At 40.9% G+C, this 72089-nt stretch overlaps 2 protein-coding genes across 2 annotated transcripts; both read left to right on the top strand.

The window, feature by feature from the left end:
* The first annotated feature begins 28922 nt into the window (after nt 1–28922).
* LOC133772373 (regenerating islet-derived protein 3-alpha-like) lies at nt 28923–36149 on the top strand. Its single transcript, XM_062208857.1, has 6 exons — nt 28923–28998; nt 29560–29678; nt 29869–30006; nt 30608–30734; nt 30996–31056; nt 35768–36149. Exons 1-6 carry the CDS (start codon nt 28923–28925, stop codon nt 36147–36149), a joined length of 903 nt encoding a protein of 300 aa, XP_062064841.1.
* Nucleotides 36150–44015: 7866 nt separating this feature from the next.
* LOC133772209 (lithostathine-1-alpha-like) lies at nt 44016–46283 on the top strand. The gene is made up of 5 exons (XM_062208720.1): nt 44016–44079; nt 44671–44789; nt 45117–45254; nt 45902–46013; nt 46216–46283. The coding sequence occupies exons 1-5, from the start codon at nt 44016–44018 to the stop codon at nt 46281–46283; spliced, it is 501 nt and encodes a 166-aa protein (XP_062064704.1).
* The last annotated feature ends 25806 nt before the right edge of the window (nt 46284–72089 follow it).

Genomic DNA, 72089 nt, shown 5'->3' with positions numbered 1-72089 from the left:
AGAATAAAATGTTTTGGTTGTTGATGCAGCTGGTTTTTTAGACCATTACTTGTTTTTTTTTTTAAGAAATTCATGTTCACTTTTACCATACATACACATAGAGAAAATTTAAAAAGTAAAAATAATGATAATATTTTCTTCTGATGTCTCACACACCAAGGTTACCATGTCTAAAAAATTGGTGTATGGCCTTCTACATCCTTCTCTGCAGCATGGATCTAGGTTTTGAGTTGACATTTTTGTGACTTCATTAATCAGGTGTATAGTCTTCACCAGATTTGTTACTATATTTGAACCTCAATTTCCTACCTGGCAAGGTTTGTGCAAGTATCACATAAAAAGATATAAATAAAACATGCAGTATGTAAGTCACCACGGACAATCAACGAACATCACCCTGCAACAAAATTTTTAAACTCAAAATTCTTGATGACAGCAAACATCTTTTTTTCTTCTGGATACCCGTAGATTTAGAGTTGTCATTTTACATTGCCAATAGCTATTAGGCAAGTGAGATATTGAATATACAAATGAAGAATGCCTGGATCACACATGGGAATAGAACTCTGGTCTATACCTCAGCAGTAGTGTACACAGGAAACCACCTAACAACCTCTGTAGCAGTTGGCCCAGAACTGCTGGGCCTCGGTCAGTGACTAACAGCTCCCTTACATTTTGCACCAGTTTCCAGTCAAGGATTGAGCCAAGGAAGCCTAATACACTCTTAGAACTAATCACATAAAATGTTCCACTTCCTATTGACTTCCCCTTACCAGCAACCTCTGAAGACTTGTGTTTTTCACTATGAAGATTTCCCACTCCTGTGCTGCCTGCATTTGAGTCTCCCAAATATAAGTGATGACTGTTGACCCCTTTCTGGGGTAAGCTCCAAATAAATTAGACTTTTTAGTCCAATTTGGATTATCTTTAATTTCACAAAGGGCAAATTTCTGGAAGTGGCTGCACAGGAAAGGGAGATAATAATGTGAATTCCAGGACTTTGCATATTTTAAGATATGAAGGATGGATCCTAATTGCTTTTACTGGCTCTGGTATCATAGGAAGATGAAAAAAAAAATCCAGAGAAAGGGAAGCAAATCTTTCCAGGATATAGGAATGAATCTAGTTTATGACTACAAAGTAAATAAGACCAATTTACACTTTCTTTACAAATACAAATGAGAATCATAAGAGATGCTGAAGAGATAAAGGAGTATGTATCCTTGAACAATAATTGAACAAAACAAAACAGCTGATCACACAAACCCTTGATTCTAACCCATCTCTACAAGTAAATTTTATGGCCTTTGCTGAGATGGTTTGATTTCAACTTTCCTATCAGGTGACAAATTTTCTTAGCAGAGGAATGAAATAAGTTGGCACACAGGTAAAATGTTTTGAAAAATTAAGAGAAACCTCAACAATGCTCCTGATGTTATTCAATTCTTTACTCATGGGCCAAAACAAAATTATTAATTATGAGGTATTCCCAGGAAATCCTATGGAATAGAGACTATTCAAAGATAATTATTTAAAGATGTATTTATTTATTTGAAAGGCAGCGTTAGAGAGAGGCAGAAGCGGAGAGAGAGAGAGAGAGATAATGAGAATGTCTTCTGTCCACTGGTTCACTCCTCAAATGACTACAATGCTACAATGGCGGGACCTGACCTGATCCATAGCCAGGAGCCTGGAGTTTCTTCTGGGTCTCTCATATGGACACAGGAGCCCAAGGACTCGGGCCATCTTCCACTGCTTTCCCAGGCCACAGCGGAGAGCTGGATCAGAAGTGGAGCAGCCTGGACTCAATCTGGTGCCCATATGGGATGCCAGTGTTACAGGTGGTGGCTTTGCTCACTATGCCACAGCGTCAGCCCTGTTCAAAGATAAGTTTAAGAAAAAAGTAAAATCGAACTGTTACACTGAATGAACACTGGTTAAAGATTTTGTTTACTCATGTGCTAGGGGATAACCAAACAGAACTCACAACACTTCAAAGGAAAAGGCAAACATGGATTTATATAGGTGAAGTAAATATTGAAATGAATTTCAGAGGCTGGCGCTATGGCACAGTGGGTTAAGCCCTCGCCTGCAGTGTCGGCATCCCATATGGGTGCCGGTTCCAGACCTGGCTGCTCCATTTCTGATCCAGCTCTCTGCTATGGCCTGGAAAGCAATAGAAGATGGCCCAAGTCCTTGGGCCCCTGCACTCGTGTGGGAAACTCGGAAGAAGCTCCTGGCTCCTGGCTTTGGATCAGCACAGCTCCCACCATTGTGGCCAATTGGGGAGTGAACCAGTGGATGGAAGACCTTTCTCTCTCTCTTTCTCTCTGCCTTCTTTCACTGTGTAACTCTGACTTTCATATAAATAAATAAATAAATCTTTTTTTTAAAAAAGAAATGAATTGCAAAAGAAACAAAAGTAGTTTTTTCAAGGGCAGGATGGGGGTAGGGTGAAGAGCAAGTCAAATTTCTACTTGACAGGAATACATACACTTGTGTGCATGTGTGGGGGGAAGTTTTTAAAAAGCTGATGGAAAATTCATACTATAAAAAAAACTATGCATGGATTTCAAAAGTATTTTAGACCAAAATAATTATTTCTTTTAGGTCCAGTTTTCATGACCTTTAAAAGTATCTTCATGTATATAATATATTCTATAATATATATATATATAATATGCTACCTACAACTTCAATGAACTGAGTTAGAATCTGATAACTCAGAGGCTACACTGTGCATAATGCATAATTTTCCAATGAAAGAAAGAAAAATTTCTATGGTAAATAATTTTAAGAGAGTGAAATCTCTAGGGTTATTAGAGTTAGAAATCCAATGATCCCTGGAAAGGCAAGATATAACATGAAACTGGCTCTAGTCTATTTCAGAGCTACTTAACTCAAATGATTATATGAGAGTAGTTGAGAATGTCAATGCACAATAACTTACAACTTGTCATACGGAAACCTATGAGGACTATATTTCAAATCCTAGATATATAAGAGCCCACCCCAATGCCATCCCACTTCTGCACCCTTGTCCAAAGCTTACTATTCCCCTTTTATATTTAAGGCTCCGTAATTTTCCCTAAGTGATATTTATTGATTATCTGCCATACGCTGGTCCTTGATTTCTGTGCTCAGGAGTCAGAAATGACAAAACCTGCTCTTTCCTCAGATCATCCTTACTACCCACCCTCAGTGTACCACTCAGAAACATGAGCCACAGCAAACGTATGCATAAACATATTGAGTATGAATAAACATATTGAAATTCTCTGAGCTGGGAAAGTGTTGTATGGACCTGTTGGTATTATAAGGTCCAATTTTCATTCTTCTTCTGATTCAGTGGGTGGTACAGTGCTTCCTTCTTGCCTCTGAACAACAACAACAATAACAAAAATGCAACATATCTGGGAAACACTGCAAGCTTTTTTAGTTAGGGGGACAAAACTGAGAAAGGACAAGGTTACCTGTAGGGGGAGAGTGGGGGATACTGGTTACAAAGGCTTTGCTGCTTTTAAAGCCAAGTCAGTCAGACCACCAGAGACATTCTTTTAGTTGAATGAAATCAGATTTAAAAAAATGAATGCAGTGATGGAAGGCACCCAAAAGAAATATATGATGGTGGCCAAGAGTAAGAAGGGAAGTACTTTTTATAAGGTTTCGGTTCCTTCTGGAGTTTTTTGCAGAGGGTATTGTTTCTGCATTACATGCTATTACTAATTAAGTGTTGTCATGATGGGGAAGAGGCTTAGCAATTGGGTATCCCCAGTAATAGGAATAGGTCAAGAGGCATCTTAAGTAGGAAAGTAGTTGCCACTCGAAGATAAGTTCACTTCGGCACTAGAGACTTCTCAGAGTCTGTGAGTGCCTCAAAGAGATCAACCTGAATACTAATGCATACCAATTCATAGCTCCTTTCCCAAGGTGACAGTTCCAAATGGCTGTGTTGGCCTTATTCCCTTGGCAGGGCTTGAAAGAATCCTAAGGAACAAAAAGCTTCCAGAAAAGGTTGGAGCTTGTTGAGTTGCAGAAGGTGAGCAACATCCTCTGAGAGTCTGTGAAACAGAAAGTTAACAGTTCAGATCCACTGCAAAACATGCAGGTTTCTCTGAAATGTTGTGTTTTTATAAGCAAATTGTACATTTTTGTCAGACACTGAATTTCTCAGAAGATGGAAAGTATAGGCAGCCTGGGGATACAGTTATAGCTGGAGGAGGTAGAGCTGCATTGTAGGACAGGGGTCTGTTTGCCAAATCTTGAAATGTTCTGACCTTCAAGTTTTGCTACCTGTCTTGGAGGTTAGCAGTAGGCTGCAGAGAAGTCACTCATGAGAAGTACAAACTCAGGATTCATCCCTGAGGTGTGTGGGAGAAGAGTTTTGGACTGGGCTGTCAGCCAGATGCCAATGAAATTGTGCACTCGTAATTTGTTTGAGCACTTTAAATGTACCAAGCAGAGCTGGTCTTCAACTGCCTCAGGGAAGCATCCCAGTGATGTCAGCTAAATTCTATTTTGAATAAAAAATTCCTAGGCCATTTGTCTCTATACACCCAGTGCCATGGTGTGTAATCTGTCTTGGTTTGATTTCTACAAGAAGTAATAAGATCATAACAATGAATTCTTGTTTTGATTTGCAAGATTCTGCTCTTGAGTCTTAACTTTTTTACTAATCCTTTTGTGAGAGAGATCTCACTTTATACCTTAGTCACAGACTGATGTTAAATTGCCTACCACAAGCAAAGGACGTGTGGAAAGGGGAGCTGATGGACATTTTGTCTGCTTGCCTCCCTGCTGCTGGCAATGTTATCAGCATAAATCAACCCCTGTTCCTCATCTTTTCCAGTATAAATTTTTCTTTGATTCCATTTTAAAATAACAAACAATAAATAACAAGTTAGACCCCAAGAAAGGAAAAGAATAGAAATAATATGGGAAGATGAGATGACAGTGAAATAGAGAATAAAAGCATACTAGAGGAAAGCATCAAACCCAAAGACCATAATTTGAAAAAGTTGATTCAAGGCACTGGTGCTGTAGTGTAGCGGGTAAAGCCGCCACCTGCAGTGCTGGCATCCCATATGGGTGCATGTTCGAGTCCTGGCTGCTCCACTTGTGATCCAGCTCTCTGCTATGGTCTAGGAAAGTGATGGAAAATGGTCCAAGTCCTTGGGACCCTTCACCTGCATAGGAGACCTGGAAGAAGCTCCTGGCTCCCGGTTTTGGATCCACCCAGCTCTGGCCGTTGTGGCCATTTGGGGAGTGAACCAGATCTCTCTGCCTCTGCTTCTCTGTAACTGTGCCTTTCAAATAAGTAAATAAATCTTTAAAAAAAAAAAAGTAAAACAGACATACCTCTAGTAAGCCTGATTAAGAATAAAAAGGAAAAATCCCAAGTTATTAAGATCAAGCATGAAAAAGAAGATGTCTATTTTGCCAATTTGTTATTATACCAAGTCATGTTTTTTCTATGTGTACGGTGTCAAGAATGAACATGAGTTAACTTTCAACTTTCTTTTTGAGTATAACCCTGTGTAATGCAATGTAGGCTTAACCACCATCTTGATGTTTGGAATTCGACCTCCACAGATGGAGGTTCAAATATTTGTGGAACATCTGCTCTGTGTCACACAGTGTGTTAACTGGATCTGGTTGTTCCACATTTAATAACATAGACAGTGCCTGCTCACATCCATCTTACAGTTTAGCTCTGAACTAGTCAGTGATATGGACCAATTCTGACTGACAGAGCTTAAATGAATATACTATCCCCTCTGAACAAACATGAGCATCTTTTCCATCACTCACTCTCCCATTTGGCCCTCTCAAGGAGGTTTTTCTCTTTTCCATATTTGTGCTTTTCTTAAAGTATTTACTCCCTGTGTTTAAAATACTTCCCGTTTCCCACCGGAAATCAATCCAAACATCTACAACTAACTCATATTCGACAAAGGAGCTAAAACCAACCCCTGGAACAGGACAGCCTCTTCAACAAATGGTGCTGGGAAAACTGGATATCCACATGTCAAAGTATGAAGCAAGACCCCTATTTTATGCCATAAACAAAAATCTACTCAACATGGATTAAAGATTTAAATCTACACCACAACACCAGAAAATTAATCGAGATTATAGGGGAAACCCTTCAAGACATTGGAATGGGCAAAGAATTCCTGGAAAAGACTCCAGAGGCAGAGGTAGTCAAAGCCAAAATGAACAAATGGGATTACCTCAAATTGAGAAGTTTCTTTACAGCAAAAGAAACAGTAAGGAAAGTGAAGAGGCAACCGACAGCATGGGAGCAATTATTTGCAAACTACACAACTGATAAAAGATTAATAACCAGAATCTATACAATGATCAAGAAACTCCACAGTAACAAAACAAACAACCCAATAAAAAGATGGGCCAAAGACTTTAACAGACATTTTTCCAAAGAGGAAATCCAAATGGCCAGCAGACACATGCAAATATGCTCAGGATCTCTAGCTGTCAGAGAAATGCAAATCAAAACCACAATGAGGTTTCACCTCACCCCAGTTAGAGTGGCGCTCATACAGATATCAACAAACAACAAATGCTAGAGAGGATGTGGGGAAAAAGGGCACGCTAACCCACTGTTGGTGGGAATGTAAACTGGTAAAGCCAATGTGGAAAACAGTATGGAGATACCTCAAAAACCTGAATATAAACCTACCGTATGACCCAACCATTCCACCACTGGGAATTCACCCAAGGAAAATGAAATCAGTAAACAAAAGAACTATCTGCACCTCTATGTTTACTGCAGCTCAATTCACAATAGCTAAGATATGGAAGCAACCTAAATGTCCATCAACTGAAGACTGGATAAAGAAATTGTGGGTTATGAACACCATGGAATACCACACAGCAGTATAAAAGGATGAAATCCAGTCCTTTGCAACAAAATGGAGCAAGCTGGCAAACCTCAGTCCCAAAGAGACAAACACCATATGTTCTCCCTGATTTGGGAGAATTAATAGTGCAGCTGAAATGAAAGCTATAGAAGTGAAATTGTCACTTTTAGAACCAACGTCTTCAAGAATCCTTGACCTGACTGTCGAGAGACAGTTAACCATTGTTACTTTTTACTGTGTATATCCTTTTTGTTTTGTTTTGTCAGTTTTTTCCTCTGTTTTCTTTCTTTCTCTCTCATTTCTCTACTTCACACTATATGCTGAACTCTATGTAACAGAGTTAATTATATGTATTTTAAGGCAATTGGAAAAAGAGCCCAGTTAAAAATAAGAGAGGGAATAAGAGATGGGGGAGGTAATTTAAAACTGTGAAACAGTGTAGTTCTGCATACAGGAATATAGTCTTAACTCTCAGGGTACAGCCTAAGAACTAATCATGGGGCTGTGAAACCATAAGAATTGGTGGTATAAACACCACCTTCACTGTTAAAATAATCATATTAAATGTTAAATGCAACAGATAGACTGGTCTAAGTTTAAAAGGAATGATATAAATAACATCAAGTACCCGGTAAAAATAATAGAATTAAAAAGGAAGGAAGGACCAATATGGGAAGCAGTCCACACAGCAGACTCCTAGAATGACTTTTGAAGTAAATGACACCCTGACCTCAGAATCAACCCATAAGGCTTCCTGGTAGGGCTGAAAGGCCTGCGAGAGCATTTCAGGCATGGAAAGACAAGACTCTGTGACAAAAAAAAAAAAAATAAATAAAATCCTACACAGAGGATCTCTGTGAGGCCTCAGAGGAAACGAAGGTCATCAAAGGAGACAGTCTTCTCTGCAGGGAGAGGAGAACACCTTCTTTGCTTAGGGCCGTGCCCAGATAACAACGGAGTCTATGGATACAGAAAGCTTCCATAGCCTTGGCAGACCATGACAAGAGCCTCAAATGATCACTGATGTCATAAAAAAAAGAGTGTTAATTGTTAAAGGAAGTAGGGGGCCGGTGCCGTGGCTCACTTGGCTAATCCTCTGCCTGCAGCGCCGGCATCCCATATGGGCGCTGGGCTCTTGTCCCACTTGCTCCTCTTCCAGTCCAGCTCTCTGCTGTGGCCCAGGAAGGCAGTGGAGGATGGCCCAAGTACTTGGACCCTGCATCCGCATGGGAGACCAGGAGAAAGCACCTGGCTCCTGGCTTCAGATCGGTATAGCGCCGGCCATAGCGGCCATTTGGAGGGTGAACCAACAGAAGGAAGACCTTTCTCTCTGTCTCTCTCTCTCTCTCTCAGTGTCTATAACTTTACCTTTCAAATAAATTTAAAAAAAAAAAAAAAAAAGGAACAACAGCAGTCACTGTGCACTCGCTCCCCAGGTAGGACCTCTGTCCCTACTGAATTGTAATATGAGAATTGACTGCAAATTCTCTCCCCAAACTATATGCTGTGTGTGGGCGTGGGAGCAGATTGTTGAAATCTATGACTAACATAGAGTTGGTCTTCTGTATATAGTCATACTAAAAATGATCCATAATGAAGAAGGAAATGGGAGAGGGAATGGGAGGTGGGATGGGAGTGGGGTGGGGGGCATGGGGGAAAGAACCACTATATTCTCAAAGTTGTATCTATGTAAAAATGCGTTCATTAAATAAAAAAAGACAGCATTTAAATAAAAAAAATACTCCCTGTTTCCTTCCCATACATGTGAACCCAACCTGCCCTCTAGAATCTGACTCAAGTTTTATTTCTCACATCAGTGAAGCTCCTCATCTCTAAGGATGTGCATGTTTCCTGTTGGTCCATGGATGCACCTCACATTTATCTCCAACTCTTGCTGCCTCCACTGTGCAGTTCCCCCCTCACTCCTTTTTCAGGGAGATGCTATTTTTCCAACTGATCAGGTCCTGGCAGTAGAACTGCTGTGCTGGTGCAGCAGTTGCTGTAAAGGAGCACCGCCCCAGACAGCACTGCTGCCTCTTTCTATCAGGAACCCAGAGAGTCATGAGAACCAAAGCAAGTTTTGGTGATTGGAGGTTGGAGTAGAGAAGGATCTCAGCCCAATTAGTGCAGAGAAAAGATTTTCAACACAACCCAGCCGAGAAATTCAAACTCCTTCACTGGAATGTGGGGCAAAAGCTAACTTTAGTAATTTTTATCATCTAAGCTAAAATGCCATGCATTATAAAACACACCATGTCTACACTTTGGGAAAAGTAATCACTATTTAATGATTATATTAAAAAACAAAATATATAGATAACAATACACATACATCCATACACTTACATACCATTTTCTTCTTCAGTAATGAGCCTGGATTTTAACCATCTTTTGAATATCTTTTAGAGCAATTATACTATCATCACAGTGACAAATTACTTTTTTATAGACTATGCTTATGATCTTGATCTAGTCAATTTCTTCAAGCCTGAGGCCAGTTGAAGAATACCAGGTTTTCATTTGCATTTAACATTTGGTTAACCTTGTTTCTTTGGCTAAGCTTGTTTATCCCTAATAAGTCATGCATCTCCCAATATTTGGTCAAGGATTTCTATTGAAAAAGGAATCATATTTGTGTGACAGACTTTCATGGGCCACTAATCAATCACAACTTCCCTACATGAAATTCTTGAATACTCTGTGAAGTAATCCACCATATTTAGCATTTCATACTGCCTGGTATTAACAGGCAGCCTTCTGTAAAATCATGATTTTTTTTTTTTTTTTGCTACAGAGATTCTAATATAGTCTTTTAAAAACATTGGAAGTCACAATTAAGGATGCATAAAAAATTTTAAAAAAGCTACAATTGCAAATGTCTCAAATGATTGAATAGAAAGCTGCTACCTGTTGTTAAGTTTATACATGTGCAGCCATGACTGATTATTACATCACGAGTTTTCTGTCAAATTTCTTTTATTAGTTATGAAATATATTTTAAATGTACAAAATTATTTAATCAGTACAAATTTTATCCATTTATTGAAATATCACAGGTACCCTGCAAATATACGGTTATTAAGTTAATCAAAAGTCTAGAAAAATCTTAAAGGGGTTGAAAATGCTAATTAACCTGATTTGATCATTACACATTGTATACATGTATTGAACTGTCATTCTGTACTCCATATTAAGAGATTTATTTGACAGAGTTACAGAGAGAGGCGAGACACACAGAGAGGGATCATTGCTGGTTCACTCACCAAATGGCTACAACAGCCAAGGCTAGGAAGCACCAGGAGCCAGGAGCTTCTTCTGTGTCTCTCACATGGGTACAGGTGCCCAAGCACCTGGATCATCTGCTGCTGCTTTCCCAGGCACATTAGGATGGAAAGTGGAGCAGCCAGTACACAAACGCGTACCGTTATGAGGATGGCCTCACATGCAGTGGCTTAACCTACTACACCACAACGCTGGCCCCAAAGTGTATGATTTTTAAAAATGCATAAATAAAGAGAAAATGCAACACAACTTTAAGGCAAAACATTCATAAATTGAAAAATAAGTATCAGCATAAAGAACTAATGAAAACATGATATTGTTTTCCCTTTTTTGTCGATCCTTCTGTTAAGAACTTATGGGCCGGCACCATGGCTTAACAGGCTAATCCTCCGCCTTGCGGCGCCGGCACACCGGAGTTCTAGTCCCGTTTGGGGTGCCGGATTCTATCCCAGTTGCCCCTCTTCCAGGCCAGCTCTCTGCTATGGCCCGGGAAGGCAGTGGAGGATGGCCCAAGTGCTTGGGCCCTGCACCCGCATGGGAGACCAGGAGAAGCACCTGGCTCCTGGCTTCGGATCAGCGAGATGCGCCAGCTGCAGCGCACCGGCTGTGGTGGCCATTGGAGGGTGAACCAACGGCAAAAAGGAAGACCTTTCTCTCTGTCTCTCTCTCTCACTATCCACTCTGCCTGTCAAAAAAAAAAAAAGAACTTATGAAGAGGGGAGGGCATTTGCCTCCGTGGTTAAGATGCTATTTGGTTATGTGTATTCCCTGACAGACTGCCTGAGTTCCAGTCCTGGCTCCACTGGGGATTCCAGCGTTCTACTAATGCTCACCATGGGAGGCAACAGAGGAATACTCAAGTACTTGGGTTCCTGCCACTCACATGAGAGATTCAAACTGAGTTTTGGGCTCCTGCTTCGTCCTTGTCCAGTAAAGCTATTGTAGGTATTTGGGGAGTGAACCCATGGATGGAAGTTATTTCTCTCTCTCTCTTTCTCTGCCTCTGCTTTTAAAAGAAAAATGAATATAAATAAGTAAATAACAAAATGTTAAAAACATATAGATAAATGCTCATCAAACATGGACTTGGTCTTTCTGGGTCCTCTGGACATACATCATTATAAACATAACCATTCCATCAATATTTTCAATATGCAGAAATGAATTCTTTCTCTGTCACTCTGCCTTTTGAATAAATATATAAATAAATAAATCATTTTCAGAAATCCAAGGAAAATAGATATGGAGACTATTTCCCATGCACAATGTACAGGACCATGAAAATACTTCTGTTTTTAAGTTATGAAGATAGGAAATACAAAGGTTTCCCCATTGATGTAATTTCATTTTCTGGTTTACACTGAAAATTTCAAGCATGTGCAAAAACAGAAAAATTAATGTTATAAATCACATGTTATAACTATATTCAATTATAAATGAAGCAGGCAAAGAAGATTTAAAGATAGACTTTGTCCTTGGTAGTGGGTCAGTCTTTATATAAAATTACTATAGGTTCAGTATTTTTATTTATATAAACAAAATCCTAGTAAAATAGAAAAAAAAAGCCCTATTGCTAAATATGTTTGGATTTTGTCATTTGTAAAGAGTCCTAAATGATAGGAGATAAAGCAGGACATAAAATACTGGTCACAAATGTGCTGAGGTACAGTTTTGTGATTTCACACAAAAGCCAAGTTCATCATGCAACACAGAGTTTGAGAGCTGAGGGAGTTTCAGTCAACTGGTTTCCTCAAAAACTGTTGCTTACTCTCTCTCCTTAAAGCAGGGGAAAGGACAGACTCTGAAATAACCCCACACTTCTAATCAAGGGAGCACACACAGCCCTCAGGCAGATGGTATTTCAAATTTGGCAAAGGCTAAGAGAGAGTTTCCCGGAGTTAGAGTTACAAGCTGCCAGCTGCTCGTTTTGCCAGTTTATTCTAGATACTGCTGTTGCTGCCTCTACACCAAAGCAATGCCAGATCTAACAGAGACTTCAAAACCCAACACCTAGCTTTTCAATTCAGGTTCTAAGCAGCAAATGAAAAATATCCAGGGAAACAAAGAGAGTCATTGAGTGGAATACTCCAATACTTTGTTAGGGTAAAAAAATCATACAGATGTAATTTCTTTTATTCAAAAGGGAATAAAAAGCATGGACAATCTAGACTTTGATTCCTATAAATATGTTGTATCAAGCAAAAAGAAGTGTGTAGATATTAGGAACAAAGAGCATGTGAAAAATACATGTGAAAAATTGATGCTCAGGAAGCAGAAGACAGCTTGCAAAAATCTCTTTATATTCTCAAAAGAATAAGATCTATCAATGAACAGAATCCTGAAGGTGGAAGATAACAGAATAATTTCAGGAAAAGGTTATGATGATATCTACTTTTTTATTTTCTTATGCCGAAGGTCATTTATCTAGCCTTATGCCTTCACGAGAGTAGTCCCAGGAGGCTCTGTATGCAGAAAGGGCTTTATGTTAAAGTTTATTACTCTTAGACTACTTGTTCTGCTTTCCTTCTTCTGTTTTCTTCTTTAGTTATACTAGTTATAAGTCTTCTGGTCTATGTAGCCTGTATTACCTATGTGCTATCTTTTTACTAAGAATGAAGAAAAACAAACAAAAAATTATCACAGATGTGAAACTAAAGAAGCACAACAAATTTCACCCTGAGGTGAAAAAGAAGCAAAATCATTAACTTTGAGAAAAGACTTGGGAAATACTTGAAGCTTCACAGGGAAGAACTAAAATAATAAATAATTTACTAAAAACAAAAATAAAGGGCTATCTGAATTCTGGTAAAAGGGTCAGATGTTCTACAAAAAGGCTAAGTTATTTTTACTTTTTTTTCCACTAAAAATATGTTAGAGTCCAGAAAGCAAGATATACTGACACAAAAAGCTGAAGTGTGATGACTATTTTATAACCAGCAAAGATAGCACCTTTGCACTGAAATAACAGGATGAAAGAATTGGTATTTGTAGCACTCCTATATGCTTTACATATATATATATATATATATATACATAAATTAATAAAGCAGTTCACTTTCTGTTTAATCCAAGTTAACATTCCAATTTCCTCAATTTCTTCCTAATGACTTACTTTGTTCCAGGATTTTTCCTGTATTGTTGATTCATAATACTGTGCTAGAACATGACTTTTTGCTTTAGTCTATTAGCTTTGGGTTTAATTTGTTGTGCAGTAATAGATTACTACTATGGTTGTGTGCCTCCAAATCAGGTGGTATGGTCCCTTCACTCTGTTGTACCCCTTTCTAAGTGTTAATTTACCTCTTCTCTTTGTGCGTTGATTCAATCAACTGTATGATTTGGACATCTTAATTTTATTTGTGAGTCTTTGTGTTTTATAGTATCTGAGTTGTGAATTTGGAGGCTGTTACCAAAAGCTCAATTCCTGTCAGCGGTGCTGAATCAAAATAATGGGACAAAGTTTCAAGAAAAAGAAAAGAAAACGTTTAATCCATTGATGGAGAAGGGTAACGGCAGACTTTTGTGTCTCTAGAATTACCATCCTGCTTAGTGGGGATGATCTAGGGTTTTTATTGATGGTGTAAAGAAGGGAGTTGGTTTTGTAGAAAAATGTGGGAGGAACAAAAGAAAGCACCTGGCTTCAGATCAGCACAGTGTGCTGGCCGCAGTGTGCCAGCCATAGTGGCCACTTGAGGGGTGAACCAATGGAAAAGGAAGACCTTTCTCTCTGTCTCTCTCTCTCTGTCCACTCTGCCTGTCAAAAAAAAAAAAAGTCTTGTAAAACATCATATGCCAGGATTTGTAAGAGTAATCTATGTAACTTTGCTGCCTTACGAAACCTCAGCAACTTTTATATAATCTTGTACCTGCTTACAAGGCTATCATTTTATCAAGGCAATTTCCCAAGACTATAGTTTTGTTATGAATGATGGCACCCACACGTCTCACAAATTCTCTCTCCCTATTCTGAGAGGAAAGGTCACATCAATGGTTTCCCTGAAACAGCAAAGTGAATTTGTTAGGAGAGACTTGTCATTCTTACACAGGGTGAACACTGGAGAAGTCCTGAAAACAATCAGATCTTGGTGAATTTCTCAAATTAGGTTAGAACTTTGCCCTAGGAATAAGCACAAATTGACATTGGTACTAACTACATACTGAACCATAAGCACATTTCTGGGTCTATAGGAAAAACCTAGACCTCTAATTTTGTATTTTTCAGGAATTTCCCCATGCATAGCCTGAATATTAGTGCAGTAACCCATTTCACAAGTATATGCCAATAGAATCATAGACAGGGAAGAGTTTGGTTGCATCACCATTAACCAGTGCCATTAGTACTAGGGTGTCTCATTACTCAGTTACTAACTTTTTTTATCATCAGTTGATACAAAGGAAGGAGGAAACACCAGAGAAAATAAACTATTCAGATGGTATTCACAGGAAAAAATCATCACTTGGAATCAACAAATGGTGATTGAAAACTTCCTATGTGGTAGGCTTTGCACTAGATGCTACGAAAATTAATTAGATAAGTAGGACTTAATTCTTCCTGAAGAGCTCAGATACACGTTTATTCAGGAACTATAGTAGCACCATAGTTCCTCATGAGAATTCTGTGGTATAAGTAGTAGAAAGAGTCAGATCAAGGTAAGGTTGTTGATGACTAAGCGGGTGCAGCTGACACAGAAACTTGAATGAGGCCTATACCATATCATGCTCTGTAGAAAAACTGTACCGCCTACGTAAAAAATATTAGGTGTTTTTATCTTTTTTTCTAAAGGTTCCATAAGTGGTAACCATGAAGTTAGTGACTTTATTCACTTTTATTATATCGAAACTCATTAGTGAGAAGTCCAGGCCAAGCCTGGTAGGGCTGCATTTCTTTCTGTAGGCTCTAAGGATGAATCTGCTGGCATGTTAATTTGGATGTTGATGAAATTCAGTTCTTTGTAGCAGTGGCACTGTGGTCCCTGCAGCCTGGTTGTCTTTCAGCTAGGTGCTGGTCTTAGCTTCTAGAGCAACAACATTTCTGTAGTTCAGGTCCCTCTTCTTCCATTTTTGGAAATAGCCACGACAAGTCAAATGCTCCTCACCCATCAAGTCTCTCTCTACCCCTTTTGCCTCATCTCTTCTGCCTTGTTTTGCCACCTCTCACTGTCTGGACAGTTCTGCGTTTCTCTTCTGCTTTCAAGGACTTTTGTGACTGCATTGGATACACTCAGATATTCCAAAATGATCTCCCTATTTTCAGGTGATTACTAACCTTAATTATATTTACAAAGTTATTTCATGGCAGTACCTAAATTAACAGCTGTCTGAATCCACCAAGGCCCAGGACTCTTTTTTTTTTTATTTAATAAATGTGAATTTACAAAGTGCAACTTTTGTATTGTTGTGGCTTCCCCCCCCAACCTCCCTCCCTCCCATTGCCCTCCCCTCTTCCTCTCCCTCTCCCATCCCGCCCTTTATCGAGTTTCATTTTCAATTGCCTTCATATACTGAAGATCAACTTGGTATATACTAAGCAAGGATTTCAACAGGCTGCACTCACACAACCGCACAAGGTATAGGGTATTGTTTGACTAATAGTGTTTTTACGTTTCATAGTAAAACACATTAAGGACAGAGATCCTACGTGAGGAGCATGTACCCAGTGACTCCCGTTGTTGATTTAACAATTGGCACTCTTATTTATGACGTCAGCAACCACCTGAGACTCTTGCTATGTGCTGTCTAGGCTATGGAAGTCCCTTGAGTTCACCGACTCCGAACTTGTTTAGTCAAGGCCATATCATAGTGGAGGTTCCTTCCTCCCTTCAGAGAAAGGCGCCTCTCTCCTTGATGGCCTGTTCCTTCTGCTGGGGTCTTGTTCACCAGGATCTTTCATTTGGATTGTTTTTTGCCACCATGTCACGGACTTGAGAAGTATATTTATTTTTTGTTATCTTTCTCCCTTCCTTCCTGCCTTTCTTCTTTCATTAGAGGTCCTTTTTTGTTCCTGTCTCAATGAGTGGCAGAGACAAAGGAGAAAAAAAAAAAAAAAAAAAAAAAAGGAGACCCAGCAGTGGCAGGTAAGGATCATTGCCACAATATTCCATTTAGTCACAGAACTAAACTGACAAGCACAGTCACTGTTGTGGTCAGAAGTTGGCGGCACCTGAATGCAGAGCAACAGGCGAGTGGTGGTGATGTTGTTGAAAAAATAGTCCTTAAACAGGGGCCCATGGTGGTGTGCCGGAGGACCTGATTTGCTTCAACCCAAGAGGAATCAGATCAAAAGCAGCTGGGCAAGGCCAGAACTGTCAGTGACGGAGGGAAGAGGAAGACCTGGGTAGAAGGGAAGCTGTTTGGGAAGTGGAGTAAAGCAATTGTCCTTCCCCTGTATACCTCCAGCCCTTCTAGTCTGGCAGTGGGGAGACAGGGCAGGTCTGGGCTGTCAGATGCTCCAGGCAAGGGGGCTGGAAGAGGCTCACAAAGGTTTGCCCTCCAGGGAGATGAGGATACTGCCCCACAGTGGTCCTTGGCTTCCTCCAAGCTGCTTGTTTGTAATTCACACTTGATCCTTGTCAGCTTCTTCTTGCTGGCATCCTTTGAACTAGCATAGATCATCTTGCTTTTAAGGGATATAGATTTAGGGGCCCTGACAATAAAGACCAGGTCCTCCTTGTTTCCCTTGGTCTCTTAGGGTGCATGATAGAGAGCGTAGGGGTCAACAGTTTGGCCTGCATGTCTTAACAGCATTTCCTTGCTCTCCTCTGGGAGGATGTTCTTGTTTTCACTCAGGCAGAAGAGCAGTCTTCTTCTGCCTCTTCATCTCTGCTGGTGTAGATGACTTGTGTACTTTCATGTTATTGAATGCCTTAATGATGCCATCAGAGGCAGCCACATCAAAGGCCGTGTTTTTGGAGCCAAAGGACTTTTGGTGGACATCTATTGAATTTTCTGACCACGATATTCAACAGAGCTCCTACATTGCAGAAATGATGATTTGTTCCTTCAATATAAATGCTGTAAATCATAATTATCTCACAGCTGGAAGCTTGCAGAAAGTGATATGAAATGATGGGAATCGCTGATCACTTACAAATGTAAAAGCACAAATAATTTTCTGTTTAAATATCAGTTCCATTTGAAGCCAGCCATCACAGTTGTCAACTATGTGGTTAAAAAAGATCAATACATTGCTGGAGTGATGATAAGTTCGAAGGGTCATAAATTGCATACATGGATTACGAGAAGCGGATGGGGAGACTTGCCCAATATACTGTTATGTCTTTAAAATGTAGCCATCAATTATGATGGCTCCTTGTGCAGAAGAAGCCAGATTTATGACTGTAATTGAAGAGGATGGGCACAAGCTTTTACTGAGCTTTGACTTCAGGCCAGAAATTGGTTAGTCACTTTCACACTCATCATGTCTTTTGGCTTACTGTGTGAGCAGAGTGGGTGGCTCTGTACCTCTCTGGACTTTCCAGTTGGACAGAATCCAGGGAGAGGGCAGGAGGTGTAATCAGAGTTCAACTCACCCAACTGCCCAAGCCTGTCCACAAGGCTGCTCTCCTCAAGGCCAGGCTGCCATGAGTGTATTATACATGGAAGAAACAGAGGTGCTCATCACTTGGGCCATAGGAAAGATGCCTTTGGATCTCTCAGATTAACATTGTTTCCCATTTGGACAATACACACTAGATCCTCAGTAGTGTGAAAACATAGCTTGCTAACTTCTCTTGTATGAAAGTTTGGCTTGGGAACATGTGCTACAGTTTTATAAAAGGAAAATCTGGGTGCAGGATATTTTTTTCCTGGAGAGCCTTAAATAAAATCATATTTTACTTTAATTATGGCTTTAGATAGTGTTTCACCTCAACTCATTTTTGTTATTGTTGTTTTTCATTATAAAATAGAGCTATGCCTCTAACCACCTCTATTTTAAAGAGAACCAGAGTATCTTGCAACTCCCAACCAATGACTTTCCTGGCAGGGAAGGTGGCAAGAGCCTAGAGGGACTATATGGCTAAATGCCATGGTCGCTTCACTGTCCTGAGTCTCAGCTTTCTCATCAGAATTGTTTAAAAAAATAGGAGTAAGATTAAATAAAAAAATACTAAAAGTATCTAGAAATCTGGGGCTAATCTCTAAAATTGACAAGGAAGGAAGAATACCTTGATGATTTATTTATTTATTTATCTATTTTGAGAGACACAGAGATAGCTCCCATCCACTATTTCACTCCTCAAATGCCCACAACAGCCAAAGCTGGGCATATATTTATATTCTGCTTTATTACTATAAAGGTTTGGCAGATTAAGGGTGCAGCTTCTATATAAATATGATATCTGAGGGATGGGTCTGGTGGGAGGTCTTTAGGTCACTGGGAACACGTCCTCAAAGGCTGGTCTCACAAGGGGGTTGGTTGTTTGCTCCAAGTTTGGCCTGGCTTTTCTCTGCTTTGTGGCTCAACATATAGTCATTCCTCCACACTTGTTCCACTGTGATTAGCTTCCACCAGAGGCCCAACTATGGGTCTTTTCAATCCTGAGCTGTGAAGCTCCAAATTACTAGCCAGAGCAAACTTTATTCTTCCCAAGGAGCCCCTCTTGAATATCTAAGTTTAAAGCAACAAAAATCTAATGCAGAAAAGTGGTACTGCGAAATGGGGTCATTATTCTTAGCTATACCTGAGAATGTGGATGAACCTTTGGAATTTCTTTACTGGGAAAAGTTGGAAGAACCTAGAGGAAGAGGTTAGAAAAAGCTTATTTGGCTGTAAGCAGAACATGGGCAATTCTGATGCGGGTTCAGGAAATTGAAATCCTAGTAGAAATGTAGATGATAAAAGCCATGCCAGTGAAGTTTGGGATGAAAATGAGGATTGTACTGGGAACTGGATTAAAGACCACCCTTGCTACCTGCGGCAGGGGCCCTACCTGTACTGTGTCCCTGTCCGAGGGCTATGTGTGAGGCTGACTTGAGAGATGTACTGGTTTGTCTGAGGTAGCATTGATGCTGCAGTGTAGGTGTTCTCAGCTGCGGTTGTTACCCAAAGTACAGTCCTTGTAAACAGTGCCAAAGCAGAATAAGGAAGACAAGATTTGAGGATAAAGGAAAGAGAAAGTTGACTTTATCAAAAGAATGAGATGTAACAGATGAACATACAAAGACCTGCCATACTCCTGAGTAGAGATGGTTCAGGATTTCCAAGGGGTTCATAAGGGGAACATGTACTTAGGAGGATATAACTAATAACATGTCAGAATTAGCCACAGGGGTTCAGAAGGAAACAGCCAAACACTGAAACTGGTTGTGGGCCCAAAAATGGGATCTTATTTTTATAAATTTTAAATGTCTGTTCAACTTCTTGAGAAACATGCTGAAGGAGAATTGATGGCTTGATCTTAACATGGGTAAGATGTAATAGCATGAGCTGCAAAGCATTATTTAGTTGGCCTATGAAAGAGGGGAAGCATCATGTTAAGAGGTTCTAGTGTTTCCTTAGCCGTAATGAGATCCATTTCCCCTAAAGTCTAGGACTAGTAAGGCTTATTGTGTCCTTAGTCACCAGCACCCCATCATATCCTTTATGCTATTATCAAGTTTTATAGTGAGAATCAGGAACAAAAGGGAACAGTACCAAAGGATTTTGCAAATTTTCAGCCTGGCCTGAGAAGGAATGAAAGGAGGGGGAGGGGAAGAGAGGGGGAGAGGGAGAGGGAGAGGGAGAGGGAGAGGGAGAGGGAGAGGGAGAGGGAGATGAATCCATTATCTGCTGGTTCACTCTCCAAATGGGCACAACAGCCAGGAAAGTGTAAGGCTGAAGCCAGGAACCTAGAACTCCATCTGGATCTCCTATGTGGATAACAGGGGCCCAAGAACTTGGGCCATTTTCTACTGCATTCTCAGGTGCATTAGCAGGGAGCTGGAACAGAGGTGGAGCTGTTGTAACTCAAATTGGCACTCCTATGGGATGCTGATGTCCCAGGTGGAAGCTTAACCTGCTGTGTCACAAGGCTAGCCTCAGATGTACAAATGTGTTCATAAGATCTTCCAGGGAAGACTCCTTTCAGGAAGGAGCTTCAGGCCTAGCTCCTGCTGGTGGTAGACCTAGGCATTGTTTACCTGGTGCTGGTTTTCCAAGTGGGAAAAATTCAAGTGCATAGTCATGGCAGTTTCTTTCCAGATTTCAAAGGAAGGCCTTGAAGAGTTATGTTGTAGGACTTGAGCACTTGCATGGAGTAATGCACAGTGCAGCTGTAATAGTGGAGCTGCAGAGGGAACCCCCCAAAAAGTAGATGTGAGAAAGATATAACTGCTGAAGAAAGATACAACAGCACGACAGGCCAACCTGGGAAAGCCATAGACATCAGTGTGCAGCCTCAGAGAGCAGCCATGTGGGAAAATACCAAGAGAGCTGTGCAGGCCTGAGGACTTCCACCTAGATTTCAGTAGATGTTTTGGAAAAACTGGGTCCAGACTGTGATCAGTTACAGGGACAGAGTCACTGTGGGAAGGTTCTATTACAGCAAACACAAGGAGAAACATGGGGCTGGAGCTCCAACACAGAGTCCTTAGTAGGGCAAACATGAGCAACTGCAGAGATGAGACTTAAACCTGCAAGAACTGAAGAATGGACTGTGGCCAACAAAGCTTCCAACAGTGTGCCCAGGAACTTTAGGACTTAATTTTTGTCTTGTTGATTTGTCATCTTGCCTTGGCCCTCTCTGTTAATCCTATTTCCTTATCTCCCCTGTTTGTAGTGGAAATTCGTATCTAGTTCCTGTCCCACCATTGTATCATAGAAGTAAGTAACTTGCTTTGATTGTACAGGAATTCACAGGTAAGAGAGTTTGCCCTGACTTGCAGAAGAGATCATGGACTATGGACTTTTAAATTAGCGTTTGATTAAGTTAAGACCTTGGAACATGCAGGGTGGCATGACTGTCTGTTGCATGTGAGAAGGGCATGCATTCTAAGGAACCAGGGACATAATGTTATAGATTGAGCAGGATTTGGCTCCCCACAATTGAAGCAGATATTTAAATTGACTTAATGTTAAGGGTTGATGGATTAAGGTTTGTAATTTGATCCAAATATGGCATCTGAGAGAAGGCTATGGTGGGAGGTCTTTAGGTCACTGAAGCCGTGTCCTTAGAGGGTAGTTCTCATGAAGGGCTTGGTTGCTTGAGTGAAATTCAGCCTAGCATCACTCACTGCTTTTTGACTCACCATGTGATCATTCCGCCACAGCTGCTTTGCCATGACCAGCCTTTACCAGACACAAGGCTAGGAGGGCCCAACCATGAACTCTGAACCTCCAAACTGTAAGCCAAAATAAATCTTTCCCTCTCAATAACCAAAAGGAAAAACTCCTTTTGGTTATTGAAGTTGAAGTAACAAAAAGCTAAGTAAAATAGCATCCATACCAAGATAGTGGAGTTAAGAGGAATGTGTGTTTTTGAGCTTTCTTGATGTGAGAAAGATTATGAAAATATTGGAGAAGCAGTTATGTATTACAAGATAGGAAGAAGGGAAGTAGGGGTAACAAATATTGGAAAGAATTACCCGAGGTCAAAGAAGGAGTGATGTGGTATGAATAAGCAGGCAGTAGCTGAGTCCAAGTGATCCGGAATCCTTGTAGTCCTGCATGTTATTTCTCTGTTAGTCAAAGATGTGCATGTGTCGCAACTGGGACCAAGAATGGGAGATGCCGTGATTATATGCGTATTAAATTCCACGTGGAGGGACTATAAAATTCACAGCTAGCTTCACATGTGTTGAAGCACCAACCCTTATCTGGTAAGGGAGGCTGAGAATGGGAGAGAACTCTTTTTGCCTTAGATCATGGTGGGGGGTTACTATTCAGACTCCTCCACCCCTCTTTGTGCAGCCCTCTCACCCACTGATTATGGGTATTCCATACCTTCATGAATAAATGTATGTTTTCTCTCTCACTATTAAATAAACACTGTTCCAAAAATGCCTCCACTTAGAGTTCCTATTTCTGTGTGAGGTGAGAACCTGGAGTGGAAAATTAATATATTCATGCCCACACCAGGAGAAGGAAATACTGATAGGTTAGAAGGGAGAGAAATTCTGAGAAATTAATATATGCTAAATTAGAGGGAAGGGGGAAGAAGGGGATTAAATGAAAGGGAACTCAAACAATGTAGTGAAGGAGGAGAAGTCTTATATGGGAAAAGAGAAGTAAAATTTGGAACTTGAATTGGCGTGGACATTGTGACTGACCTAGACCTGGATGTTGGATTAGCGCCCCTGCTATGAACCTGAAACTGATCTAGGCCATGTCCATTGTACATGGACTGAGAACTGATATTGAATATGGACTGGAATTGGATGTTGGAACTTTTACTTTAACCATGAAACATGATTTCAAACTTAGACTTCAGACTGAGTTGGACCTCTGACCTTGACCAACATTTGATTCTTGATCTTACATATTAAAATGAACTTGTCACATGAATTTGGGTATTAAAACTGTACATAAGACCTGAAATTTGGACCTATAGTTTCCGGAACCTTGACCTGACCTGAAGGCAGGAATTGTATCTTAACTCATATCTAGATGTCCAGAACTAAATTGAGTTCCTTGCAAATGGTAATTAAATTAATTCCATGGATTTATTGATTCATACAGAGCTGTTGCTTCAAGAGGTCCTATCCCATGCCCTGGTAAGGGCTTTAAATCCCAAGACACACTCCTTACTGAAGATTACTGATTTACGAGGCTGGAACTACTGACCCTTATGCTTCGCTTCCCTGAGCAGAAAGTTAAAAGGCTCAGACTCCTGACAGTTCCTGGGTTAGTGATATAGTAGGACATTATGTCAAAATCCAAAAAATAAAATTGCACTCAACCGTAGTGGACAACATGTACAATTAAGATTGTTTATAATTAGCACTTGTGAACACCAAGTAAGATTAAATGGTTATTAGGAGAATCTCATGAGATTTCAGGGCATCATTTAGTCTCCTCTTTTCCTGACCTCAGAGACAATGCTCTATGGTCACTGGCTTGGGTTTTAGTCCTTGATACTGGACCTAGACATCAAATTTTAGACTTGGATCTCAGATCTTGACATAGACATAAACTTGGACCTACAATGTGGACCTGAATCTAAATTCTAGAGACAGATGTGAATCCACAACTTAAAGCTATGCGTTAACCCTTGACCAAATATGGTGAATTTCTGTCAATAGAGGAAAATAAATATAGTTTTGAAGTACATTTATGAATAAATATTTCATTATACTTAAAATCAGTGAGCTATCTCCCCCCCACAACCCCGTATCTCTGCCTTTCAAAGTCAATTACAGAGAGAGAAGGAGAGACAGAAGGAGATACCTCCCACACTCTGGTTCATTATCCAGATGACCACAATAGCCAGGGCTGTCAGGCAGAAGCCAGAGCCAGGAGCTTCATCCTGGTTTCTCACATGGGTAGCAGGAGCCCAAACACGGGCCATCCTCTGCTGCTTTTCCCAGGCCATTAGCAGAGAGCTGGGTTGGAAGTGCAGCAGCCAGAACAGGAACTTCTGTCCATTTGGAATACCAGCATCACAGCTGGTGGCTTAACCTGCTACACCACAATGCCAGCCTGAATTATAGTTTTTCTTTTTGCATATTTGTTTCTTTAAAAATCAAGATTAAAAGAAAGATGTCAAAGTTCTATACACATTTAATATTTTCTGCACAATTAAAATAATATATAATAAGATGAGAAGCACATGGCTATGAAGGTATTTATTTTTATTTGCTACCAAGAATGGTATCATTATTTTTTATTTGCTATCAAGAATATGAACTCTGTAAATGAAGTTCAGGTTTGCAGGATTCTCATTCATAAGCTGTTTGAATATAATTGATGATAATAAGTTACAAACATAATTGTATTCCTTTTCTTAAATAAAGAATACCTTGTATTATGAGTAGCTTATCTAAAAGAAAAATAAATAACAAGCAGTAGGCTTCATAAAATAGCTAACGGCCCAAGATCAGTATAAGTCTGAAACCAAATAAAATTGACAGAATATTCTGATAAAGATGTTATTGCTTCCAATAACTGCATAGGTCATATGATAGTTGATGTTCATTGTTTACAGATGATTGGCCAAATTTCAAAATTTCAAGAGCTGTGGTATCGGCTTTTCAATTCTTTAACAACTTCCTTATTTGGTGTCAGGAACTTTTGAGGTTTTGTCACTTTGTCATATTTTACAAAGTACATAGAACCTCATTTTATCTTTCTCATTCATGTAACAGGATTATAGTAAGATGAAAGGACCAAAATAACATCCTGGACATATGGTTAATATATTTCAAAGGGAGGTGCTGTAGTGATAAATCTTAAAAAGATACATTTCAAAGCTATTTTTGTCATGAACTAAAAATTTTCCTGCTGAATGAACTTCAAGGAACCCTCCACATCTCTCCTTGCCTAGAACAGAGTGGACTCCCACAATGTGATCATTTCCCCCATACAAATTCTAGGAAGAACCATACGAAGGCTTAACCTGCAAACACTATTTCACTCAGAAAATTATAGGGATTAAAAAGTACAAGTTGGTCACTTCAATTTTGGCAAAGGAAACTTCTCAAAAGTCAGCCTGGGTTACTCTGAGTGAGGATTCATCCCTGATTACCAAGGAATGGGTTGTAAACAACTCAAAACCAGCTTCTGCAGTATTGAATATGAAAATGCATCTAAGTGCTGAGTTAATAAGGATTGTTAAGAAGAACAATCACAAATAAAACAAAAGCAACACAACTGAATTTGGTGGGTTGTCATGTGAAACAGAAGTCTTACAGTGCAGTTTGGGATATTATAACTTGAAGATTATTATAAATGCCATGCCATTTCAATTAAAAACAAAAGACTACAGTTATAATTAACTCTCATGGAAAGACCTGAGTTTGACTACTTTCTACCTGGAAATGGGCCAGATTTGGGAAGATAACAAACTAAGCATGGCTTGATAAGGACAACAGAGGTGATGGCAAGCCACCTCTACCTCAACTTCTACCTTTGAAGACACAAGGCTCTTCCTCGATATGGTCTGCAACAGAGCACCTTATGGATAAAGACAGGACTCACAAATTTTCTACCCTCGAAACTGTTCAAGCTCTGTGATAGACGCACATTGGTGACTTGCTTGGGCTTTTTAACTCTCTTGTTAAAAAAAGAATTTATTTATTTATTTATTTGAGAGGCAGAGTTACAGACAAAGAAAGGGAAAGACGGAGAGAGGTCTTGAATCTACTAGTTCACTCTCAGAATGGCTGTAACACTTGGAGCTGGGCCTGAAGCCAGGAGCTTCTTCCAAGTCTCCTATGTGGGTGCAGGAGCCCAAGCACTTAGGCCACCTTCTGCTGCCTTCCCACGCCATTAGCAGAAAGCTGGATTGGAAGCGGAGCAGCTGGGACACAAACCAGTGCCCACATGGGATGCCAGCAATGCAGACGGAGGCTAAACCTACTACACCACAGTGCTGGCCCAGCTTTTTAACTGTGAAGTCATGATTTACTTTTGCTTGGAAACAGAATATTGATCACCTCATTGCATTCCCTTGTTTTTAATTTGCTATTTGCACAGTCATATGAAGTGGCCTCAGAGTAAAACTCTTCTATATTTTATTATTTATTTATAGTACTTTAATGTTTATTTGGATTTATAAAATTATATCTTTCACTTGGATTTAGTAATGTTTATTATTTCAAAATATTTGCTTTCCTTCTCTCTCTCTACACACATACACACGCACACACACACAATTTTTCTTCAATAATTTGAAAGTTGTAGACTTTGAGATAGTTCCTCTCCAAATACATCAGAACAAGTATCAAAAGTATGGGAAATTTCTCTACTTGACTATAACTCCATTAACAGGAAGGAAAACTAAAAATCTGGTACAGCCAAATATCAGGCCATACTCATATGTCCCCATTTGGTTGGTTTTTTTTTTTTTTTTTTTTTTTTTGTTTTTTTTGACAGGCAGAGTGGATAGTGAGAGAGAGAGACAGAGAGAAAGGTCTTCCTTTTGCTGTTGATTCACCCCGCAATGGCCGCTGCGGCTGGCGCGCTGCAGCCGGCGCTTCGTGCTGATCCGAAGCCAGGAGCCAGGTGTTTCCTCCTGGTCTCCCATGGGGTGCAGGGCCCAAGCACTTGGGTCATCCTCCACTGCACTCTGGGCCAGAGCAGAGAGCTGGACTGAAAGAGTAGCAACCGGGACTAGAACCCAGTGCCCAAATAGGATGCTGGCAACAGGCCCAGGATTAACCAAGTGAGCCACGGCGTCGGCCCCTTCCTTCCATTGGTTCATCCCCAAAATGGCTGCCATGGCCGGCGCGCTGTGCCAATCCGAAGCCAGGAGCCAGGTGCTTCTCCTGGTCTCTCATGCAGATGCAGGGCCCAAGCACTTGGGCCATCCTCCACTGCACTCCAGAGCTGGCCTGGAAGAGGGGCAACCGGGACAGAGTCCGGCGCCCCGACCAGGACTAGAACCCGGGGTGCCTGTGCCGCAGGTAGAGAATTAGCCTACTGAACCGCAGTGCCAGCCTTTAGGGTCTTTTAAAATTATTTTTATATTTCATTTATTTATTTGAGCGGCGGGAAGGAGAGGGGGAAAAAGAGAGGCAGAGAGAGAGAAAGAGAGAGAGAGACTCCCGTTAGCTGCTTCATTCCCAAAATGCCTGCAAAAACCAGGGCTGGGTAGGACTGTGTAGGGCTGAAGGTGGGAGACAAGTACTCAACTCCAGGTTTCCATGTGGATGGCAGGGACCCAACTAATTTAGCCATCACCTGCTGCCTCCCAGAGTGCATAGTCATAGGAAGCCAGAATTGGGAGTACAGCCAGGACTCAAACCGAGGCATCCTGATACGAGATGAAGGAGTCTCAACCTGTGTCTTAACCACTAGGTCAAATGCTCACCCCTTTAGGTTCTTTTCATCTAAAGTTTATTTATTTTTTGTGAGTGTGAGACATACTGCACTATGGAATTGTAATTCTTATTATTCACTTCATTTTAAATACTTCTTTTAATCAGTGAAGTTATATCCCATACCATCTTAACTGTCATATTTTTGTTATGTTTCTTTACATTTAAAAGCTTCCATTGAACTTACTAAAGTAATAAATTCACATTCATACATATTTATAGAAATTTTGAGAAAAAATCCCTTTCCTTCCTTTTAAATAAAATAATCTGCTGGCTACCTTTTTCATTTGCTTGTTTGAGGAGGTCTGTTGACTTGCAGTAATGAGCACTTAAATTAATGATCAGATTAATTGCATGACCACATTACAAATCTGTACTATAGATATCCATGCACAAACTCAACTATAACCATAATAGTCTGAGAATCAGGGTCTGAGGAAGTTCCCAGTGTAACATTTTTCTGGAGTGGACACATTAATCTGTATAATTATGAGCTATATAATACATATGTTTTCAGAGGTGCCAAATTGCAACTCAGAAGTAAACCTGATTGAAAACATTTTTTCTCATATATCCATATGAAGCAGGCCATTCTCCAGATTGCAATGTAAAGGAAATGGCTTTTATTGACTGGAAAATGACGATCTTGCATAGGAGCTCATGGGTACCACAAGGGCAGTGAGCATATTGCAGAAGTAGAGGTCTGACTCATATGTAATACAGGACAGTGTTTAGGGTTTCATACAGTGCCTTCTTGGCTGCTTCTTTAATCATTATTCAGTTTTTCTCTTACCTGATATTTGTGTTCCTACACTGCCTCTTGTTCTATCACACTGTCACTAAACATCAGGGAAGCTCCATCTCAGAGATCATTGGCAATGCAAGTTTATACACTGATTTTCATTAAGAAGATCTACTGACTTTTTGGATCATCCTTTTTTTTTTTATTCACCACCATGTTTAAGTAGCAACCCTGAACTATCACTGCTGCTGTTAGCTTCCTTTTGTGCCCTAAACTACTTGTGTTGTTATTCCTGTAGTCACCTCCATTAACATTGACATTTAATTTTCTTACTAGATACGGTAGAAATAAATACATATACTTGCCCAAATAAGTGGGTTCTTGAGACGTATCAGAAGAAATCTTTGTGTGGAGGTTTACCTTTGAAAGTTTAACACTACATTTGAAGCCGTAGGCCCCCAAAAGGGAAAAAGTAGAGAAAAAAGCACCTTCACCTGTCCATCTGAACAAGCTGGCCTGCTACAAGGAAAGAGGCAACATCTGTAGCAAACCCCAATTTTTCCAGGAAGAGTCTCTTCCCCACGGTGGAAATCTCTTTGAAGCAAAGCCAAGCCCTACCCACGACAGCTGTTGTGCCTATACATTCCCATTATGTTGTCAATGCCCCCCCCCCTCAGATTCCCTTATAAAAGCCCAGTCTTCCCTTGCCTGACAAACCATCACAGATTCCTGCAAGACAGGTGAGGGGGAGCTGAGAGAGGATGACTGTCCTGGCAGGGGTTTTGCCTGCCACCTAACATGAGAGGTATAGGAGAGTACCTGCCCTTGGAGAACATAAGGTCTCTGAGAATAAGCTAATACTACCCTGGGAGGTTTCAGGGGTGACAGGGTGCAGAGATTCTTTAGTTGCTTGCACAATTACTGAAGGGGATAGATGTGACCAAGACCAATGGACTGATGTTTTCCTGGGGTACTAAAGAAAAGAGGCAGTGAGTTCTCTGCATTTCTGTCTCCAACTACTCTTCCTTAGGTGAATTCTGATTATTTCCTCAAGTCATAAGACCATGCTGCTTCCCATGGCCCTCCCAAGAATGTCCTGGATGTTGCTCTCCTGCCTGATGCTACTGACTCAGGTCCAAGGTGAGAGTATCTATCGTTAGCACTTGGTTTCCTATTAAATTTGAAATTCAGTAAGAGGAGGAAGGCTCCTGTGTGGCTCATGCGATAGTGGAGAGTTGTGTCTGCACACAAGGTAACTGCCCGCAATTATCATCCTGACTTCCTACAGGTTAACTTGTGGTGGGAGGCACCACCGTGGACAAGGAATAGTAGGATGAGATGATTTCCTATTTTGTCAAGAATTTGTAATTTATGTTAGTGGACAGAGAAGGAAGGCTGAAAGAGTGGCAATGAAAAAGTAATTGGAGGACCCAGTGTAGAAAGTCATCCCTGAGTAGGGAAGTGTTGGACTACTGAATTAGGAGGAAATTAAAATGAACGGAGATGCTCCCCTCCTTTGTAGCATAATTTTGCAATCAAGAATTCTTGAAAGCATGAGAAAAGTGAGTGGTAGTCAGGAATAAGGTCTTCCTCTGCAAAGACAGAGTCCACAGCCAGTTCCTGTGTGACCTTCCATCAACCCCCCCCCCCCCCCACTCTTCCTCTCATCCCATTCCTAGGTTATATCTCTTTTCCCTACAGGTGAAGACGTCCAACAGGATATGGCCTCTCCAAGGATCAACTGTCCCCCGGGCAGTAAGGCCTATGGTTCCCACTGCTATGCCATCTTTGTTAATCCAAAATCCTGGGTGGATGCAGATGTGAGTGCTCTAAAGTGGACTTGGGGATGGTAAAGGCACACCTGGGTCCCATGGCAGTCAGTCCCCAATACCATGTCCCTTCAGAATGAGAACGAACCCCCTTATCTTTAACACAACTCTCCTTCTACCTCCTTCTGCCCTGCCCTTCCCCAAGGGGTGGATCAGATTTGCTTTCATTCCTTCTGCACAGCTGGCCTGCCAGAAGAGGCCCTTGGGTAGCCTCGTGTCTATTCACAGCGCAGCCGAGGCATCCTTCGTGTCCTCCCTGATCCGGAGCACTGTGAACTCCCACAGAAACATCTGGATGGGGCTCCATGACCCCACACAGGTGAGACTCCAGCTTCTCCTCTCTTTAGCACCAGAGGCTATTGCCTACCCGTCCACTTTCCTGTGCCTGCTCAGGAAGGAAATTAGGGAGCTGCACAGTTCTTGAGGCCAGTTGAATACCTGATTACTGTGGAGGCCCCTTGTCTTCAGGTGAAGTTAATTTGCCTCGTGTCATGATCTTTACCCAATTTTCCCATGAGGCCTTATAAATCAGTTTTTCAGGTCTTCAGAGAGTCTGCACACAATATTTGGAGGGAACTGTAAATGAAGATAAGGTGCATGTTGGCTCCTCATGGAATAGATATTATATTTAATGCTAAGAGTCCAGTTAAAAATGCACTGCCAATTATTTTTCAGTAGGGACATTTTAATTTGAGTGATTCCAAAGGTCTTGTGGTTATTTTCTGGGATTTGGATTTGGCAAACAAATAGGAGAGATCAGTTCATAAGGAGGTTCTCAGTGCAGAAGACTATGGGAAAGCCGTGGACAAGCAGAACAAATTCCATGTAGCCAGGGAGGAAATCAAGTGTTACAGCTGAGGAGTTTTGCAAGCTGCCCTCTGCCATTCATTCCCCTTACCCTGCTGCACTCTCTACTATAGGGCACTGAGTCCAATGGAGAAGGATGGGAGTGGAGTAGCACCGATTTGCTGCAATACACTGCCTGGGAGAGAAACCCTTCCACTGCCTCGGATCGAGGTTACTGTGGAAGCCTGACGTATGCCTCAAGTAAGAAACAGAGGAGCCGCCTCTGCTCAAACTTTCCACCCTTCATTTCCCATTCCAAGGCCTAGCCTTCGTGGAACCCTCCTGAGCTGCCAATGCAATGTTGGTTTGTCTTCCCCCACATTTACTTTGAATCACTTTCTCCTTGAGTAGTACACTAGTAACGATGAAGGAGATGCTTTATAACCTAGATCAGAATTTGGGATGCTCACTCATTTTGTTCACAGCTTCCTTAGCCATATTCACTTTCTTTTGTTTCTCCAGAATTTCTTAGGTGGAGAGATTTTAACTGTGATTTTCAGCTTCCCTATGTCTGCAAGTTCAAGTACTAATCAGGTGGGAAGTCTGTGGAACCTTGCTGAAGACGAACGGAAGAGGAGTCTATTCTCCCAACATCCTCCATACCCGAGCAATTCATTCTTTTCTCCTCTTTTTTTATCTTATCTCCTCTTCCCTCCTCCTCACTCTTTTCAGGTACTTCTATGCATTCCATGGCCTGAGTTTTGGAGAGCAATAAAATTTTTAGTTTGCACTTGAATGTGTTGTGTGTGATAGTGTCATAGTCAAACCCTAAAGGGGAGTAATTAGTTCAGCAAGGAAACTGATGGTCTTGCTTTTGCCTAATTTCACCTACACCTCTGGGGAAAGTGTGGTAACTCTACTATAATGTTGTGATGAGAGTGTGAGGTTTGCGCACATAAGGTTTGTGCTGTGAACAGGCAAAGACACATCTCTCCCATACTCACTTCTCATACATTTCCCAATCCATCCAATGGTGTTGTGACAGTCTCAGGAAGCACTGATGTGTTTACCATGTTATTTCTCAGAATGTGACATGAGCAAGTTGGCAGAATAAAACTTTTTGGCTTTGGTCCCCTCACTTCAATATCAATTTGAAAACCATCCATGTATGAAAATGCATTCAGAAGAACTAAGGACTACAGGAATGAAATTTCAGTATCTAAGTGTGGCTAGAATTAAGAAGATATTTGTTAAAGAATATAGGAAAGACTCCAGGGCTATTCCCATGTAACTAGGTATCAGTTCTATCCCTGTGCTTAGACTTCCCAAAATGTAGGCCCAAGAACTGCTCTAGAGCCAGAGTTGCCCTCACAGGCCCAGGTCCAGGCTATTCCAGTACACTCTGGTGCCAGTCTCGTATTCATCTACCCAAGATCCAGGCCTATCCCAGGAGATCACCAAGGGATCCAGGGTCCAGGCCAAACCTCTGGGCATCAGAGCAGTCTGCCTGAGGACTGCAGCAACAAGTCTGTTTCCAGGCCACAGTGAATGACCTTCATAGAATCTCTGTGTGGCTGATGGTTGGTGGGCTTTTGGATGAAGTTAGTCTGTTAAGAGTTGAATAGATGCTGACTTTGTTGTAGAGCTCAAACACCAAAATATGACCTTAAGGCCCATGAACCACCAGGGAAACACACTACCATCAAGAGAACAAAATGAGTAACTGACCCTCGACCCCAAAGAAAGTTCTATGAATTGTGACAAATAATTCAGAATGATTACCTTAAAGAAACTCAGTGAAGTTTAATACAATCCAGATTGACACTCACAAAATCAAGAAAACAAACAAAAGAAATAAAAGCAAGCAAAGGAAGTTCAACTTAGATAGAAATCTTAAAAAATAACTACAGAGAAATTCTGGGGCTGAAGAACATACTGGCTGGTCAGCACTGTGGCATAGTGGGTAAAGCTGCCACCTGCAGGGCCAGCATCCCATATGGGTGCCTGCTTGATTCCCAGATGCTCCATTTCTGATCCAGCTCCCTACTACCATGCCTGGGAAAGCAGCAATGTATGGCACAAGTCTTCGGGCTCCTGCACCCAAGTGGGAGACCTGGATGAAGCTCCTGGCTTCTACCTGGTCTTTCCCTGTTGTGGTGGTCATTTGGGTGATGAACCAGTAGATGGCATACTTTCTCCCTCTCCCTCTCCCTCTCCCTGTAACTCTTTCAAATAAATGAGCTTTAAAAAGAACATACCGAATCAGTAGAAAAATTGTGTACAGAGCTTCAATAGCATATTTAGGTAAGCAAAAGAAATAATCATTTAGTTTGAAAAAAGATTACTTGAAATTATCCACAGAGGCATAAAAGCAATAAGAATCAAGAAGAGTAAGAAAGGCTACAGGAATTGTGGGACATCATCAAATGAACACATTTTTGTATTATGGTGTTACAGAATTATTAGGAAGAGACAAGACAGAACATGTATAAGGGGAATAATGAAAGAAAAATTCCCAAATATGCAGAGTAAATGATCCAGGTATAAGAAGTCTAAAAAATCCCAAATAGGGACAGGCATTTAGCATAGCGGTTAAGCCACTGTTTGTAAGCCTGCATCCCAATATCACAGTATTTAGATCTGAGTCTTGGCTATCCTTTTCATTCTAACTTCCTTTTAATGAGCACCTTGGAGATTTAGCAAGTGATAGCTCAAATAAATGGGTTCCTATCACCCACGTGGGAAAGACATGGATCCAGTTCCTGTCCCCTGCCTTCAGCTTGGCTCAGTACGGCAGTTACAAGCATTTGAGGAGTAAACCAGCAGATGTGAAATCTCTGTCTCTATGTTTTTCAAATAATAAATAAAATACACAAACAAAAGTTAGAAAAAAGAATCTCAAATGAAGTAAATATGAAAATCTTCATTGGGACTCAACATAATCAAATTCTCAGAAGTCAAAGATGAAATTTTTGAAGCAGAGTGTAGAATTTTTAATGTAATCAACTTCAAATTGTCATCTGCTTAAAAAAGCCTGCTATCACTATGAGGCATTTTATAATAACTACAAAGCAAAAATCTAGAATAAATCCACAAAAAGATAAAAGGTAGAAAATAAAGCATATCACAAGAGAAATCATCTAATTAAAAAGGAATATGGAAAAAAGGAACAAAGGATCCCCAAAAAACTACCAGAAAACTATTAACAAAATGACAGTAGTAAATTCTTATCAATCTTTACCTCAATGTACATGTCTTAAATTATCTAACTAAAACTTAGAAATTGCTGAATTTTAGTGCCTATAAGAAACTCTATTTAGCTTTAAAGACAAACATGGGCTGAACATGATAGATTAGAAAAAAATATCCCCTGTACAAAGAAATCAAAAAAGAGTAGAGGTAGTTATAGTTATATTATACAAAGCATATTCAAAAACTATAAAGACAAAAGATATCTTTACATAGTTATAACCAGGTCAATTTAACAAGTGGATATAATAATTATATATATATATATGTATACCCAATCCTGTAGGTCTTAAATATATAAATCAAATATTAATGACTGCAATAGGAGACATATAATGTAATACATACAATAGGAATAAGAGACCTAGGCACTACATCATACAGAAATTTAAAAAAAAATAGAATTTGAACTAAAGTTTAGAACATATGTATCAAACAGATGTATTCAGAACATTCCATCAGATCCAACAGAATGCATATTGTTCTCAAGTACACACAGAGTATTCTGGTTAGAACATCCTACGAAAGGCTTAGTAAACAACCTAACTCTACCACTCAAGAAACTTGTAAAAGAGGAAAAAACTAAGTTCATATTTATACTTAGTTGTATAAAAACAGCAGAAAAAGGCTGGCGCCGCGGCTCACTAGGCTAATCCTCCGCCTTGCGGCGCCGGCACACAGGGTTCTAGTCCCAGTCGGGGCACCGATCCTGTCCCGGTTGCCCCTCTTCCAGGCCAGCTCTCTGCTGTGGCCAGGGAGTGCAGTGGAGGATGGCCCAAGTGCTTGGGTCCTGCACCCGCATGGGAGACCAGGAGAAGCACCTGGCTCCTGCCATCGGATCAGCACGGTGCGCTGGCCGCAGCACGCCTACAGCGGCGGCTATTGGAGGGTGAACCAATGGCAAAAGGAAGACCTTTCTCTCTCTCTCTCTCTCTCTCTCTCTCTCTCTCACTGTCCACTCTGCCTGTCAAAAATAAAATAAAATAAAATAAAAACAGCAGAAAAAAACATAGACTAGAAAAAATAGAAAGGCCAATGAAATTTTATTGCTTTTTTTTAAAAAAAGGATTTCATTAATTAATTTATTAGAATGGTGGAGTAAAAAAAAGGGAAGGAGGGAGAGAGAGAGAAAGAATTTCATTTGCTGATTCACTGCCCAAATGCCCCCAATAGCACCAGTCTGGGCCAGGCCAGAACCAGGTGCTGGGAATTCCACCTGGGTCTCCCACATGGGTTCCAAGTGTTCAAATACTTCAGCAATCATCTACTGCCTCCCAGGATACATTAACAAGTAGCTGGATCAGAAGTGGAGTAGCCAAAACATTAACTAGACACAGATACAGGCATCCTATAAGGTGGCTTAACCTGCTGTTCCAAAATACCCTCCTCAAATTCCTATATTTATTTGAACCATCATACAGAAAAGAGGCTATGTTACATAGGTTGAATCATATGACTTACAAGCTGTTTAGGACATCGAGGTACAGTTATTATTAACTCAGGGAGGCTTACTTTTAACAGGATGAGGAGGCTTGGTTTTCCCAGAGAACCATCTGAGTCCTGTTAAAGAAAGTGAGAAAGAGAGCAATGAATCCAGGGAGTATCTCCACCTGCACATTAGGCAAAGAATCAGAAGTGGGTAAGACTTGACATCGTAATTAAAGTGCGTGAAAAATAATTCATGCCTCTTTTGTTAATGACCTCAAACATAATTTTTTAAAAAGATTTATTTATTTGTAAGGCAGAGTTACAGAGAGGCAAGGAGAGAGACCAGATGACCGCAATGGCTGGAGCTGTGCCCATCCAAAGCCAGGAGCTTCCTCCGGATCTCCCACATGGTTGTAGGGGCCCAAGGACTTGGGCCATCCTCCACTGCCTTCCCAAGCCATAGCAGAGAGCTGGATCGGAAGTGGAGCAGCCAGGACTCCAACCAGCACCCATATAGGATGCCCGCACTGCAGGTGGTAGCTTTACCCACTACGCCACAGTGCTGTCCCCACTCCTGTTTTATTTTTTTGGTTTACTTTTAAAACTTTTATTTCAAGGGAGACCGTCCCCCTTCTGCTGGTGCCGCCCCCAAAGGCCCAAAATGGGCAGAGGGAGGGCCAAAGCCAGGAGGCGGGGAGGTGGGTGACGTGGGGAGGAGGTGGAGTAGGGCTGCATGAGCAGGAGGCTGGAACGCAGAAGTATCCAGGAACTTACATAAGGAACTCAAGAGGTGACGCCAGTGGCTCCCATCCTCAGCTTGTGGTTTCTTTGCGCACTCTGGCTGCAAATCAGCTGTACTTAAGATCAACTCATTCCATTCAGAGTGCCACTTCACAGAGTGACTGGGTTCGATTCCCACCTCCTTCCACGAACCCAGCATCAGCATGGGTCCCAAGCTTCCGGCTTCTAACAGAAGCACCTGTGTGGGCTTGGGGCTAGGGTTGCTGGCAGTGACACTGAGCCACCCTCCCAGGACTCGGGAAAGCACCTTTTGGGGTACTGCAACCCCACAGCACGGCAGGACGACAGCCCCCCCCCCCCCCCCCCCCCGCCCAACCCAAACCAGACCAGACCAGACCTTAGTATTGCTCCGTAAGCTCTGGGGGGCGCCCGCCGGGCACAGGCAGGGCTAGGAAGCTGCCCCCACCCCAGTACGTAATGCTCACCTGAGCAGCCAGCGAGGACTTGGGATTGCTGGGTGAGGCTTCCTCCGCAGAGACACAAAAGGGAAGCACTGTCCAGTCCGGTGCAAGGCAAGTGCTCCCATTTTGCGGGCCACCTTCCGAGCTGTGCCTGCAGAGGGCCGCGTGGCCGCACCCGCCTCCCAGCTGCCGCTCAGGACCAGCACCTGCGTGCTCTTCACGCTCCCCACGCAGACGGACCCCATCAGCACGCCCACCTGGGCTGCCGCCCACCCGGGAGCGCCTCTCCCTGCGAAAGCAGACCCCGGGGGCGGCCACAGGGGAGGCCGGTGGCCCAGGCAGAACTCACCATGCAACCATGCAGGCTCCAATAAATCTCTTTAAGCAAACAGACCCCAGGGCTGTTCAGAAAGGGGCCCCTAATAGCTCCGCCGCGGATGCCCACCGGGGCCACCCAAGTGTTGTAGCACTCTCCACGTGGACCTCAGAGAAATGCGTGGGCATTTGGGTGCCTCGGGCTGAGCAGCTCCGCCCCGAGAACCTGTGCAAGGCCAGCCAGCCGCAGCGGGGCCCAGTCCCTGGCCGCCTCCAGGGGCTCACCTCTCTCCGTGTCCCCTCACCAGCAACACTCCAAACATGGAGGCACTCTCCTCCGCAGGCCAGAAAGTGGCCCCACGGTTTGAGTCCCACAGGCTGAGGAGGTCCTGAGGGGGAAGCTTCCTTAAGCTGAAGAGCTGCCTCAAGCTGCACCAAGGGCAAACGCTTGCCAGGTCCTGAAAAACAAGACGATGTTAAGAAAACACCACGGAGGCTGGCGTCGTGTAGCTGTGGGCTGGGCCGCTCCATCCAGCCCCCTGCCAATGCACCTGGGAAGGCAGTGGAGGATGGTCCACGTGCCTCGGCCCCTGCACCCACGTGGGAGGCCGGGATGGAGCTCCTGCCTCCTGCTTTGGCCCAGCCCCAGGTGTTGCAGCGAGGTGGGGAATGAACCAGATTTGTCTGCCCCTCCCTCTCTGTAACTGACTTTCCAATAAAACTTACTACAAAAAGCTCACTCCCCTTTCAGTTGAAATCCTTAGTTAATGGAGATCCATAACTACCTCAGAATCTCCAGCCACGCACCGGGTGGGGAGGGTGAGCACAGCAGAGCAGCCAGAAGGAAAACCTGGAATTGCAAGGCCCAAGGATAAAGTGCAAAGAGTAAAAGAGGGAAAAACTTAAGAGCCCAGAGCGGAAACCACACGGCTGCTTCTTCTCCACAACCAAGCACCGTATTTCTGAGATTAAAAAAAGAAATCAAGGTTCAGATATGCCTGGAGACTTTTAATAACTCAGGAGTCGCCACATCAGCAATGAGCCACTTCCTCATCAGTTTACCCTTGACATCTGACATGTTTAAATTATTACTTTCACTTTTCCTTATAGCCTTTGTTGGTCCTCTTCAGTTCTCTCAGCCAACTTTGTCAATGTTCCTTTAGGGTTTCTTTTTTACTCAAATAATGATGTAAATAAGTTATGTTTATTCCCAGTCTCCCTCTGAAAGTAAGCAGCCTCACTGATAGCTAAGGTTTAGAGGACACAGTTTCCAAACATAAGGCTGGTGATGTACATTTCAGACAAGTAGATGGGAGAAAACCTGTCTAGTGGAGATAAAATCAAATCCTGCCCACTGCTTAGAGTAACAAAAGATGGGAGAATTAAGAGAAGATGGTAAATTTTGTGGTATTAAGTCTTATTAAATATTTTTAAAGGTTTTTTTTTTTTTTTTTTTTGACAGGCAGAGTGGACAGTGAGAGAGAGACAGAGAGAAAGGTCTTCCTTTTGCCGTTGGTTCACCCTCCAATGGCCGCCGCGGTAGCGCGCTGCGGCCGGCGCACCACGCTGATCCGTTGGCAGGAGCCAGGTACTTCTCCTGGTCTCCCATGGGGTGCAGGACCCAAGTACTTGGGCCATCCTCCACTGCACTCCCTGGCCACAGCAGAGAGCTGGCCTGGAAGAGGGGCAACCGGGACAGGATCGGTGCCCCGACCGGGACTAGAACCCGGTGTATCTCTAAATCAGGCTTAACACATTGTTGCTTTTGCAAATATGTGTTCAGCATCATTATATTTAATCTACTTAAAACTCCAATAAGATCACATAGTATTCACATTCTAGGTCTATAAACCAAGTGACTGTTGAATGATTCCTTAACAATGAAGAGAATCTGTAACTGACTCTTTGCTGTCAATCACTTTTACAGAAGGAAGTGTCATGTGAGTCTCTTAAAATAAAAAAAACAAAAACAAAATGAAAAGCAAAAAGCACCACTATTACAAAACATTGTGGGAATTTAAAATAATTTATTTAAAAGTGTGTTATATTCTTCTTTCTTCCTTTCTTTTCTTAATTTGAAAGTCAGAGTTAAATAGAGAAAGGAAGAGACAGAGAGATCTTCCATCCACAAGTTCACTCCCAAATACCCACAATGGCTAGGTCTGGGCCAGACCCAAGCCAGGAGCCAGGAGCTTCATCCAGGTTTTCCACATGGGTGATAGGGGCCCAAATACTTGGGCCATCTTCTGCTACTTTCTCAGGCCATTAGCAGAGAGCTGGATCAGAAGTGGAACAGCTGGGACTCGAACCAGCACCCATATGGGATACTGACATTGCAGCAGGCTTTATGTACTACACCACAACATGAACCAACGTTTTTACTTTTTCTAAAGTTAACCTTAAAACGGAGATCCGACAAACCAGATGCACTTAAGAAATTGTGGGAGAAGGAGGTGGAGGCATTGGAGAGTTTCCTTTTACGTCCCTTCACGCACTGGCCAGCTTGAATGGCTTTGCCAGGGTACACGAGAGGTTCAGTCACACGTATCTGAAGGAGCAGGAGAGCAGAGCAATTCTAGGGTACTGAGAAAATGCACAGGTAAATGAACTCAGAGAGATTCCTGGCATGGGGACGTGCTCTTCCAGGCAGGGACTGGGACTGCCCATCTAAGATATTTACACAATCAGAAGAAACTTTCCATCAGTCAAACGTGAAATATTCCTGCTTTCAGAGTGCTCCCAGGTGCCAAGTTCTCATGTGCTTGAGAAGCAAAGGGAGCAAGAAGAGATCCTGCAGGAGATTGCAAAAGGAAGTGATGAAGTGACCCATAAGGGGAAAGTATGGGAATATTGAGGACATCTGGAGAGAGATTCACAGACGAGAGAAGCCTTAGAAAACAGTAGACCAAGTATTCTTCCAACTGATAGTCTATGTCATTTATTGATTTTACTCTTGTCCACAAAGTAATGCAAATAACTGGTACTTGCCTATATATAATCCACCAGCGATAACAAGACTGTTTAAAGAGATGACTGAGGGGCTGGTGCTGTGGCATAGTAGGCTAAGCCTCTACCTATGGCGTGAGCATCCCATGTGGGTGCCAGTTTCTACCCTGGCTGTTCCTCTTCTGATCAAGCTTTCTGCTTATGGCCTGGGAAAGCAGTGGAAGATGCCCAAGCACTTGGTACCCATCCTAGGGTGTGTATTAGTAGGAATCTAGAATTGGGACCAGAGCCAAGACTGAAACCCATCCCAAGTAGTGATTTAACTATTATTCCAAATGCCTGCCCCACTCATTTATAATTTTGCTAAAGGATTTATACTAATAATTCAATTTTAAAAATGAAAATAAAACTTTTTTTTTATTTGAAATGCAGAGTTAGAGAGAGAGAGAGAGAGAGAGAGAGAGAGATCTTCCATCTACTGGTTCACTCCCCAAATGGCCACAACAGTCAGTGCTAAGCCAGACAGAAGCCAGGAGTCAAGGGTTTCATCTGAGTCTCCCTCATTGGCACAGGGGCACAGCACTTAGCTCATGTTTTACTACTTTTCAAGGTGCCTTAGCAGGGAGCTGGATTGGAAGTGGAGCAGCCAGGATTCAACCAGAGTTCCTATGAGATGCTAGCATTGCAGGCCATGGCTTAACCCATTAAGTCACAATGCTGGCCCCTACAACTTTTATAAAAGACAAAATAAATTTATAAGAAAATAAATTAGAGTACCGTTATGATTTGGGGCTAATTTTATATTTGTTTATTAGACTATCCTCAGTAATGCTTGAAGGAAAACATTTTATATCTTCACTCTTGTGTTTTAGAGGGTTTTTTTTTTTTTTTTTTTTTTTGTATTTCAATCTAAAGCCATCTGCCTAACAATATTTAAAATGCTGGCTATCAGATATTTGAAGTCTTTAAAACCTTTGAACATAACATGTAACATAACACACAGAATACCTTTTTCTTTCTAAAAGATTTGTTTATTTGAAAATCAGTGACAAAGACAGAGAGGGAGAGATAGAGAGCTGGATCAGAAATGGAGCAGCTGGCACACGAACTCATGGCCATATATAGAATACTGTCTTCACAGACGGCAGCTTTACAGGCTATGCCACAATGCCAGCCCCAGAAGAGCACCTTTTTAAAAAAAAAAAAAAATCTATTTATTTATTTGGGAGAGGGAGAGAAGGAAAGAAACAGTGTTAGGGAGAAAGAAAAAAAAAAGGTTCCCATCTGCTGGTTCAATTTCCCCATGCCCTCAAAAGCCAGTATGGGCCATGCTGAATACAGGAGCCAGGCACTCAATCTGGGTTTCCCATGTGGGTGGCAGGGACTGAACTACTTGGGCCTTCACCACTATCTCCAAGGTGGGCATTAATAGGAAGCTGGAATGAAGGGCAGACACAGGACTCAAATCAAGCACTCCAAAGTGGGATGTGGCAGCCGAGCCTGCAGCTTAACTGAGGTAAAATTGTCACCCCTCAGATTCCACTAAGTGACACCAAAGTTCTAAATTTCTGATAAGATTCTAACATAGCTTCTAATGTTTAGTGCTATTGGCACCAGAATCTTTGATTATGTTTAAAGACAGAAGATAAATCTGAAGTTCATTAAATGACTGGTAGTTACTCATATTTCAATAATGAGAACAAGAAAAGAAACAAAAATATCAGATATCCTTAGCTCTACAATCCCACATGTCCTTGGAAGCCTGAATAGTGAAACAAATCAGGAGATTTAGGCCATGGGCAAGACAGAGAGAGAGAGAGAGAGAGCAAGAAAGAGTAAGAAACACACACAGAGTAAAAGATTAGATAGCTCTTCAGTGCCAAGAGAGTAGAATGCTACTCAGGAGAGGCCTTTCTGAGGCACACAGGTTCTGAGACTCTAAAATGGGCACCTGTCACTAACTTCATGAAAGTAGTGGAATTAAATGACTAGCCCTTCCCAAGTCAGAGCATCAAAACCTGGAAAAAAAAACCAGCAGAGCCCCGTTAGCATAAGCCTTTATTTAAAAATGCTTAAGAAGCCTCTCAAGAACCATCCTGACTTGGAGCTTTAGCATATGAATGTAGGTTGAGGTTAAGCTACTGTGGTGAGAGGAACTGTTCTTGCAGGTTAGCAGCCATAACTTGAGCAATTTGAATTTGCTCCACAGAGGTGGAGAGAAGCATCCAGAGGATAGTGTCCTTATTTGAGGGGGTTATTTTGGGAAGGGGGAGAATGGCTAAAGGATCAACAAGTATGCAAAGTCAGAGGAAATTCCTTAGGTCTCAAGTTCTTTGAGTTCTTGCACTTGAGAAATAGATTAGTTATTTTCGCGATAATAGGTTTGAGAAAGGTTTATCTCAGGGAAACATGAATCTGAAAAAGAGGGGCTGTGAAACACAGGAAATAATGAACCCCAACGATCCTTATATGCTTCATGTGAGTATGGACAGAGCTATAAATACAACTTGATATGAAACCCTAAATCATGCTGTGTTATATGGCGGAAAAGATTCTTAAAGATGCAATTAAGATCTTCCATCAGTTGGCTTTGTGTCAAACAAAGAGAAATTTCCAGATTATTTGGGTGGGTCCAATTTAATCACATTAGCTATTTAAAAGAAGACAATTTTCTTTGACTTACAGCATAAGGGGAAGTCAAGAAATTTAAAGAACGAAAGTGACTTATTGCGCCAATACTGGCTTGGATGATGAAGGGGGACTCATGTCAAAAAATGCAGCTGAGAGCGATACCTCTAAGCTGACATCTAGCAAGGAAATTGGGGCCTAAAGGTTACAGCTCTACAATTTTAAGGGAGAGAATTCGGTCAACAACCTGAATAGAAATGCAAATTTATCACAAAATAATGCTAATCTAATACACTGTGTTCACAGGGGACTACCTATTTGGGGCTTGGGTTGGAATCCCCCTTATGCATCACAATTACCTCTCTCAGAATCAAGAACTGTATATCCTTAGACTCTTAATTAATAGATCTCACTATCTTCTGGTGTATCCTAAGCCACTATATTCTGATGAATGACGGTTCCTAGGTACAACCTTGTTGTATTCTTTAAGTCAAAAATAAGACAAAGCATCCATGTTGAAAAGACTCAATAGAAAATTTACCAGATGGAAGGATCTGAGTGTAAGCCAGCTGGTCCAAATAGGGAGATTTTTACAAGGGTCCTGGGGGTCCTTTCATGCTAGATGGGGCATGACTTTGATTGATCTTAAACTGCTCAACAGGAGAATAATGTGAGCTTTCCAGCTACTTATGAGAAGGCCAAAGTTCCAATGAATGAATGATTTAAGAAGTACAGGGAGCTCATAACACAGTGAGGTACTGTCAGGAAACTTGACAACAGAGTGAAGGTTGACAAAGCATGGACTGAACAGGACCTACAAATGGAAGCTGTTCAGAGACCAAAGCAAGAGCTGTGTCATGTTAAAAAGAAGTGGAAGTAAAGAGAAAAACAAAAGATTGGAGGAGAAAAGAGTTAAGTTTGATCCCCTCACTTTTTCCAAAGTCTGATGTTGGAAAAGTCAAAAATATTATCTAGTTTTTAATCCATTTTCCATATTTTCCCAGAGATGTTCCATCTCTTTCCAATCACCTCACTTGTCCTTCTGTCCCACAGAGTCCCCTGCTCCTGGCTCCTTTATTCTCTGTACCTCTTCCTCCTTCCCCTTAGCCATCATGATTCCTGGAAGGTATCTGCTCCTTCCTGGACTATTTAGGGCCATGAGAACCAAGCATTTGGTTGTGTTTGTGGAAGGACAAAGCCTGACATTGACTTGGGATGTTTGCCAGCCTGTTTGCTGGAAGGGGGCTTCATGTGATTGTTCCCAGGCTTTACCAGGAAGAGGTTACTCCTGATGCCAATTTTTTTTTTTTATCAGTACCCTGTGTCGGCATTCTGAATCTCACTCCTTGCCCCTCCCCTTGCTCAAACACTGAGGGCCACCGTGTTATAAAGGACCTACTACTTCCTGACCTGACAAACCACCTCAGAACCAGCCAACAGGTAAGAGGCATTACAGGGGCAGGGCACCTCTAAAATGGACTGGTCCTCTTATGTCTTGGGGGAAGATACAGGGTGATTTTCTGTCTAAAGTCTTCTAGCAGTAATGAAGCCACAGCAGAACTAAAATTGCCTTTGCAATACTGGGTCTGCCTGATTCCTCAGCTCTCCAGAGAAGTACTTGAGGGCACAGATGTCTTTCTGATCTTAGAAACTGTGAGAGAGCAGGCCATCAGTAAGGTCACAGGTACTCTGCCCTCTCACAACTCTCTTGCCTGTGTTCTTCAATAGAGATTGTTGCTCTGCTTCTTACAGGAGAGATTCACTGCTGCTCAGCATGGCGCGGACTACCTCATACTTGATGCTCATCTCTTGCCTAATGTTTCTGTCTCAGGGCCAAGGTGAGATCTTCCCACCATGTCCATTACAATCTAACCCTCAAGTTGTCACTCCATCCCTATGCATATTGATCCACTTACAAAAAGGTGGTCATCATCAGAGGTTGTTTTAGCATTGTTTGTTGGTCACTACTGCTGCTCTAATCCCATTGAAACATATCCTTACCTCCTTAGGAGGTTTCAGATGAAATTTAAAATTACCTTTTGTCCATGAACACTGCAATTGGAGTTAGTTCATTGAGTTAAATCTAGACCTGACTGTAGGCTTGGAGAGATGTATATGTAGAAATTAATGGGATTTAGAACTAAGGAAAGCCTTGTTTAGGAAACGCCAGGAAAGCCTTGGAAAAGGTAATATCCTAGGCCCCAGAAAAGATGGGGTAGTGGAGGTAGATAAATTGGTACGTTCATCAGTTGTTCATTGTGTGGTCTTATCTTGAGTAAAGCAAGCCTGAGAGAGAACAGCAAGTATGCAGTAGGAAAGGACTGAACTGTATAACTATGTTCCCAAAAAGGAATCTCAAAATCTCCTACTTCACTTTCCAGAATTTATCCTGCCCCGTGGATCTCCTTTGAATCCCTCTCCTTTTCCAGGCCAGGAGGAACAGCCACAGCAGCCCTCCCCCAAGAACAGATGCCCGGAAGGCACCAATGCTTACGGATCCTACTGCTACTTCTTTTACCAACACCCTGAGACCTGGGTTGATGCAGATGTACGTGTGTGAAGAGAGCAGTGTGGAGGAGGGAGAGTTAACAAAGTAGGGGCAGCTGTCATTTTCCAATGTCCTGTGTGGCTTCAGTGAGCCAAGTCTGATCACTTGCCTGTCTGATCAGTTACCCAAACCCTACTCCTTTAATTTGTCCTGTCCATTTTGCACCTTTCCAGCATAATTGCTGGTGGCCAATGAGACCATTGTCAGCAGTGTCTTCTGTCCTCATCCTGATAAATCCTCTGCATAGACCCAATCCTCTGGATAGACCTAATATGCTCCTCAAATCTTCCTCCTCTATTGAATCATCTCTTTTCTTCCCCACTGCAGCTCTTCTGCCAGAATATGCATTCAGGAAACTTGGTGTCTGTGATCAACCAGGCTGAGGGTGACTTTGTGGCCTCCCTAATTAAGGAGAGTGGCACTAATGACTTACAGGTGTGGATTGGCCTTCATGATCCCAACAAGGTCAGTCTGCATCCTCTATTATCCCCTTATTATCAGGTTTGACACAGAAGTCCGAGGTCTCACACCTCAAAAGCCAGTTTTTGTAATATTCCTATGAAAGCGACTTCTCTATGGATTCTTCAACGTGTGGGGTACTGAGGTTCCCTGTAGGCTTGGAAAGAAATTTAAAGGTGACTTTCCTGGTGAATTTTTTGTGCAACTGGTTACTGAATGTGTTATTCTCAGCTTAAAAGAGAGCCCTTTGAGACTATTTAGAAAAACAAGCTAGTAAAAGAAAATACTGCTGGTGTTTGGGCATGTGGTGCTACATTAAATAATAGATCAACAGCTCACGAACAGCCAATGGCATGCTGAATTGTGAGTTATGGCCTGAAGAGAGAAAAATTAAGGCCCACTTTCTATAATGAAATTTTATGGAGTTCTGAGTGAAATTCAGAAGACTTATTTGGTAGGACAAGAAGAGGGGCTTGGCATTCCAGGGATGGAGAAGCTTAGACCAAGAACAGAGGAAATGATGATATTCAGAAGGACAGTGAGGGTTATTTTGCTGTACATTCTTGGTGGGTTGCCCTGAGTGGTCATCCAGACCAAGTGTTTCTATCTTTTCCTGAGTAACCTCTGTCCCTGTCTGGTCCTTCCTGCTCTAGAACCGCCGCTGGCGTTGGAGCAGTGGCTCCCTCTTCTCCTACAGATCCTGGGCAGCTGGATACCCAAGAACTACTAGTCCTGGCTACTGTGTGTGCTTGTCTTCAGACTCAGGTGAGGCATAGAAAGTCCACTCATCTGTTGCCCTAATTTCCTATTTAGCTCTGGGGATGACTAGAGGATGGGGGCATAGAAAATGTGACCTCTTCATCCAGGAAATGAGTGGTTCCCTTTGCTTTTGGACCTGAGTCCTAGAGCTAGGAGGGAACACACACTTTCGGGTCCTCTAACTCTGACTCTTCTCATTGGTTTGTAGGATACAAGAAATGGAAGGATGAGTCTTGTGAGAGAAAGTTATCCTTTGTCTGCAAGTTTAAAAGCTAGAGGCAGCTGAAAAATGCATGTCTAGAACTGTTCCTGTATTTGAAATGGAGTTAAATGAATCATTTCTTCAACCAGACACTCACTCTCTTCTCTACTGAGTTTTCATTACTGACCTTCAGTATCTTTACCAACTCTGTTTTTGGAGCCTTAAAATAATGAAAATAAAAACATTTTCCCTTGTTCTGTGGTCTTCAGTATCCATTATTTCCACTGCTGATGCCTACATGGTTGGGATAGAAGTGATTGTAATACTGGAGCTAGTTTTGGTCAAGGTAACTTTTTAAGACTTTAACCACAAATCATGTGTGATGGACTCCAGAAGTTATGAATATAGAGTGGCTTTGTTTATGAGATGATTAAACCAATAAAAGTCCTGGGTGTTTGGGCAAGCAGTTAAGATGCTGGTTAGGATGCCTGCATTCCACACTCCCACATCTGAGTGCCTGAGTTCACTCCAAATTCTGGCTCCTGATTCTAGCTTCCTACTAATGTAGACAGTGTGAGGCAGTAGTCATTGCTCCTGTATTTGGACTCCTGACAACCATGTGGGCAACCTCAGCTGAGTTTCTGAATTCCAGCTTTGGTCTTGCCTTGCTGTAGGCATTGTGCACATTAAAACAAAAATCTTCTCATTTTTCTTGAGAAGTAGTGAGTCATAGACAGAGACAAATCTTCCATCCATGGATTTACTCCCCCAAATGCCCCATCAAGACAAAATCAGGAGCATGGAACTACATCCAGATCTTCCACATGCATGGAAAGTATTTAATTACTTGGGCCATCATCAACTACCTCCCAGGATGCATATTAACTGCATTGGAAGTGGAGTATCTGAGGCTCCGACCAAACGCTCCAAAATGGGAAAGAGGCATTCCAAGCAGTGACTTAAGTCACTATTCCAAAAGCCAGCCTCCATTGTGCGCATCTGAGGAATAAATTCTCTCCTCACTCTCTCTCTCTCTCTGCTTCTCAAATAAACATTTTTTAAAGATAAAAGTTTCACCACAAGCCACATACTTGCCTGCACCCACTATGAGTTATGGAAATTATTGTAGTATTGATCCATATATGACTGGTGCATTTGATTTTCTACAGGAGTTCACATCCTCAGGGTCTGAGTCATACCTGTGCTCAGTTATGCAAGTTGAAGCCATGACTGAAGTGATCACTTAAGGAGAATTGTAAGAGCTTGAGTCCGGCATAGACTTGGTGGTAGACTGCCTAGAGGTCTATAGGCCAGCAAAGCTTGTGAAAGGACACTCTTTGAGTAAACAAAGGATACAATAATAAATAAGATATACAAGCATACTTAATTACCACATTAAAGATCCTAGCTCCAGATACATTCAAATTCTGAGAATTGGACCTTTAACAACTTAATTGTAGCAAATTAATTTTGTGTGGACATAATTCAGCCTGTAACACCACAAATATACCATTAACATCATTCAATGTGACTTTATAAAACAGTACATTCTAAAGACACAGGTTGAAAGCTTACATTATTACAACAAATACAAAATCCACATATATGCTCACTATAGGAGATATGACTTAGATTCAGAGTTACAAATTGAAATAAAAAGGGTAGAAAATTTACATCATGTGCAGCAGCTCAAACTGAAGTGTTTGCCCTAATATCAGACATACTAGATTTACAGTGAAATATTTTACTAAAGAAAAAGAAGAGAGAGATAGATCCAAGATGGCTAAATACGGTGTAGCTATGTTAACTTCAGCTGCTCTGGGATATGAAAACAACAAAGGTGGACCACGTTTCCAAGGAGCTGACTGATGGAAATTTTTGGCACAGCACTGGAGAAGCAGCAAAGACTCCATGGGACAGAAGAGAGGACAGGGACACCGCTGCAGCCAGCTGCATCGTTCAGTCAGCTGCTGGCTATGAGCCTCTTTCCTACCATGACCAGGTAGGAAGAAACCGCTGTGCAGCCTGCATGCCCTGCTGCTGGCAGTTTTAGCTGAGAGAGACCGCCACAGTCACCCACTGACTTCTACTGCAGCCTGGGAGCTGACTGGGGTCCCAGCACCTGCCTGGCCTGGAGCAGGGAAGCTGCCCTGCTTCTTCCCCAACCCCACTCCTGCAGCGGTTCATACTAGACAAGGAAAAGCTGGGCAGTACTCATCAGTGCTGCTACTACCAGCATCAGAATCAGCACCAGGCGGAGATGCCGTCTTCTTAAAGAGAAATGAGAGGAGACTGCAGCAGCTAGTGTTGCTGGTGATATTGTCTGACAGAACCCTTTGGACCACACAGACTTTGAGGGCAGCCTGGAGCACCAGCTGGGAGCCAAAGGGCCCACCTAAACCCATGAAGTGAGAGCACATTGACTGCTTTTTATCCATCCCAAGAAGAAATCAAGAAATTCCTAGAAATGAATGACGACCACAACACAATATAAAAAAATCTATGGTATACAGCAAAAACAGCATTAAGATGGAAATTTATAACAATCAGTGACTACATCAAGAAATTGGAAAGGCAACAAATAAATTATCTAATAATGCATCTCAAGGACCTAGAAAAACAAGAACAAACCAAACCAAAAATTAGTAGATGGAAAAAAATAATTAAAATTAGAGCAGAAACAAATAAAATTGAAACCAAAAAAATGGTACAACAGATCAGTGAAATAAAGATCTGGTTTTTTGAAAAAATAAACAAAATTAATACACATTGGCCCAACTAAACAAAAAAAGTGAGAAGAACCAAATTAATAAAATCAGAGATGAAAAAGGGATGCTGCATGAATACCACAAAAACAAAAAACCATCAAGAATTACTACAAACAGCCAAATGCCATCCAACTGAAAAATCTAAAAGTAATGGATAGATTCCTAGACACATACAGTCGATCAAAACTGAGTCATGAAGACAGAAAACCTAAACAGACAAGTAACCACACAGAAATTGAATCAGTAATAAAGACCCTCCCAACAACGGAAAGCCCAGGACCCCATGGCTCACAGTTTCTTCCACTGTGGACTTTTCCTTGGGGTCGTAGGTCAATTACCTTTCTAATGATGTTCAAGTGCTAAGCTTATATAAAATGGGACCTTAACATCTAGGTGGATGTTGTCTTCCAGATGCATGCAAGTCTTCCAAATAAGGGGCAGAAACCATGTCTCCCCTGTTTATAGGGGCACCCCAGGCTCCAAACATCCTCTTTATAGTCATCAAATTCCTCACCCAGGAGCTCTTCCTGGTCACAATACTTGGGGGTCCCATGAAGTGTGTCCAGTTGTTGTTCCTCAGTCAGACCAAAGCCCAAAGTTAGTTTAATGTTCAGACAGCATCTAAGAGTAGTTTTCCAATCTCAAGTCTCAATGCACAATGCACTGGTTATAGCCATAGTACAGAGCACAAAAAGTCCAATTAAACATCGGACAGGACTCTTCCTTCTGTACATGCGACACTCTGCCAATACTGTTTGAGGTCCTTGCTTGCTTGCATTTACCATCAGAACACTTACTCTGTTTGCTCTATTCTTTATCTGCAACAGCCTTATGAGGTCTGGGTGATGTAGGCCATTTTTAGGATTTTTGATCTTTCAGGATTTCAACATTTGCGATTAGAACATTCAAGAATCACATTTTTTTTGGATTATAGTCCAAATGCAGATAATTCAACAATAGAAGTTGGAGACTTCAATACCCCTCTTTCAAAAGTGGATAAAACATTTAGATAAACATAGAAACATAATACTTGAAAATATTCTAATTGGAACAGATATTTATAGAATGCTCACCCAATGCCAGAAAAATATGATTTGCAAGTATAAAAGGAACCATGTGCCAGCAATCAAGAATTAAAAAGAATGCTAGGAAAAGGTGACTTTTTGACAACATCAAAAATAATGAAATTTTTAAGAATCCATTTTTAGGATGAGTGTTTTACATTGCATTTAAGGCACCAACTGGGACCCATATCCCATATTAGAGAGCCTGGTTTGAGTACTGGCTCTCTCCCAGTTTCAGCTTTCTGCATAGCAAACCCTGGGATTCAGCAGTGATGGCTCAAGTAGCTGAGTTTCTGCTTCTCATATGGGAGATATGGATTGATTTGCTGACTCTAGGAATCAACCTCAGTCAGGAACCGTTGTAGGTATTTGGGGAATGAGTCAGTGATGGGAACTCTCTCTCTCCATTCTCAAATAAATAAATGGAGAAATGAGAAAGAAGGGAGAAGAAAAAAAGAGAGAAAGAAAATTCATCTTTAAAAAGAAACGAAAATCTTGTATACTAAAAACTTCTAAACTAAAAAAATTAAGTGGCATTAGAGAAGACTTAAGTAAATGATGAGATGTATCATGCTTGTGGGTTAGAAAACTTGATAATAAAGTTGAAATACTTCCCAATCTAGTTGATAGATTTATCACAACCTCCCTCAAAGTCCCAGCTTTTCCTTTGCACATATTGTTAAACTGATACTAAAATGCATGTGGAAATTCAGAATACCCAAAATAATCTTAATACAGAATAGCCAATGCAGTATTAACAAAGAACTGTGTTAGGGGACTTAAACTTGCAGATTTCAAAACTTACTACCAGGCTACATAATGAGAAAATAGGTGTTAGAGGTGCCGATTTCAGATCCAGAACTCAATACCATGCTCCTCATTTCTGTATTAGACTTTGTGAGAACTCTCTCCACTGTTCTGATTTCTTCCAACATTCTGCTCACAATTACTTAAACCTTTGCTGAGATAATTTGGGTTTTTCCCTACAGCTGTCTTCTTCTGATCCTTTACCAGAATTGCCCTATGCTCTTAGTGTAGGCTTCTTCTAGCTTGCACCTCCAAACTGTTCTAATCTTTGCTCATTTCCAAGTTCTAAAGCCATTTCTACATTTTTGAATATTTTTTATTGTTACAACTCTACTTCTGGTACTAATCTTAGTCTATTATTTCTTACTACAAAACCCCAGAGACTGGGCAATTTCGTATAAATATAAATTCATTTTCTCACAGTTTTGGAGATTGAGAATGTCAGTTCAAGATGCTGGCACCTGGGAGAACCTGTTTGTTGCATCATCATGTGACAAAGCATGGAAGAGCAAAAAGGCAAAAGGGAGCTGAGCTTGCCCTTTTACCAATGACGTTAGTCCTTACCCGTGAGGGTGGAGCCCTCATATCTTACTTTTCATGGTCTCACCTCTTAGCATTGTTGCATGACAATTAAATGTTACCATGAGTTTTGGAGGGGATATACATAGTTTGCTCCTGGTTCTCCTATCCTCTGGATTAATTTGAGTCTTGGTTGATATTCATGTCCTATATTAGCACGATGGTTATTTCTTAAATGATTATTTGGCACACTCCTTTTCTCTTTCCATTATTACATAGCCAGAGATACCCTGGGGTTCAGATACCATCTATCTACAACATTCTGTTCTTTCCAGATATGTCACAAGTTTATAGTTTTACGTGGTGGGTAGTAGACCATACATGTAAAGGGCACAAACTCTGGTATCAGGTTCACTGCACCCAAATCCTGTTTTTTGTGGATTTACTGTTCTTCTGAGGAAAGGATCTTTTCACATGAGAGGGAACCTAGCCTGGTCCCCCAAACGGCATCCATATTCCTAAGTCTCTGATCTTAGAGCAGTTTATATTTCTGTTGCTCCTGTGACTAGTCTTAATGTGTGTGTGCAAATGGCTCTAAACATAGCTATGGCAATTTACTTGAAAATTATTATTGTTGGATCTTTCCTCAAGTCAAATCTGACCCTCCATTCTGTAAGGATCCAGCCTGACATGACTGAGACATCTTGGGGTCACTTCTGTCCTGCCTTCTGTGTGATCCTGGACGGCATCCCAACTCTTATGGGATAAAAAAAAGTAACTGCTCTTATCCGATGCATGAAATGTCTCTTATTAAATGTTAATATTTTTTGAGAAAATCTAGGTACATTTTGGTTGATCTCAGTCCACCTTTATCTATAAAACCCTTTTTGTCCTGTCTCATGGCTCAAGGGTCCTTTTGTCTGGCAATCACCAAAGATATGCTATCAACCATAAACCCATAATAATTACACTGCATGTAATCCTGGATTTTTCTACCTCTTTCTTCAGTCCCATGGCACCTTCTTCCTTTGGCAGTTTGCTCCCATGTATCCAAAACAAACATCTAGAAGTACATTGAACATCTGATAGTAGTTCTTGTCAGAATGATTTCTCCTTGGAAGTCTCAAAGGAAGAAATATAACCTCATCTGCAACCTAAGCTACTTAATTAATGACCCAGATATGAGAAACTTGAGGCAGTCTTTTCACAAGACAGAGGAAAAATGGAAGAAGTGGTGTGGTGGTTAGGAAACGTGTGAGACTGTAGAAACCCAGGGGAGGATACAGCAAGTTAATATTGGGACTTAGCATGGATGGGAAACTTTCATAAATCAACACAGAACAAAAATAAAAACTGCTGGAATGTGCAGAGAAAAAAGAGAGCAGAGTGGTGCTAGACACAATGGGCTTGGCAGTTGATAGGAGTTTTAGCTCATTTATTTCCACTACTGGCTGATGACTAAATCACTTAAATTATCTAAATACTTGTCTCCTTGTGAGAGGGAGGGTTGAACATTATGTGATCTCATCTACTTACAACATTCCGTTCTTCTCAGATATGTCAGAACTGTATAGCTTTGATAAGGGTAAGTGGTGTAGTTAGGCAAAGGGCACAGAGCATGGTGTCAGACTCTCTGGACTCAATTTCTGGCTGTTTCATTTACTGTGATTACTGTGTGACCTTGGGAAAGTAACTGTGCTATGCTTTGCCTAAGAGCTCTTTTATAAGATATATACTAAGAAGGAGTTAACATATTTAACACACTTAAAATATTTCTCAGAATGTGAAAATTACAATGCAAGTGTTTGCTCTAATAGGATGGCATAACAGAAATATTGTAGTCTAGCAGATGGTGTATTTGAAGATGTTATGCAAGTACATAGAGAATTATAGTTTCGGCTTTCATTGTCAATATCAAGTGCTTAGCAGAAAGAAATTTCAAGAGTTTAAGGTGAATAAATCGTCATCATGCCCATTCTCCTTTTCTTCTTCCTCCCCGTCACATCTGGCAATAATTCTGAGGTGATATTAGAGTTTATTAATTTGAGGCAGCAAGGTGTAAGGTAATAACCAAGGTCTCGTTCAGCTGTTCTGAGTGATTTTCTCTTTCCACAGGCTCTCCTCAGAATTTGCCTGGCCTGGAGAGGAGGCTTCTATGGAGAATGATGTCAGGAAGCCAACAAATTCTGTTTGCCTCTTTCCCCTGATCCAAGGTGGGATGCTCCATATCCAGTACTATTGCCTCCCCTGCCCCCGTCCCTGTGTCCAACAGATTATCTGATTCCCAGCTCACACACACTCTGTCCTCTTCCTGCTGCCCTGTCATATCAGCCATCACAATTCCTGGAAGGTCTCTGCCCATTCCTGGGCTGCTCAGAGCCATGGGAACTGGGCATCTGTTCGCTCTGGGGAAGGGCAAAGCCCATCCTGGACTTGGGCAGTTTGCCCACCTGTTTGTGGGAAGGGTACTTCACCTGCGACGATTCCCAGGGTGTACCAGGAAGAGGCTCTTTTTGAATTATTTTGTGTCAGTGCCCTCTAGAGGGCTTCCGAGTTTTCACACTTGACCTTCCCTGGAATTAAAATTCAAGGATTTCTTTAGAGATAAGGAATTGAAACATATCTTCCGTTTCTGCATTTGAGAAATGTGCAGCTTTTCTGAACTCCATACCCCAAAAGTTCTATTAGGTAACTCGTGGCTTGATAGAAAATGTGTTTCTGAGTATTCAAGGACGTGAGATACACAGGAGGGAAAGGTTGTGGATGTTTTTCTGTAATAACTCTTTCGTTCGATGATGTTTGGTGTCCTTTATTTCCACGGACATGTGCTGAGACATGGGGAAGAGAGAGGTGGGGCCCAGACTTGCTCTGTCCTTCAAAGACTCCATCAAAATTTCAGATTATCTGATCCCAAGTATTTGTGACCATAGGTAAGGCTTACTCAAATCAACTTTCTGCCCCAAATCTTACACATATTTGAGATTCTACTGCTTGTAAAAGACAAATTCAATTGAAGGCTAAGTATTGGACATTTGGTATCTTATACTCACTTCCCCTTTTAAGCTCTTCTCCAAAGCTGTGATCAACAGGTGCTTATTTACTGAAATCTATCAGGCTTGAGAGAGTTTGGCCAGACAAATGTAGAGATAATTAAATAGGAGGAAGTCAGCAAGTTTGGTTAAGATAATGAAATGACTCTGGAGCAAAACCACTTGTGTTGAATCAAGCTCCAATACATAGCAGCTCTTTGATCTTGGTTAAGTTAGTCCTTTTCTGACCTTCTGTTTCTTCATCTGTTAAGTATGAGTTGAGTTCCTAATAGCACCCATATTACCAGATTATCATGGAAATTATGTATAGCTTTTAGAACAGTGGCTGACACATACAGTATGCCACAGAACCCTGTGTTAAGCAAGTCAGAGCTTTTCTTAGAAGCAGAAAAGGTTAAGTTTTAAGTGGATTCTGTTGTATCTGCAGAGCACAAACAGACCATAAGAAGTCCTTGGTCCATCCCATACTCTTCAGTTTCTTTTCTTTCCAATCTAATTTTTACAAACTATTATTAACATTCCTGCCAATGGTTAAAACAAGGGGGGGGGGGTTTGGCCCTGTGACATAGTGAATAAAGCTGCCACCTGCAGTGCCAGCATCCCTTATGGGCACTGGATCAAGTCTTGGCTATTTTACTTCCAGTCCATCTCTCTGCTGTGGCCTGGGGAAGCAGTAGAAGATGGCCCAAATTCTGGGGTCCCTTCATCCACTTGGGAGACCCAGAAGAAGCTCCTGGTTCCTCATTTCGTATTGGTGCAATTCCAGCCTTTGCGGCCAATTGGGGAGTGAACCAACAGATATAACACCTCTCCCTCTCTTTCTCTCTGCCTCTCCTTCTCTCTCTGTATAACTCTGACTTTCAAATAAACAAATCTTTAAAAATAAAAACCAAACAAGAATGTGATGATTTCTTTTTAATAAGTCTAAAATCTATTACAAGTGTGGAAAGCAGGGAAGAGCTACTGGAAGAGGGCCAATAGCACCAAAAGTCAGGTGCAATATTGAAATTTCCTAAGCCTTATTGGAAGATTGTTAAGAAACTGCTCCACTGGGGACACGTTAGTACTGGATTTCCAGGATATTTCTTTCTGCTGTCAAAAGACTTCCAAAGGGAGTTTAATGGGAAAGGCCTGAAATGACTTTGTGGGATCATTGGAAAACTAGGCTAGATGACAGGGTCTTGAAAATTCTAAGGACAAAGAGGTAAATCACAAAGGATTGGTAAATGTGGTTTCCTTCAAAAAGAGGACCAAAATCCTCAATTTTGTCACCATACATGTGGAATTTGACAGACCACTTATGAAAAAAAATATGGGTAACTATCTTAATGTATATATAGCTATTGGGTCAATAAATATTCTTATCAGATATTTGTGCCAATTGTTATTTTACATATCTTTTTAATATCTTGCTAGTTATAACATATTTTATTATGTATTTGAAAATTGTGAAGGACTATGACAGGTTCAGCCAGGTTCACTCTAACAAAAATAAATAAAGCCAGGATGTTAATAGAGTTCTTGTAATAGTAACTATCATAAAACATTCTGCCAGAACCAATATTCACAGAGCAGACCATATAAAATCTTACACCAAAAGTACTTTTACAGGGTCATCTCTCTGAGACTGTCGTTCAATGTTCGTCTAACATCAGTTGCTTGTGAATTATTATAGCCAAAGTTATTGTTTCAAAATATCTGGTATATTTCACCTCATTTCTGCCTTTTAAACTTTCATGGGCTTCAACTTCTGTATGCATACCTATAGTTTATTATGGCATGCGTATTTCCACCGCAATGCTCTGCCATTCCCGAATAAATATCATTATTCTTTAGAGAATCGCTTTCTCTCTCTTATTGCTGTTTGTTTTGTTACTTATGTTAACAAAGTATTGGATATTTTAATCCGAAATTCCCTTGATTGTTGGAAATCTCCTTTATGTAAAGAAAAATGCTTACATTTTGGAAAAAACATGCCACAATGTATTTGTTCATTTAATTTTTAGAAGGTAATTGAGTAATTGTTCTAAGCAAGATAACGCTGTCATAGTACCGAGTATGCTGTACTCTTCCCTACTGTGTCCTTTGATAACTTTAAAGAAAATGACTGAATCTTTTATTTAAAGAAAAAAGAGACATATTTCCCCAGTTGTACACTTTTAAGAATGCATAACAATTTTTAGCTAATTTGCTTTATTTAGAAATTGCTAACTTAGCAAACACATATGAAACTGCTGGTCAGCATAAGCAATACTAACATTTGTTACCTTTGTCTAAAATCTTTGGTTTTTATGTTACAGGCAAAAAGTAATTATAAATTAATATTCATAAACTGATCCCTCTGTGTAATTTGCTTATTTATTAAAGACTACTCAATAAAGAAATAAACCTGAGGTAATCTTGAGTTCTTTCTTCCTTCATCTTATAATCCAGAATCAGATCCAAGACTACTATATTTATAATCTTGCAAAGTTATTTAACTGTGTTATGCCTTCATGTTCCATCATGTATAAAATTAGAATATTCATAGTACTTGCTTCATGGGTTGGGCTTGATGCTTAATTATGTTAGTGTAGAGACTATGTAAAATGTCTGGCACCTGCTCAACATTGAATAAATATTGACTATTATTATTGAGGAAAGAGAAATGTCCATTTTGAAGTAATAAAAAATGGACACCTTTTCATAAATTATGAATTATGTCTTCTGTTTCCAATGTTGAAAACAATCTGAGAGACAATCCATTCCAAGGATAATCACATCAATTGCAATAGGACAACTATTGAGGTAGAACTCAATGTTAGTTGGTCTTTGTCTATAGGTAAAGGCTTTAGGACAATTCTTATGAATGATTACTTGAGTGATATTTCCTTTAGAGATATTAATATAAGAACTGTAGCTGCACATTCTTCAAAGAACAAAGCATTGGCATTACAGGCCTTTTTCTTTTTCCTCTGTGATTTAATGCACTTTGGGCCTGAAAGGCAGAACTTAGGGGAGGAGGTGTGCAGATGTTCATGTGGAATTATGGGACCTGCTGTAAGTGTTTCAAGATCACAGATTTTCTCGCTTGATGGGGAACTGAATCTGGTTTCTGCAAGGTCCCTTGGAGAGAGGGATCCACTTCAAGAACATTCAGTAAACAGAGAACTTCATCTTTGAGTATTTCTATTTTCCTAAAAGTCGGATTACAGCACTGCCTTTGGATCGTAGTACTCTGAGTCCTCTGCATTTACTGGAATCTGTTTCAGGAGTCTTTCTCTGACCCTGACCCTGACCCACTCCCTAGTTGCTTCAAATCCTGGACTCTTTTTGCCATAAACAAGATGTTTTAATTTTTGTTTCAAGAGGAAAAGTTTAAACTGAATGTTTTGCTGGTGCAAGATGCAGAATGAAGGAAAGAGAAGGGAGGAGTATAATGAAAACACTTGAGATGTAGAAATGAGAGGGGAGCAAAGCATCCAATGTCTTGTTTGGTAGGGAAACCAGTTTTCTACCTGAGAGAATATGTAAGTTTTCAAACACCTTAGAAACTTGGCATCTGGAAGTGGATGCTTTCAGATCTGGGAAAAATAAACAGCCTGTGTAGACTTTGAAACACTTCCAATCACTGCTTCTTCCCTGTCAGAGGGCAGTTCATTTGGAGCCTGATGGTGTGGGGAGATGTCAACATGAAGCTGGCAAGAATCTGCTACCAGCTGTTCTCACTGAATACTGAGATCCAGAGATGGGCTGGAGTCTTCTGAAAAGATCTTCCACATCTTTTTCTTGGTGAGCATTCCTGAGTTTTACTCAAGGGAGAGCTGGCACTGCTGGGATGCAAAAACAGATGGGATATATAGTTTGCAGAGCTCCGATTTTGCTGGCAGATGGGGGTGGTGGGGTGTTGCGGGTGCCAGGAATCTAAGTGGTGACATACTACATTTAGTAAGCTGCTGGCATGTGTGTATTTTGTTTAATTAGCAGTTTTTGTAAGTCACAAGCATATGCTTTGTCACTTCTTGTTGTTTTAATGGTAAGCTATTATGTACTTTAGTGAATTCTTAAGTCTTTTCTAGTGAGTTGCAGTTATAATCAGCAAATCAGTACCATGTGTCATCATTTCCTCTCCTGCTCAAGCCTTATCATCCTCCACCTTCTTGCAAAGAAGCATAGTGAGGATATACAAAAAAGAGGTAGATGCATTCCATCATCAACTCCTTTATGAGAATGGAGTAGGGGGAGGTACTGGAGAAAGCCACTTGGGATTGAATCAATGGATGGAAGATCCTCTCTCTCTCTCTCTCTCTCTTGCTCTTTCTTTAACTCTGCCTTTCAAATAAATAAGTAAATATTTAAAAAATGGTCACTGTTTGCATGAGATATTATTTCTTGATTTGAACTGTACTTGGTCAGCTCCAAACCAGTCTTTGTTCACTGGTAGCTTTAAATGAGGATTAGCTTTTGACATTTTTGGACAAACATCATGAACAAGAGCACTCTCTCTCTCTCCCTCTCTCTCTCTCTCATATACACAAACACACACACACATGCATGAACACAAAACACTTTTATAAATGAACAAAACATAACGAACAGGCATACGGTAGTCAAAATCAACAATCCACATACAGATACATCCTTCAATTAAAAAGAAAAACAAAGTTCAGGGACAAAAAACTGCAACAACAAATACTCAGTTTTCATAATCAAATAGACCAAACAGGATAATTCATGTTTTCCCTTTTTTCATACTAGGAAACTATTGTATTAGTTTTTTTATGTATCATAACAAATTACCCCAATCATAACAGCTAAAAAGCAAACGGAGCTTCTTAATTTTTGAGGTCAAGAACTCGGCTTATCTTGGCTTTGTTCTCAGCATCATGGTTTCCTATGAGGCTGTGATCATGGTGTCATCCAAGACTGCAGTCTCATCTGGTGGTTTGACAGGAGAAAGATACAATTATATTCTCATTGACATGGGATTTTTTGTAAGATTCATTTCCTCGTGAGCTGGCGGACTGAAAGCTTCAGTTCTTTGCTGGTTGCTTGCTGGATGCTTTCCTCATCTCCTTGGCAACATGTCTCTCCAAGTTTATGACCTGTGAGAGCTGATAATACAGTAGCATTGTTCATCATGGTGGATTATTGAAAGGACAAAAGTGAGCGATAACATGAGAAAAAGCTATGAAAATAAGAAATAAATCTGAGTATTGTTGACCTAATCATGCTTGTGACATCCATTCACACACTTTTGACATTTTCTTTTTTTTAATATAATTTCTTAAAAGATTTTATTTATTTGAGAGGTAGAGTTACAGACAGAGAGAAGGAGACATAGAGAGAAGGGGTCTTCCATCTGCTGGTTTGCTCCCCAAATGGATGCAGCGTCCAGAGCTGGACTGATCCGAAACCAGGATCCAAGAGCTTTTGCTAGGTCTCCCACACAGGTGCAGGAGCCCAAGCATTTGGGCCATTTTCCACTGCTTTCCCAGGCCATTAGCAGAGAGCTGGATAGGAAGAAGAGCAACCTGGACTAGAACCAGTGTCCATTTGAGATGCCAGCGCCACAGGCAGATGTTTAATCCTTTATGCCACAGCACCAGCCCCATTTTTGATGCTTTCAGTAGATTAGAAGCAAGTCACTAGGTCCATGATCATAAAGGACAGGGATTACAGAAATAGTGTCAATTACAAGAAGTGGGAATCATTGGAGGCCATCTAAAGGGCATGATATTTATTAAAGCTTTGCAAGTATCTATTTTCTGGTTTTATTGATGACATAAAAAAACTGAGAACACTGTATCCCAACTGATTTTTTCATTGCATTGTTACTAGAAGACACTGGTATTTACTTCCTTATCTGTAATTTTTCTTTTTATTCTACCACAATTATTCAGGGTATGACTCTCAGGGAAAATTATGGTCAAACAGTTGGAACAGACAGTATCTTAAGTTGCTTTCAAAGTTAGCACTCAAGAGTTTTTGTAAATTTTCTAGTTTGCTAGGCATTGCAGGTACTCCACAGTTGAGAAGATGAAGGTCAAAACAAGATTGAACTAAAAGACTTTAGGAAGATTTCATGCATGCTGATTTTACATGTGATAGGATTTGTCTCCACCAACCCCTACTGCTCCTTTGTGATAATCATTCCTTTTTATAGTTCAAATTGTCAATGAACAAATACTTTGTTCTCTGTGATATCTGTGACTTCTAATTCCTCCCCACACCCTCCTACAGATCCCATCCTTTCATTGAGGCTCTTGGATGAAAAATTGATGGTATTCAGAAGTCAGAAGGTATGAGTTTGATTCACTCGTTTTTTGCATTCTAAATTTGTATTTCTTTCTTTATTGTTCTCACAAAAATTTGCTTTTCCCCAGTTTATTCTAGATTTATTATTATCCCTTGCAAAATAAAAGCAATCTTTTGCTCTGAAAATTTATGTAAAAAATAAAGGAAGTAGAATTGTTGAAGTAATTAAAAAAAAGAAGAACCGATTTGGGAAAAACATATTGCCCAATTTCAAAAATTCCTATAAACCCCAGTCACTAAGAGGGTGTGGTACTGATGAAAACAGATAGGTAGCTCAATGAACAGAAAGTTACCAAATAGATCAGTTGATTTTTGACAAAATTTAAAAATGTCAAAGACAAGAGACAGTGCACAAACAATTTAATGTCCATATTCAAAACAAATTAACCTTGGTGTACAGTTCACATCTTATAAAACATTTACTGAAAATAGGTATAGACCTAAGAACAAAATATTAAAATGTAATAGCTAGAAATGAAGACATAAGAGGTAATCATAATAAACTTGAGTTAATCGCTTCTCGGCCTTTTGGCTAAGATCAAGTGTAATAAACGAGTTAAGCAAAGTTTTTGAAAAATGTACAACTACATGAAAAAATGTTTAAATTAGACACGATCAAGACACTGTTAAGAATATGAACAAACATGACACAGACTAGGAGAAATATTTCCAAAACACATTTGCAACTAAAGAATTTTAACTACGCTTGATCTCAGCTAAAAGGCCTAGAAGCAATAAGAATTTTAACCAAAAAATATAAAGGACTCCTACAACTCAATAATAATAAGACAGAAAACCCATTGCAAACTGGAAAAAAGATTTAAATAGTCATTTCACTGAAAAAGATCTATAGAAGCAAACCAGCACATGAACAATTTATCAACATCATTCATTATTAGAGAAGAGCAAATTAAAATCAAGTGAAATACTACAGTATACTATTAAAATGGCTAAACTTGAAAATATTGACCATAATAAGCATACAAGACAATTGGAACTCTGATATACTGTTGTTATTAATGTAAACAGCACAATTCAGAAAATTTTGTGAGAGTTTAAAAAATTTAAATAAATGTATAGGATACAACTCACATATTTTATTCCTTGATATGTACCCAAAATAAAAGAAAGCAGTTTTCTCCACCTAAACTTGTACACTATTATTCACAGAAGCTTTATTTATGATAAACAAAAACTGAAACCCAGGGCCAGCACAGTGACACAGTAGATTAAGCCACTGCTTGCAACATGGCATCCTGTATTGGAATGCTGGTTTGAATCCCGGTTCATGCTCTTCTGATCCACTTTCCTGCTGGTGTGATCAAGAAAGCAGCTCAAGACAGCCTAAATACATGGGCCCCTGCCACTCATCTGGGAGACTGGAGTTCCTGGCTCCTGGCTTCCGCCTGACCCAGATCTGGCTGTTGAAGCCAGTTGAAGAACTAAACAGTGACTGAAAAATCTCTTTTTCTTATAGTCTTTACCTCTCTGTCTCTCTGCCTTTCAAATAAATAAATAAATGAATATTTTAAAAGACTGAAACACACTCAATGTCCATCAAAGAGAGAATAGACAAATTGTGTTACATTCTCACAATAGTATATTACTCAACAATAAAATTGAATGAGTTATTGATAGATTTAATAATATAAATAACTCTCAAATTACACTGAGGATATGAAATCACAGCAAAAATATATCATATATTATTCCATTTATATAAAATTCTAGAGGATCCAAATAAGATCCTATATGGTCAGAAAGAAAGATCAGTGATGCCTACAATGGGGCATCTGGAGATATTGAAGTAGGAGGTGGGGAGGGGGAGGAAATCTTTTCTGTTGGTGAATTTGTTTGCTATATTTATTATTTTGATGATTTCATGGGCACATCCATATGTGAAGTCATCAATCTGTGTACTTCAAATATCCGTTGTCTATTATTTCTCATATATTCCTTAATAAGGATATGAAACCAAAATAAGCATGACACTAAGGCTTTTTCTTATAACAAAGTTTCATTGTGAGGATGGGGAAGCAGGTCTAGGAAATAAGAAGGAACTAGCAAAGTTTGACAGGCAAAACTACAGGCGAGATCATGTAATTAGAGTAACTAGATGACAAACTTGATTTAAGCCACCACAATTGTGCCCCTATTGCCACCTCTTTACCATGTTACCCCAGATCCACAGCCATTGTGAATAATCTAACAATCTTTGTGCCACTCCCTGGCTAGGGCATCCTACTGTTAGGCCATGATTGCATTCAAGCTGAGACCTTTAGAATGATTGGAGATGTTAGCAATATGCCACTTGGGCTTCTATAGTGGATGCTGTGGCTGCTTCTCGCCACGAATTGCACCAAACATCTCTCAATATAGAGGAAGTGTTTTCATTCTGAGTAGCTGAGAGGGAAGGTGCAGAGGGGAGTAGACACAGAACTCTAGGCAGTCATATAACTCAGAGTCTCCAAAGGCTTATGGAGCTTTCAAGCCTGGATCACTCTGACTTGCTCCCGCCAATAGTTCTGCAATGCACACTCCTGGCTATGCAGTTATCTAAGTAATTGAAGTATAGAGTTCCTCTGTTATTGACATACTGTGAATTTTCATTTGCAATGCCTGCTCCTTAAGTTCCTCGGAATATGCCATTGTAGTAGAAATTTAATCTTAATTTGTTATTAGAGGGTGTAGGAATAAATTAGACATTTTATCTCCTATTATCTTTTTTTTCTAACCATGTGTGTTCCTGGAAATAGCCAGCTCTTGGTTTTCATTTTCCCCAGTACTCTTCTGTGTGTCGGTCCAATTCTCCCTCTAGTGGTAATTTGTTTAATCTGCCCATAGTTTCCTAAAAGTACATGCTTCAAAGGATTGATTGCTATTCACAAGAAATACTTCTTATATCAAAATGCCATTCACTCAAGCATGTATAATGAAAATAAAAATTTCACAAACCTGCATTTGCCCCAGTTTTGTGCCATATACTGAATGCATTTTTAAAATTCCTTTCTCTTCATTTATAAAGCTATACTGTTATTAACCAAACTGATATAATGATTTCAGCCACCAGTAAATTTTAACTCACACCTTGCCAAACAATTCTTCAGATCATTATGGAAACTGTTTTGGGGCAAGCATTTGGCCAAGCAGTTAGGATGCTGGTTGAGACACTTGTACCCCACACAGGAGTTCCTGGGTTTATGTTCATCTTTGGCTCCTGACTCCAGCTTTCTGTTAATAGCAACGCTAGGAGGCAATCGTGATGGCTTAAGCGGTTGAGGTCTCGCCACCCATGTGTGGAATCTGGCATTAGGAGACTGAAACAATGAATAAGAGCAAGTTTCTCTCTCTGTGTCTCTCTCTTTCTCCCTCTCTTTTTCCTTCTCTCTCTCCCTCTCCCTCCCTCCTCCTTTTCTCTCTCCTGTCTCTTTATCTCTCTCACTTTCTGCATTTCAAATTTTAAAAGATTAAAAACTATTAACCCTATTAATAGTGATTTCTGCTAAATACACACAAAAAGTTCCTGTGACCGAATGCCTGATGATTTTCAAAACTGTTTTCTTTTATAATACATTTGTACCCCAAAACTTGGAAATGTCTTGTAGAAAAGAAACCTACCCATATTTCTATCTTTGTGTGACTTAGTGTTGCCTGAATTTAATGATGAAAAGAGCATTTCATATATATATATATATATGAATTTATATGAAACAAAATTTAACAGATCTCTAAATAGCTTGTGAAATGATGATTCCAAGGAATGAGACTTTGAGGAATTATGTTTTATATATAAGAAGGAAATTCATGAATAAACCCAAATGCCAAATATACACATTCACTATAGTAGAGATCCTACTGTTGATGGGTAATAGGTTTCCGGAAGTGTGCTTTAAACGCTGTATAGGAATAATGCACAAACATGTTTTGATGATAGGAGGTTTGGAGGTAAAGGAGGTACAACTTTGTTCAAGCTCAAAGTGTTGAATTATCAAATTACATTCAGGGATGTTAGCAAATAGGATCCATAAGCTCACCTAACTCTCATCCAGAAGTTCTATGGATGTACTGTTGTTATCAAGGGGTTTTGTCTCCTGTTATGCACACAGAAAGGGCAGCCATGACAGAGAGCACCACCAGGGGTTCCAGAGCCTGATCAAGTCTGTTGATCCAACTACGGAAAAGGTTTTTTCTACTTTGTTGGGTCACTGACTGGCAGAAATGCAAATCATGACAGGTTGAATAAATGCTTCTAGAAAGACAAGGGTTGGATAAATATAGTGAATAGTGAACACAGCAGCCAACTGAACAACTCCTGGAAGTCTGGAGAACAGCCCAGTAATAGGCAGTTATGACACTTGGGACAATTTGTCAGTATCTAAGGAAGGAAACATGGAACAGAAAACAAGAGGTGAGCATGAGAGGCTGCTTCTGGGTCAGACTGAAGCCAGGTGTCTGGAATTCCAAGCAGATCTCCCATGCAAGTAGCAGGGACCCAATATCCTGGGCCACCACCTGCTGATTTTCCGAGTGCATTAGCAGGGTGCTGGATGGGAAGCAGATCAGTTGGAACTCAAAACAGTGCTCCAGCATTGAATGTTGATGTGACAACTGGCAACTAAATATGCTGTGCCACAATGCTGGTACCAATAGATATTCTTTTCTTTTCTTTTCTTTTTAATTTTTTTTTTGTTAAGACTTATCTATTTATTTGAAAGGCAGAGTTAGAGGGGGAAAGAGGGGGGGAGAGAGAGAGAGAGAGAGAGAGAGAGAGAGAGAGAATCTTCCATCTGCTGGTTCATTCCCCAAATGGCCACAATGGCTGGAGCTGGGCTGATCCAAAGCCAGGAGCCAGGAACTTCTTCCGGGTCTCCCACGTGGGTGCAGGGGCCCAAGTGCTAGGGCCATCCTTCGCTGCTTTTCCAGGCATTAGCAGGGAGCTGGGTTTGAAGTGAAGCAGCCTGGAATAGAACCAGGTGCTTATATGGGATGTGGGTGCCGCAGTGGTGGCTTTGCAGGCAAAGCCATGGTGCTGGCCCCAGAGATATTCTTTTCTACTTTTGCTGATAAAACCATGATTTTGTAAGGACAGCAATATATCCAAGTCACAAAGAATGAATCCTAATTGATCAAGGTAAATATAACAATCCCAGTCCCTTTTGTGGTGATTGATTTGAGATTACAATTGCAATCCAATTTTGGGCAATGAGACAGTAGGTTATATTTACCGGGGCTTATGAGAAAATTGTTACTCACTAATAGTGTGGGTTGTGTGGGTAAAAAAGAACTTTTTCTTCTCCTTTTCATTTCTCTGCTATATTGGAAATTATCATATCCAGGATAGGATACTTGTGGCTATTTCAAATCAATGAAGGGAAGGCCAAGATAATTACCAAGAGATCATCTTCAAATCCTGATATTCCTGAGTTTCTGATGAACCCAGGAAGACCCTGTTTCCAGAAGTCGTAAGTGAATAAATAAATTTCTGTGCTATTTGAGTTACCAATGGTTGGATGTTCCATCACAGCCAAGCACAGTGGATGCAATAATTGAAGGGACACACATATGCCTAGCAGAAAGGAGGGAAAGAGGGCCAAAGTTATATAAGAAGCTAAAAGAGCAGAAAATGCTAGCACAGAGTAACATTATAAAAATAATATTTCAACTGAATATTCAAGATCAGAGGTAACAATGGTTTGTCTAGGTGAAGGAAGAGGAATGGAAATGTTAGCATTTGGAAGGGGATGGGGGTGGTAATGTGTTGTTGCTGAAGGTACAATTGGGATTTTACTCATTTTAAAGGCATGAATTCAGTATACAATTTTCTGGTGAACCCTTTGTAAGAAGTAAACATTTGGTTCACTTTCCAAGTAACATAATCAGCTGTGAGTAGATAACTAGCTAGCATAACTGCTAGGTTACACGCACCTGAAAGTTCTTAGGCACATGGGCTATTGGTGGCCAAAACAGCTGAAGTAAATGCCAGGAAGACTGTAATCCCATGTTATTCAGCCAGTGGGGAACCAGTGGAGAGATCTGTGGGCTAGGAAATAAATAGCTTGCTGTAAACTACGCCAGATGTGTGGCCCACCAGGCACCTGTCTTGCAGGATCATCATGAAGTCTCGCTTTTGCTGCACTGAATCAGAGTCCATCCACTGAGTGGACGGGTGAATTTGAGGGCCCATCCGGGGATTTGTGCCTGTGTTGAGTGGGACTTCAGCAGATGAAGAGATGCGTCCCACCTGCTCAGGTATCCTACTCTGTCCACATGCCCCATTTCACCATGGAAGCCACAGAAAAGCCCGAGACTACTATTTGGAAGACAGCAGAGCTTCACCAGCACCCAGGCAACCTTGTGCACAAACCAAGGTAGGAAAATTTGGACTGTAAGTGGTTGGGTATTTTTGGAAGTCAATTGTGTATGACTGGGACATATCCTAGATACAAAGTGAGTGTGGAGTCCCAATCCATGGTGTTGGCCCTTTGTAAGGGAAAAGGCTGAAGACAGATGAAGTAGATACCAGGGTATTCAAAAAATCCCTCTACTACAGGGGGTTGAGTTCACAGGAAAACTCGGGGTGGTGTGCAAGGAATCTCCATGACAGGAGATGGAGCACACAGAGGGAAATGCAGACAAAGACTGAAAATGGGAAATAATACTAGGCCTGGTACAGGGGCTCCCTATGACCTTGCCCCAGATAATCCACTGAAGAGAATGTTGGGATCCTGGGGGGACACCCCTTGGACCATGAACAAAGAAAATCAAAACAAAGGTTTAAATATCATGCTTTACTTGGCTGAACTCTTTATCTTTTGGCCCAAGTTTGGCTCAGATAAAGATTGGATGTGCCAGGCTCTAATTTTCTTTGTGAATGACAAAATCCCACCCTTACAAGAAGAAATAAATTTTGCTCTCTGCTGGATGAAAGAGTTGACTCCCATGTTTTTTTGGGGAAGGAAGGAGGATCCCAATGTAAAGACTTGAGACTCCTTATCGTGTCTGAGTGAAGTACAAAAAAAACCAAGGGGCAACAGTAAAAGAATTGGGATGTATTATTTGAGGATCATGGAAAAGTCAAACCAACAGTTCCCTTAAAGGACCTAAAAAAGTTTCTTATTCCACTTTGCCCCCATCTCCCACCACACACACACAAAAAGGGGAGGGGGGAATGACTAGGAGGGCAGCCAAGGCCATTTGGGAACATGAGTATCCTCCTGGGCCGGGGGTCATATAGGATGAACAAAAACTTCCAAATGTTGATCCTGAGTAGAATAATAAACTGAGATTAAGCACAAATGCAAGATATCAGAGAGCTACTAATTAAAGAAATCAGAGACTTCTCCCAGGTTATAAAATGTCTCTAAGGCATTTGAAATTCAACAGGAAAAAGGAAGCCCTCTTTGCTTTTCTACAGAGACTTAGAAATCAAATGACAAAATACCCCAGACTGGATCCAGAGGACCCAATGGGACAAGGACTTTTAGAAGATATTTTTATAATTAAGAGTTGGCCTGATATCACAAAGAAGTCTTGAAGGATGATGAGTGGAATGATAAATTAATTAAATAGCTATTAAGAGAAGCACAGAAAGTTTTGTGGGGCCAGTCCTGTAGGGTAGTGGGTAGAGCTGTCGCTTGCAGTGTCAGCATCCCATATGGGCGCCGGGTTCGAGTTCCAGCTGTGCTCCACTTGCTATCCAGCTCTCTGCTATGGGATGGGAAAGCAGTAGAAGATGGCCCAAATTCCTTGGACCCCTGCACCCATGTGGCAGACCGGGAGGAAGCTCCCGACTCCTGGCTTCGGATTTGTGCAGCTCTGGCCGTTGCAGCCATCTGGGGAGTGAACCAGCAGAAGGATGGCCTCTCTGTCTCTCGCTCTGTCTCTCGCTCTGTGGCTCTGTGTCTCTCTGCCTCTGCCTCTTTCTGTCTCTGCCTCTCTGTAACTGCCTTTCAAATAAACAATCTCAAAAGGTTCTTGTGAGAAGAGGAAAAAACAAAAACAAAAAGCAGAGGTCTTGACTTATACTGTAGAAGAGGTAGAGACTGGATCAGAATTTCCCCTCAGAAGAAGTGGGGAAATCCCAAGCTTCAGCCAATGGCTAGGAGGAACACAGGTGTGAAAGAACCTAAGGGTGAGACCTGAAAAGGAAGAGATGACATTTTTGGTTGAAACTGGAGCCCATTCTTCTCTGACATAACCATCAAAGGTACAGAATTTTCTAGTGAAAAACTGACAGTGTTAGGATTAAAAGCGGAGGGATTCTAGTCTCGATTATTGGGTGGGGGAAAGCAAAAATGCTAATTAAGACCATGGCCAGAATAATGAGGATTCATTTTTATATGCACTTGAGGTGGGAATTAAACTCCTGATTATGAGACTAGGCTAGGATTAGGAGTAGACAAGGTGCAAATAAATACAAACAAAAAATGTGAAGGTGGAAGATTGTCTAGCAGTTGGTCAGCTCAAATCTGTGAATTTTATGCTGTCAATCAAAATTAAAACCTGGACAGAAGCACCTTACAAACACTAGGTGAAAGTAACATGAAGTCCCCAGTATACTAAAGAGGATAATTTAATTAAATGTTTTGTCTTCTAGACTTAGAGGTTTTCCTGAGACAATTAGGGTATGCAACTTTGTGGTAAGAAATCTATAAGCATAAGAATGTAGTACTTGTAAAAATGGCTAAGATACAAAGAGAAACAAATAGTGTCACAGAAGGTTTGTGGCTACTAAGTGCTGTGTGAGATTATTTTGGATCTTAGAAGTCCAAATAGCAGGATAATCTGATTTTCTTACTCTTGGTTTCATGATGCTGATATCACCTGCTAATTAAAGTTTTCTATGTGTTTCAATAACCTATGTAAAGGTGTCATGTATTCTTCTGTTGCCATCATTGAGCCTTGAAAACTGAGTCTTAAATACATTGTTTTGGCTGAATGGTTTGAACCTCTAAAAATGCACTAACAGGTATGTGGGAATCTATAACATTGCTAAAGCAGGGGTGTGGAAGTTGTGTAAAAATAGGTTATTAGGAAACAAGCTGCAGGAGGAAGACCTCCTGGGCTAAGTCCATTTCACAGTATCCAGGTGGACTTTACAGAAAGTAAAGTAAGAAAGCACAGTAAAGCTGGGAAGAGTAATATTAGGCAAGGTTGAGACAGTGGGAGTCATTTCACACCAACAGTACTGAAGGGGGTTATGGAAAGCCTGGATGGCACACTCTCTGATGTCTTTTCTCTCCAGGAAAGGTAGAAAGGATAAATCAAACTAAACTTTCTTGGACCAAATGCCTCACCTTAGCACTCGTTAGGATTAGAGCAGCTCTGAGAAGGGAGATAGAATTGTCGACCTATATATTCATTCATGGGCTCTCCTAGATAGGACCATAGACTTGGCTACCTTAGGAACTAAAGATGTAAAGAACTGTGGGAGAGAGGAGGTAAGCCGGAGCACCTATTCTGCAAGGGTACAGAGATAGGAATGCCTGGGTAGAATGGGTCAAGTTTTCAGAACAAGCCTTTTTCTCCAGCGCAGGTGGTTCCATTTGCCCTAAAATGGGCTATAGACCCTGGTACATGTTAGAGAAACAAGACTTGTAAAAGTCTGTCATTGGTTTTCCCTGCACTGCAAAGGTCAGAATCTAGGGCAAGATCCTCTTTGTCCATACAGGACGTGAACAATTACTGTTGGCTCTCCAGACAGGGGGCTAAGTTCAATAAACCAATGGGAGAACTGCTGACCTGCACATGTATCTTGAATGTTACTGGTGAACCAGACCTCGGTAATCAGCCCTCCTTAAACCCAGGGATGCTATCTGTAGTATTGTGGAAAAAGGAACCACCATGACCTGTTATTGGGACTTGTGCTTTTGCTTCATTAGCCATTCAATTCATCACACTGGCATCCCACAAAACACCCAAAGGTAAAGAGAGCAGGTCATAGAAAATTTTTCATCAAAAAATGAAACGGTGACCAAATTTGTGAAAGGAAAGAGAAAGGATTCCCAGAGGTAAACATTTGGTTTATTGTCAAAATAAGATGATTTAGCTGTCAGTAGACAACTAGCTAGCATATTTGCTAGGTTACATGAAGCTGAATGTTCTTAGGCACACAGGATGTTACTGGCCAAAACAATTGAAACAAATAGATTGTACCCTATGTTATTCAGCCAATGGGGAGCTGGAGGAGGGGCCTGCATGCTAGGAAATAGCTTGTTGTGAACTATCCTGGTTGTGCTGGCCCACCAGGCACCTGGTCATGAAAGATTATTCATAAAGTGTCACTTTTGCTGCACTTCCTGAGTCTGAATCCATCTTTTAAAGGCACAAGTGAGACTATTTCTCACACTCTGACATCTGTTGAAGGAAAAAAACAAAAAACAGAGGGGTTATTTGCAGTGTAGGCTGATGGTGCTAGATAAATTGACACTCAACTAAGAACTTCCTGGATGTGTAAGTTGGAAAGTAAATTTAAAATTTTTTCAAGCTCTTTGTATTTTGTCATGTATCTCTAATTGTTAACAATAAGTATGTCATTCTGTATCTTTACTGCAACAAGGAAAGTACATACAAAAACACTGCAATATATTGGAAAAAGAGTTCCAAGTTTCAGAACAAAGATAAAGAAGGTAGTGGAAAACAGGAACAAAATACTAAAAAAGCTGGAATGAGAAAGGGAGTGGTTTTGGGGGATTGCTTCAATTCCTGCTGGTGTTTGCTAATCTCCTTCCTGAGCTGGAAGGAATATCATAGCTTTGTCTTTGCGAACAATGAGGAATACCGCGCGTACATGGCTAAGAAGAGGTACAGCAGCATCAATCAAATCCTGGTTTACTGAGTTCTAATTCATTTACCATTTTCTTCATCGCCATTGCTGAGTTGAAACTGAGACAAGGATAGTAACTGTAGTAAACAGCTAAGTTACAAAATGAGAACCAGCCCTGGAAAGGCCTCAAGGTCCCATATCAAACTTGGCAATGTATTCAAAATCCCATCTGCTTGACTTCCCTTTTAAATTATCTTGAAATTAAAAGCCAGAAATTAGTATAAATGGTCAAAGCATCATCCCTACTAGCAGAGAGCATCATCTTACATAGAGAAATTAATTATTTTGAGGGGCAAGTGGTAGAGTGGATACTACTGACTTTATGAGATAGCTTATCTTAAAGGTTTCAGGGAACTTGGCAGTCATCAGGTAGTACACTATCTGTTAATCTTACTTGTTGATTGAGGATCAAATCTGTGACACTATAGCCAGGCATAGCAACTAAATTGTATATGAGACAAACTAAGAAACTATTCACTGCTTATCTAAAATTGAAATTTAACTAGAAATCGATTTTATATTACAAGCCTGCCTCTGTACCAATGCTGAG

Source organism: Lepus europaeus, chromosome 13, assembly GCF_033115175.1.
Source record: "Lepus europaeus isolate LE1 chromosome 13, mLepTim1.pri, whole genome shotgun sequence".
NCBI lineage: Eukaryota > Metazoa > Chordata > Mammalia > Lagomorpha > Leporidae > Lepus > Lepus europaeus.
Note: the sequence above shows the minus strand (reverse complement) of the source record. Positions and strands in the feature narration are given on the sequence as shown.

Bases quoted from the DNA above. Each gene is read 5' to 3' on its own strand.
- LOC133772373 (XM_062208857.1), top strand. From the start codon at position 28,923: ATGCTGCTTCCCATGGCCCTCCCAAGAATGTCCTGGATGTTGCTCTCC. The intron at 30,735-30,995 runs GTAAGAAACAGA...TTGTTTCTCCAG, and splicing joins AAGCCTGACGTATGCCTCAA to AATTTCTTAGGTGGAGAGAT. The intron at 31,057-35,767 runs GTACTAATCAGG...TTTTATTTCAAG, and splicing joins CCCTATGTCTGCAAGTTCAA to GGAGACCGTCCCCCTTCTGC.
- LOC133772209 (XM_062208720.1), top strand. From the start codon at position 44,016: ATGGCGCGGACTACCTCATACTTGATGCTCATCTCTTGCCTAATGTTT. The intron at 44,790-45,116 runs GTACGTGTGTGA...TCCCCACTGCAG, and splicing joins AGACCTGGGTTGATGCAGAT to CTCTTCTGCCAGAATATGCA. The intron at 46,014-46,215 runs GTGAGGCATAGA...ATTGGTTTGTAG, and splicing joins GTGCTTGTCTTCAGACTCAG to GATACAAGAAATGGAAGGAT.